At 39.1% G+C, this 72089-nt stretch overlaps 2 protein-coding genes across 2 annotated transcripts in view; both read left to right on the plus strand.

Annotated features, from left to right (window-relative positions):
- LOC145402881 (transmembrane protein 181) overlaps positions 1 to 7753 on the plus strand; it is a 10586-nt gene extending 2833 nt beyond the window's left edge. The window contains exons 4-12 of the mRNA XM_080274789.1: positions 1460 to 1562; positions 2102 to 2255; positions 2787 to 2867; positions 3574 to 3673; positions 4156 to 4283; positions 4553 to 4702; positions 5338 to 5440; positions 6895 to 7122; positions 7620 to 7753. Coding sequence (XP_080130915.1) covers positions 1460 to 1562; positions 2102 to 2255; positions 2787 to 2867; positions 3574 to 3673; positions 4156 to 4283; positions 4553 to 4702; positions 5338 to 5440; positions 6895 to 7122; positions 7620 to 7753 — 1181 coding nt within the window. The remainder of the gene's footprint in view (positions 1 to 1459; positions 1563 to 2101; positions 2256 to 2786; positions 2868 to 3573; positions 3674 to 4155; positions 4284 to 4552; positions 4703 to 5337; positions 5441 to 6894; positions 7123 to 7619) is intronic.
- A 12839-nt stretch (positions 7754 to 20592) lies between these two features.
- On the plus strand, positions 20593 to 38577 carry LOC145402820 (sorting nexin-13-like). The gene is made up of 19 exons (XM_080274727.1): positions 20593 to 20664; positions 21018 to 21229; positions 21790 to 22001; positions 22773 to 22945; positions 23651 to 23764; positions 24799 to 24931; positions 26487 to 26648; positions 27623 to 27813; positions 29133 to 29287; positions 29554 to 29668; positions 33031 to 33141; positions 33442 to 33577; positions 34317 to 34459; positions 34981 to 35196; positions 35697 to 35891; positions 36973 to 37187; positions 37699 to 37811; positions 37938 to 38103; positions 38502 to 38577. Exons 1-19 carry the CDS (start codon positions 20608 to 20610, stop codon positions 38575 to 38577), a joined length of 2895 nt encoding a protein of 964 aa, XP_080130853.1. The 5' UTR covers positions 20593 to 20607.
- Positions 38578 to 72089: the final 33512 nt, after the last annotated feature.

Raw genomic sequence — 72089 nt, forward strand, 5'->3', positions numbered from 1 at the left:
GCAACTGCTACTAATAATACCCCAAAGTCAGATGGATTAAATTCATCTTGCAGGACTAAAATTAGAATTAAAAAATACTGTATTGAAGGGGTTAAATTACATTCTTATAACTTGTGATTATTTTTCATTTAAAATAATAGCAATTCAAAAGAAAAGTATTTCTTCATTTATTTATTTTTCTTAGACATCCTGAACTTAATCATTTCAGTATGATGATGTCTTCCAAGTTCTTCAGTATTACCCTTGCCACTCCTGGATTACTTTATTCATCTAAGAGGAGACTTCATGTACTGGAGAGTATAATGAAAGCTCTGTTTAATCCTTACAGTACATTGAGTTCCTCCTAAGCTGACTAGGGTAGTCCGGTACTGTATTGGCAAGAATTAAGTAAGAGGGTGTCATCATACTGAAGGGGTTAGACTGAGAAGTTATTAGAAGATAGAATTTATGCTGTATTTTAACAGTTTCATAAATTAATGTAGCATGTGTTTTATCTCACTCTCCCTATTACCAGTACTGTAAAATACGACTTATATGAAGATAAGAAATGCACCATTTTGCATAGAGATTACTTGCCTCTACTCATGATATTTTTAGTCTTCTGTACAAGAGAAGTAGGCCTACTACATTGTTACAGCTCTCCATCTGGAACTGCTTTTGAGGCATTTATGAGAAATTTATGTTGCCACTTAACATTTTTATCCCAGATATATTAGACTGCTTTTGTAAATAGCACTGGTAAAGTAGATGAGAGAATTAATACACTATTGTGTGTAGTAGGTGTAGCAATCACTCTGTGCAAGAATTTTCATTAGCGAAATACATTTGTGTGCTGTTACCTAATTAGAATATGTTAGCTGAGAGTATCCAAATCAGTGAAGGTGCTTACAAAGAAGAGAAAAGAGAGGTGTGGGAGATTCCAAGATTAATGCTAGAGAAGAATAAAAAATCAAGATCAGCGTCTGACAGAGTAAAGATGATGAAAGAAGCTACAAAGAGAATGGATTGTGAGGATGGAAGAATAAGGGATTTGTATAGAAATGATAAACAGGGTGCATGGTGTTGTATTGTTCTTGTTGTTGTTGCAGCCTCAGGCCCATCTTGTTGACCATGGGAAGTTGGCAGCTTAGACTGTTTGCTGTTAGAGGTCTTTTGCTCAGGTTGTGTTGAAGGACCGTGTTGTGTTAGTGTGGTGCATGTAGTGAGTAACTGTGTTGTGGTGTAGGGGGCAAAGTGAATTGTTTGAGAGTTGTATGTGTTGGTACAGCATTGTAGGAGGAAAGGGTGGTAGCTGTTTTGTTGTCTGGCTAGGCATACTCTTGTCTCTCCAAGTGGAGTAGTTTCTTAGGGGTGTATGTCTGGTGATGGTTCTTGAAGGATGCTGTTTGGCTGAAGGTTTTAGATGGCTGGATAGATACATGGACTTTTTCTCATTGTGTCCTTGTTGTGTTGCCCTCAGACCAGTCCTTCCGGAAAGAGTTTCAGCTGAGTGTATCCATCGAGGGTCTGACCAGGACGCACCAGGCCCAGACCCTCCTCACATCAGACCAGCCACACAACAGGTAAATAGTTCACTGGTGGCATGTTTTTGTTGTTTTGGCCCCAGGCTGTTCTCAGCATGAACCTGATTTACTGCAGGAACCCAGCTGTTCAGCTGGACGCTACCAGAGATCTTTTGCGTATGTTATCTTGAAGGATTGTCTTACGAGGCTACGCTACTCAGTCCAGACATTAAGAGCAGGAGCACCAAGTTGCCTATCCCTTAGCAGCACTGTGTGAGCAGTAAACCCCACCTGCCCCTAAGAACTAGATCCTTACAGTCCACATCTGTCTGGAGCACCTTACTAAATCACCAGGCATCAGCATAGCTTTATGTACCGGTATGTCTTTTTACCTAACCAAGCATAACATTTCATACTTTACTAGTCTTGACACATGTAAGTCTGTACTTTGGTATCTTTCCTGACCTAACCAAACCCCTCCTGTGATTTTTTACCACAGTTTTCTTGACCTGACATTCTCAACCTCCTAACCTTCACGATGCAACCAAATTTTACGTAACCTTATTAACTCACTGTAATCCCCCGTCCCTCCCCTGCAGGAGCCGTACACTAGAGTGTGACCAACGTGAGTGCCGTGAGGTGACAGTGATGCACCTCAGCTTCCTCCGCTTCACTCACTACATCATCACTGTAAACTTCTATGGCCTTGATGCGCTGCAGAAATGGTACCAGGTCACCGATGTCGTCTTCTATGTGAGTTACTTAGTTGTTACAGTTGTGTAGGATTCAAGTGCTTTGTGGGATGGGAAGGTAGCATGGAGGAGAAGTTGGGGCAGGGTGACTTGGCGTAAGAAGAGTTGTGATGCAATGGTAGAAAATTTCAGAGATGTACTTTGTTCCTGTTACCCTAGGAGCTGAAGACGTGGTACTTGCCTTCTGTATAAGTTGTTTGACATGTAGAAGAATCCAGTAATTGAGTGTGAAATGGGAGGTCAGAATGATTACATGTAGAATGATGGCAGTGAATGTTAGTGTGTTGATGATATATTGCCAGTAGTAGTTTGATGCTTGAAAATCATGTGGAAATTGTTCAGATAAATATGTCAGTAAGCATGCATTTACGGCACTTGTTTTCAGTATACTGTACAGTGTTTTATTCGAGTTAACACAGGCTTATTGTATTTATTTGAGAGTGAGCGATAGGAGTGTGAGAGTGATAGGTAATAAGTAAATGATGTGTTTATATCAGTGTGGTGAGCAGTGTTGTTATGTTCCTCCATTCAGTTCAAGACGTACAACCCGACCTTCACCAAGCTGGAGATCTGGTTCCGTTTCATCTTCCTCCTCCTCACCTTCACTGTGGCCGTAAGTACTGTATTAGTCTTTTCCTCTTTCCTCTTCAGATCATTGTTTTGTTGGGCCTTATCTGATTGTACTGTACTGGATTTTATTTAAGTTCATTCTGTCTTCCATGAAAAGTTTACATTTGTGATGTTCCTAGTAGTTTTTATTGTTATTGCACAGTGGAGCAACTTTGTGTTCTCGGAGTTTCGTGTGGGGTATTTAGTTTTATGTGGTGCTCTTATTTGTGTAAAATTACAGTATGTTGAAAATTGAGGAGTGCCTTGTTGATATAAAGAAAAATTCTTGTATTATCCAGTCCAATGATAGATGCAGCAGACAGGCAGATAGATAGATTATTATGCATACTGTATTTCTCTGAGCTAGAAGACAAGGAGTGCACAGATTTTAGAGTCAACAACTCTGAAGATGAAAGGTGGAGACTGAGAAAAATATTAAATCATGGGTCTACTTTATTATGGAAAAGCAGAATAAAATAAAGAGTGATATCAAGCAGCTACATTATCAGTTTAGTAAATGAGAAGAATTATAGTAAAGTATTGAGGATCATATTTTATGATTTAATGTTATGCATTCCACGCGTTTGTAGATGCTGTCCAACTCTTTGTATTGTAATATGAGAGATGTGGTCAGGGTGATGATGATAATGATGATGATGAAGATGACGATGATGATGATGTGCTGCACTGATGAATTTCTACCTCCTCAGTGCTGGCTGGCCCACAGTCTACGGAAGTATGCTGTGTATGACTGGTCCATCGAGCAGAAGTGGATGTCTGTCCTTCTGCCTCTGCTGCTGCTTTACAATGGTGAGGGGATTATTGGAGGACGACATGAGTGGAGGAGTGCATGAGAGAGAGAGAGAGAGAGAGAGAGAATCCTTGGATTGAAGGTGTTAATTCCTTCACTATGATGACATACAGTATTTTAATTTTTATTCTTGTTATCTCCAGACAGTTCTCTTCAGTGTAGGAGGAACTTTTTGAACTGAAGGAGTCCAACATAGCCTGCATTTATTCCTTCCACCACTTGGGTTTCATCTGTAGCCATATAGAATAAACTGGTAGTGTCGTCTAGAAAATACGAGAAAATACGAAATACATCACTAGATTGTAGAGACTTTTTGAACTGGAGGAGTCAGGTATAGCCATCATTAACTCCTTCACTACTAGAGGTCTGTCTTAAGTTGAATAAAATCATCTGTTGGTAGCAAAAAAGAAAGTATAATAAGTAAAATAAAATAAACAAGGTCATGGGGTTGTAAGCATCAATCATGTTGTTTCTCGGACAGACCCGGTGTTCCCGCTGAGCTTCCTGGTGGAGTCGTGGGTGCCAGGACTGGTGGACACAATGTTTCAGGCAACGTTCCTGGCGGCGCTGCTGTTCTTCTGGCTGGCCGTATACCATGCATTGAGGCAGGTTAGTACACTGCTCTGCCACACTGTAAGTATTGTCATTGTCGTCAATGTCAGTAGCATTATCATCATCATATCATCATCAGTAGCAGCATTATCATCATTATTATTGTCATCATCATCATTATCATTTCAATCACAGTTCCTTTCATGAAGGTGAAATAAGGTAATAGAAATGGAGTAGAAGATTTATCATGTTTACCGTATATCTATCTGTGAACATAATCGCATGTGTTAATAACCTGGTTCACCTCTCTTCTATAACACCAACAGAATGAGCGTCCCTTCACGTCATTCTACCTGCCAAAGCTGCTGGTGGTGGGGTTGTTGTGGCTGTCTGTGGTGGTGGCTTCCTGGGTGCACCGGACACGGGAACTACATGACCCTCTCTACTCGGCTTCCCTTGACACATCGCACTTCCAGGTAACACTTTGGCCTCAAGTGAAGGTGATGAATTTTGTTATTATATTGTGATGATGGTCTGTGGGCTAAAGAGCATCAGTCAGATGTAGTTTATAAGGATTTACATCCAAGGGATGCTTGGGCTTTGTTACTCATATCATCCTGTTTAGGAGCCAGTGAGGCTGGTCATCAATACCTTAAATGTCTAGACTGAGCAGCATAGCCCTGGACTCCTATTCTCCTCATGAGGTAAAAGAGGATTTGTTAATACAATTGATAGATAGATGGAAATATTTATATAAAACGGTTCTAGGCCAAGTTGGTACCTCTTTTCCATGTGTTGGTGTAATTCATTCAGGTGTAGCCTATGTATCTTAAAAAATATATATGTTTGCAAATGGTTATTCCTGTAGATAGAGCCAGGATTTTGATAGGATTGAACTGGAAGTAAAAGACTACTCCATTTCACTGGGGATGCTGGTGATACATTAGTTCTCCCTGTTGCTTGTTTTCCTTTTTGCTTGATTTTTGGACCCGACCTTATCCCATCCTTAGGGGAGGAAAAGAAGTTAGGGAGATGATGATTATGATGATGATGATGATGATGTATGTATAGTACTGTAGGTCATTGACCTCTGTAATTTATTTTATTTCAGAATTTCAAGATTTTTTTCTTTGTGGTTGGGTCGGTGTACGTGCTGTATTTGGTCTACCTCGTCATTACCGCCTACAGTGAACTCCGCTCCATGCCATACTTTGGTAACTTATTGGTATCTAGTAAAAAATATTATGAAGGCAGTATCCTGCAAAGTCACTCACAACGACCTGTTTGTTTGTATTATGCAGAGAAAGAATATAACAATTACATTTTAATAATGAGATAAAGCAGCTTGTACTGTGCATGCTGTTCAGCTTTTCTTTATGTGCATTTTACCCACTCTTTAAATATTGAAAGACAGGTTTGGGATTGTAACTGTGAAAATACATACCTTAAGCATTTAAATTGTTTTAAATAGAGACAGGCAAACTGATGGTTTACTCATATTGATTAGGGTGTTTAAGTGCTTGGGATAATGATAGAGAAGAGTGTTAAATGTGTAAAGGAAGTAGAAAGCAGAGTAGCTCAGGATAGAAAAGTGTCTAGTGCAGTACTATGAAGTCTCTGTACAGAACATAGGTCTGAGTATGGCAGCTAGTGGCTTACCTGAGAGTTTTAATGCCTTCATGGGTGTAAGACTTTGGCATGGCATGAAAATTAAAAGTCAGGAGTAAGAGCAGTGGAAATGGGGTTAGTGAGAAATGCATGTGGGGTGCAGGGAGTGGACATGATAACAATGTAATAATGTAATTTGTAAGTATGTAATTTGTGAAAGATGTGGGGAAAGGCTGTCTGTTGACTTGAGAGTCAAAAATATGGTTAGATGGCGTGGACATGTGGAGAATTGGATGTGAACAGGATCATGAGAAGGGTGTATCTAAGCAAGTTTGAAGGTGGGAGGGGGTGTGGTAGTCCAAGAAGATGGATGGATAAGACAAATGAGTGTGTGTGAAAGGAAGGTATGGAGGTTGATGAGGCTAGAGAACTGAGAGTGGGTTGAGCTTGTTGGAAGAATTTCGTTCAGAACAATGTGTGATGGATTTGGCACTCATTTTTCTTGGTGATATATTGTAACTGTAATGTGAAGTACCGGTACATGAGTGTGGATGTTGTGCCTGTGAGGTGCTGAGGATTCCAGGGGCTTGAATGATGAGTGAATGAGAATGTGACACATTTAATTGGGTTGACTCTATCGGATACGTTTATGTAAAGCTACAGAACGTGGTGAATGTTTTTGGCGTATCAGATAGAGCCAGGATTCTGGGGGCTTGAGTGATGAGTGAATGGAAACGTGGCCCATTGGATTGGGCAAACTTGGACTGTCTGGACGTTGCTACTCCTCGCTCTGTGCTAGGATGGGAAAGGAGGTCCGGATGATGATGATGATGACTTGTTTGTTCTAGTATCTGACTATTTGTTGTTCTCTGGATCCTGCCTCAACTCTTCCATAGGTGGGAAAAGAGGTTGGCATGATAATGATGATGCTGATGATTACTGTATTTCTTTACTGTGATGAAGGAAAATATCATCCATATTCAGAATTTGTATCAGCCCACAACATGAAGCTCACTGCATGACCATACTTTCTTACCAAAATGCAATATCACTGAACCAGATCTTCGTCTGCGGTTTGTGACGTCACTGATGGGTGTGGTGGTGGTCATCGCGGGCACCATCACCGCACTGGGCTTCCCCCCGGCGGCCACACTGCAGGATATCTTGGCTTCCCAGCTGTCCATGCACTACCAGTCATCCGTCCCATTCATGGCACTGTATGCTCTACTTAACCTGTACCTCTTCACCATGGCATATGTATACTCCCCATCAGAACGGGCTCTTATGGGTGAGTATTGGTCTTCATGTTTACATAGCATCATTTAATTGTCATCATTTAATGCATAATATATCTGTCTGTCTGTGTTTTCTGATAAAAAGGATTACAGGGCCTCAGGGAGCAGACTGACTAGTGTATGGTGTGAGTCAGATTAAGATACAGGCATGGTCAGAATGAACAGAGATACATTCTTAGCCAAGGTGTGCAAGAACTGGGTGACTTTTGGCTGGTGAGTTAGAGTGGGGGGTGAGAAAGTGGTATCACCTTCCCCTCACTTACCCCACCTTACACAATTCCCCACTCTCCCTACTGTAACATACCGGGTATCAACCGGAAATGACCCAGTTCTTATATGCCCAGACTAAGGCATTGTTTCTCTTCATTTTGTATGCACCTATATATAAACCTAGAGCTAATCATCCTGAAAACCTAACTTTGTGTAATCTAACCAAACATGAGTACAGTACAGTGGTATAAGTATAACACCCCAACCCATTTCATTGCAGAAACCCACATCATGAAGGACAACCCAGCACTCAGTATGATGAACGACTCAGACGAGGATGTCATCTATGGCTCTGATGATGACACTCGCAGGCCTCTCAATCGTGGCAGCAATGACAATGATGAGAGTGATTGAATCCCTTGACAATGGGGTATGAGTCCTGAGAAGTAGACAGTGAGTGTGGTTTGCAGAGTATGAGATGTGAGTGCAATTTTAGGAATATGAGGTGGATGGATATACTCAGCATCAGGTATCTGTGGTTGGAAATGTCGGGTAGGAGAGAGACATAGGTTAGAGTTTGATTTCTCTATTTTCTTGGATGTTTCAGGCTACATTGAACCCATCTTCATATAACCCAGCTCCCTGAAGGTAGGTTCTGTGTAGCCTGAAGTGTTACTGAATCTAAAGAATCCAAGCTCAGACCTGTCTCTTTCCCACTCAACATTTTCATGTGTCACAATGGATTATTTGACTCTGGTTGGATTTACTTAATAACCAAACTTAGTGACTGGGCATACTAAATGACTGAATGCTATGATTGGGCATACTAAGTTACTGAATGTTTTGGTTGCTGTGCTAAACTTACAAACATAATGATTGTACATATTAGACAGCTGAACGCAATGAAATGGGGGTTGGGATATAAGCAGTTAATGTGTGAGATTGGGAAATAAGAAATGGTTGGACATAAAAATCACAGTTTTGGGGGGTTTGCTGAAAAAATGAATGTTGTGATCTGATGTGGAAATTAGAACTTACAAATATGTAAGTGTAAGATTGAGCTGGTGCATTTGGGGCTGTAAGTCTTGATAAGTAGCCATTAAAGTGAGTGCATGTAGAATGAACTTGAAAAATGTACGATGAACTTGGAGAATGTACAGTCTTCTGTCAGTTTCATGTCTCTTAGTTCAGATATATTATAGATCTGATACTGTAGCTATTTAAATGTGCAATTGTTAGTGCTGTGAATTTAGTTTTGAAAGCCAGTACAGTTCGTCCAGGATTCTTAGTGCTTGTGAAATGTAGGAAAGGATTGTTTCTTAACCCACTGTGCCTGGGGATGTATTTTTCATTTTATTCTTGGCATATCCTGACATTTATTTAGCTTCTGGTAGAGTCTCTGAATTGGAGGGGTAAGATAGACACTTAATAAACTTAACTTGGTATGTGAGACCATTCTTAAGCTAAATTAAATAGTTTGGTAGCGGAAAGAATAAACTGATATTGTCATCACCAGGGTTCAGAGGGTTAAGTATATTTTACAGATACTTAAAAACAAAGTACAGTATTAACCAGATTGGAGATATAGTACTAGCTAAATAAGGTAACCTGGTGAAGATGGAAAAAGTCAAAACATATCATACTTTTCGTAATAATTCAGATTTTAGAAGGTTGGGAACGGATAACAATTGTTCATATTAGCTGTGAATGTTTCAGAATCTGCTGGGAGCATGGTAGTGTTGAGAGATACATATTTTATCTTTTGACACAATCACCGGACTCCCAGATACAGAGATGCCATGAAGAAAGATCTGTGTGTTTAGCTGTTGGTTCAGGCTGGTTTAGTTCTACTGTAGTGTTATGTACAATTATTTTAGTCATAGAGGAACTGAATTGTCATTATCCCTAGGTTGTTAACTGCCATTTTTTAATATAACCAGATATATGTGTAGGGTTATCATTGCATCTTTTAGGAACCTAGTTGGCCTTGTATCCCTAGGTTTTATAATTGCCATTTTTTAAAATAATGTAGCCGGATACTGTATAGGATTATTATTGCATCATCAGCAACATTGCACATGTAGATTGGTGTCATACATATTAACATTGTGAATAATTTAATTACATTTAATTGCTGAAGTATTGTTGTCAGGCTGTAAGTGCCAGCTGACTGTTGCCATATCACACCTCAGTGTCAACTGGTCATATAGGATATTTAATATGCAGTCCATTATAAAAATGTTGTGAAGGTGGGGTACGATGATATCTGAAATGACCAGCACTGCTTGTGAAATCCCCAAAAGATTAATCTGTTATCATCTGAATATGCATATAATAACAATACTGACTGGAAAATATCACAAGCTTACATTCAATAGCATCTGTAACCCATGCAGTGTGGGGATGTCTTTTTCATTTTATTCTAGCCCTCTCCTTTTGATTTTATTCACCTTAAGGTAGACTTCAGACAGGAAGAAGTGTATACACAATATGTCCCTTCACTTTCCTGAGTTGAATAAAATCATCAGGTAACAACAAGAATAAATGAAGCAAGACGTCAGCCAGAAATTAGGAGTTAAGAAACCAGGTTTTACTTGGTAGATGGGTGGCTACTGTGGAATCTGGGAGGTACTACCTTGAGAGTGAAGTGTGTCTACAAGCATGTCCAAGCTGAGACTCTCACATTGTCGCAAATCTTACTCATCCATCCATCCATATATCTCATATTCTTTTTCCCAAAAGCTTCCAACAACTTTTGGGATGTAATTAGCCAGTTTTGGCACTTGGTTTGTGTTCCAGTCCTTAGAAAACATTACCTGCACCTTAGCCAACCTCAGTAATGGGATTCCTTATGAGAAAGCATTGCATCATTTTTATGTATGGCTGTAGAGGACAGGTTTGCCATTGTTGAGAGGCATCAGCAGACATTTCCTAGTTGCGGTTGTCCTTGGTTTCAGGTTGCTTCATGCATGGATACTTTTTTGATCGACTGTATATTCTTTATGCCAGTATCTTGACCAGTTGTGTACAGTGAAAATATCTGTATATTGCCAGAAACCTTTGGCAAAAAAAATGCCTCTGAACCTCCCCACTTGTTACTAACCCATCCTGCCATTTCCAGACCTTTTTCACTCATATTGTTCTTCACTCTGGCCTTTCTTGTTATAGCAGCATAAGTAACTGTGCTCCAGTGCTGTCTCCAGCTCCTTTGAAAAGCTGTTGAATATTATGTAATTATGCCTAAATTAACCAAACCTGTCGTAACCTACTTAAATATTCCGTACCCAACCCTAACCTGATCTATCCTTTCCTATTTTACCTTGTCATATCCTAACCTAATCAGACCTAACCTAACCTAACCTAATCAGATCTCACCTAACCTAACCTAACTTGTCCCAACCAAAACTAATATATCTCGTGCTAACCAAACCTAGTCCAAACAAAGCTGAACAAAGCTAAACCATCCCATCCCTGAGATGCCATGACCAAAGATGTACAAAGTATCACGTGTCCCTCCCCTTGCCACTTGCACATCATTGTTTTGAAGTGTCCCGTGCTTTTGTCTTGCCCTCTGAACATGGCTTGGAGCTGTTTGCTGTAATTCCTTTAAATCAACACTACTGAAATCCCCCTTTGGTCCCTGAAACCCTTTAACAGACAATATATGTGTTCTTAATTCTTGCCATCACCAGACGATTTCATTCAACTTAGAAATGATCTGTAGTGATAAGGTGTGAATGAAGGCTATATCTAACCCATCCAGTTTGAAAAGTCTCTCCTAAGTGGACTAAAATCGTCAGGAGATAGCACGAATCAAGTAAGAATGATGCATTTCAGCTAAAGGGAGCTAATGAAGATATAAAAGGGTATTACTGTATCTTGTTACCTCTTGATATCTGTCACATATTGCATTTGTTGTGAACTACCAGACTTTCATTCATAACTCAGAATTCAGGTTGTGTTAAGAAGTGGAAATTATAAAGTAAGCATGGTTGTTAAATAGAGAAAACCTATTTTTGTTCAGTTTAATTGGTGTTGTGTGGTTGTCAAAGTGTCTGTATCATATTGTTTTTCCTGTCTTGATGTTGTACAGGAAATATGTTACTGCTTTGTGCTTCAGAAAGTCTATTGGTCTAATTTCTAACAATGTTGCCTTCTTTTATATATGCCATCCATATTTTTGCAGTGTGTTGATAAGTAGATCTATGGTTATTGTGTACAAGTTGAGCAGTATAGTACCAGAGGAGTACAAGTGCTTGATTAGAAAATGGAAATATGCAATTAAAGTGTGCAGAAGTACAAAACACCATGACTTTGGAACCTGTGAAGATAATAGAAGAAATCAGTTGACAAAATGTTGATCTCAGAGTCCAGTAGAAATGGATACAGCTGAATTGCCAAAAAATGTATTTAGTGGGGACACGATGATTTGTGTCTGGCCCATTTCACTTAGCATGTTGTTGATTTTTGCTGCCTCATCGTGCTTTCAGTTTCCTTCATTTTTGGACCTACTGCAACTCTCTCTTGGGTGGGAGAAGAGGTTGGGATGATGATGATGATTTCAAGTAATAGAGGCACTTTTGCTCCTCCAGTACTGTGCACCTCATATATAAGTAAAAGAATGCAAACAAATATTTAGCAACTGTGCTTCTGTTTGCTGTAAATAGACATATACGCAATGCTTTAGGATGTTAATGTCATGACAGTAGACACAGCTGTATGAAAAATTTGCTACTTCATTATTGTCACCTTAAACAGATATTACACCATGCTTGAGAGGCAGTCATTTTCATGAAAGGCCCATTGTGTCTTGCCTTACTGTAATATGATAATACAAGACTGCAGTGCATTGTAGTTGTACAGCGCTGTTGTATACTGTACTTGCACATTATATACTTTTTTTCCATGTAATATGAGGTAGCATTTCTTGTGAATTTTATATCCAGCTGATGTGAAGTAATGAAGCTGTTTTAACATGTGGAGGTGATACATTGATTGTTGATACCTCCTTGTTTATGAATGTTGTGTGTTTATAGAAGGCTGAGATAAATGGGACATGACAAGGAAAAGATTATGTCGCAGATGTAATAATGAAGATGTTGCCAACAGTGATACGTCTCATCTTGTTGGTCTTGTGTGACGTGGAGGAATAGTTGTTAGAGGTCTCAGGTTGGAAGAAGAGGTCTCAGGTCAAAGGACGAGGTCTTAGGTCAGGGCAAAAGCTCTTAGGTTGGGGAAAGAGGTCTCAAGTAGGAAAAGGAGGTCTCAGGTCAGAGTAGAGCATGTGCTGACTCATCTAAGTTTGAATCTTAGAGGCCCCTGGTGGTTTTCTGTAATGTAAACACTGCCAGGGATGTAGGGTTGTCTTCTTTGATTAGCCCTTTGAACCCGACATATTTTGTTTTTGTGTTCATGCTACCTTCAGACAGTTGCATTAATTGTCAAAGGAACTTTTCACACTTGAGGAGTTAGATACAGCTGACATAAACCCATTCAGTGTGAGGGATCTTTCATAAAGTAAATAAATAGAGGTAACAAGGATAAATTGTAGAAAGGCATCATCAGACTGAATGGGTTAAAAGATCTGGAGCTACATTAGTCTAGCCCACAGGCTCTTCTATATCCCATGTCCTTTGAGGGTCCCAAAAGAGTAAAGGATTGTATCTAAAATGAGAAGTTATGTTTGAGCAGAGGCATTGACCAGTACTGTATATCACCTATATTTGTTTCTCTTAAGATCAACCTTTTGCCTGCACACAGTGTAGAAGTTAACCCCTCTGTTATGAGAGATTCTTCTTTGAATCCGGTGATGTATTTTGTATTTAATTGTTGCAGTCGCCATATGATTTTAATTTAATTTACAAGAGGGTTTAAACTGCAGGGGTCAGATTTTGACTTCACTAATCCCTTTTGTTCCTTTGGGGTTCTCTTTGCTGAGTTAAATTGTCTGATGGTATCTTGATTAAGAAGAAAATATGTCATGGGATTGAAGAGGTTAAATCATGCAGTGACAAGCAGATTATTGTATAAAAGGTGTCTTTGTATTGAAGGGATTGAGAGTGGACTATTTGTGCAGTGGTGAAATTTTTGCACATGCTGGTCATTGATATTTTATTTCCACCATTGTATAGGGAGTCCATGATATTAGTCACCATTCTGATATTCTTTTTATGCTGTCTAAGTCCACAGTAAATTACTGAAAATTTGCCTGTTAGGGTTCCTCTGCTACATGTAAAGCTCATTTGCCAGATTCCCCTAATTTACAGTACCAGTGGCATTGATGAGAAATGTACACATAATGGCACTGTGCACCATGAATGGAGCATCTGTGGCATCACCCAGGAGCCAAACCTCCTTCTATTTCCTTGTCTTTCGACTTGGGAAGGACCCTGGTAAGGTGCTGTGTACCACATGGGAACACCAAATCCCTGCATGGTATATGTACTATACTGTATTCTACCTGTAGGACAGCCCCGTAGATGCAGGTGTTTACTTATGGTCAGCGGCTCTGCATGGCCAGACAGACCAGGGTTAAGCAACAACAACAGCAGTATCAGTTGTGTGGTAAAAGTTGGGATATCTCAGGACTTATTCATGAGATACAGTGTATTTAAATGTTTGAGTATCAGTGTGTATACCAGGCATATCCATGACCTTGCATACTGTTCATTACCTGTCTTTTAACACCTTCAAGATGAACTTTTGTATTTTATTGTTGTAACCACTCAGTGATTTTTATTTAGGTTAGGAGAGAATTTTTGAACTGATGGGGTTAAATGTAGCCTTCATTAACCCCTTCATTACATAGGTACCTGTACTCTTTTGAGCTGCATGAATTCATTTGGTGGCAACAGCAGTAAAATATAAATGAAGTCCTCAGGCTGAAGGTGTCAATATCAAGTTTGGGTGTGTAATATTAAGCAGTGTTTATGATACAGGAATTAGTTTTGTTGATTTCACAAAAAAGGCACCTGCTGGCCTCATGTTTGGAAGACCCTAGCCAGACTTCCTATGTTTGATCTCCAAGAGGTGAGTGGAGGCTTTTTGATCACATAATTTCACCAGGGGAAGCAGGCTGATCATCTACCCTTAAATGTAGTGGATTACAGTAACCTAACCTCAGGCTCCTACATCTCAAAGGGGTAAAGTGGAATTGCTGTTACTGTTACTTTGTTCTCATTCATTTCATTCTGTACATTTCTTTTACAGCATTTTGTATTAACGTTTGCAAGTTTGTATAGAAAGTTTTGCAACAGAGGTATACTCATGTGCAGCACTCAGGAAGGTTTATTGGTCATTTTTATACAGTACTCATTAACGTGTGGCCACAGTTGCCGTACTTTTTATTTTCTCTTCCAAAAGCGTCACTCTGACCACAGAATTGTACAGTACTGAGGTTTATATCCACCTTATAATTCATTCCTGTTCATTCAGTGAGTGATGACTTATTTTTATACATTCTTTGCATCACCTTTTTTTCATATTTCAGGTAGAATTGTTACTGCTGTATATATTTTGGACCATTTATTGTCCTTGCCTCTTACAGCAGCTTGTATAACTTATCAGTACAGTGCTTGATACTGTCAGTCTGGTGATATACTCTTTATTTGTCTTGTTATCTACAGACAAATTTACTCAGTTAATGAAAGATTTTTTTTTTCTTTTACTGAAGGGTTTAGATACAGCTGTTTTCAGTCCTTTCCGTACAAGAGATCTTTCCTACCATCATCAGGAGGAAGCAAGAATAGAATTAATAATTGCATCACCAGACAGAAGGCATTAAATGCAGTATGATACTAAGCTTCATTAACTTCAGTAATATTATTTTATATGCTAAATTATAAATTTTTAATTTTTATGTGCTAAATTTTACATTTGTATGTGCCACACAGTGTTGGAAACATTATGTAGTGCATAAAACAGTGGTAAGATAGTAATATTAATAGGACTAGAACTGTACAGTAAATATTCATTGAATATGGATGGTGTCTTTTTTTTTTTTTTTTTAGCTTATTCTTGCTGTTGCCAGACAGTTTTGTTCAAGTTCGAAAAGATCTTTCATACTGAAGTGGTTTGTTAAGGCTATCTAACCCCAGCAGTGTATGAAAAGTATATCTTAAGCTGAACAAAATCATAAGGAGATGGCAAGAATAAAATGAAAAAGACATTCCATGATCAATCTGTTGAGATCCACAACACGTTACTGTTTTTGGATTTTAGGCACAGTAGTAGTAGTAGTAGTTACAACCCGAGGCCCAACTGAATTTGAAACCAGTGGACATCAGGCTGAAGTTACCCTTCTCTGCAGTCCATCATTCTCTTTTTGATGGATAGGGAGGGAATTGGTAGACATTTCTATAGCCAGGCAGCGGAAGCATCCCATCATATCGGTGCCACCACATGAAGGCAACCCTCCCCATTGCCTTTAGGCACAATAATGGTGTGATACAATCCATGATGCAGCTTATCCCCTTCAACCTGGTAATAAATATTTGATTTAGTTTTTTTTTTGTATCGTCACCAAGCAATTTTTTTTTTTTTTTTCCCAACTTAGGCAGTCTTTAGTTGGAAAAGGGTTAATTAATGCCATCTTGAATGTTTCTAAAGTCTCCTCAGTTGAATTAAATATTTAAGTGATGGCAAAATAAACTAATAAATATGTCAACCAAAAGAAGGGGTTTTAACCATTTTTTTATGCAGATTTCTTTTAATATGAAGTTTTATCTTTTGTCATATATGTCTAAAAATAATATCTCTCAACCCAAAATTCTACCTGCTGTCACATTGAATCATTTATTCATTCCAGATATTCACCTGTTCATGTACAGTATTCATTTTTTTTTTTTAATTCCATAGTGATTGACCATTCATGATATTCAATTTAAAGTCACAACAATATAGCATAGAGAGCCATGCCAAGTCATTTGTATAATCACTTCATGTCATGCAAATTAAGAAACTCTAAGGATTCATTTTTCCCAATATGTAACTCCTGGTCATCTTCATTAGGTCTAATTGAAATACTGTACAAGATTAACTGTTCATAAAAGTTAATAAAGAAATTAATTGATACTCGACTTTCCTATACCATAACAAAATATTACTACTTTTATGTTATTCATTTGGTAAACACATTTGGTTTTCAATCGCCAACTTATGTAGCCTATGTGTGTGTGTGTGTGTGTGTGTGTGATGCATTTAATCTCTTCACAGGTATAGCCACACTTAGTAGGTCTTTTGCTTAAGCTAGTACCAGATTTTTATTCATTGGTGGAGTACCGCAGTACTTCATTCGTCCGTGGTACTAAACATTAATTCAAGATTATTTGGGTATCAAGGGTAAACGTAGATTAATTTTTATATCGCTGTGATAATTAAAAATAGGTGATTGTTAAAGACAAGTCATTTTACTGCTTTTACAGTTGAGCCGTTTGCAATATTACATGGAAACTACGAAAAGTAAACCCAATCATTCTGGCTTAAGATTGGATTGATGTTTGAGTAGATTTTGGGTTTGTTTGAGAGAGCCTATACTCGTTTTGGGTTACTTTGGGTTTCTTTTGAGTATGTTTGTGTGTCGGCCATGGCGGTCGCTCAGCTGACGACGTAAACATTGAAGAAATGGATAGCAGATCGTAGCACCACAAATTTAGAGGTATTTTAAGCATTTACATACAGTGTTTATCACATATTATGCAAATATATGTAGGGAAAAGCATGTATTACAGCCTGATGTAGGTGAAAATGCAGTGTGTATTGGTACGCCTAATTTAGAGGGCAACTCCCCCATGTTCTGTCAAAACCAGGACAATTATCATCAGTTTTTACGTTAATTGGTGCATTTGTGTTAATGTTAATGACAAGGGAGGATGGTGGAAGACAGTCAGTGGAGGACCTTGTATGGTGAGATGGTGTTTTTGTGGATTTAATCACTTAGTAACTTGTTTATGTGATGTAAATAGGAAAACTTTGACTCCCATGCCCCTCCCATTTTTTTAGCCACAACTGCTGTATTATAATTCCACACATTGTAATTAACAAAGATATAATATCCTTTTTATTTTTATTGCTACATGTCCCAGAATTAAATTAATATGAATACAAAATACAATGTTGGTGATTAATTTGGAAAACTTTGCAAAAACTTGTACCAGTACCATATGATTTTTAGATTAGCAGTTTGTATCTGTAACTGGGTTGAACAGAATTTAGGAGAGCACCCTTTCACATATGTTTTAAAGTTTGTGACAAGAATTAGATTTCAGCATAGTGTAATTCATTGAAGACTCCCAGATTATGCAAAAATAACTCAGTATGATATCAAGGTCAGGACTGAAAATTGTTTGCTTTCAAAGTTAGGTTAGGTTCCATCATATTTTGGTTTGTGTGTAAGATTGGGGAAGTTCTATGTTAAATAACTTCAAAAATATATATTTCTTTAACTTTTTAAGCCTGTAACTTTGATAGTCAGGTTATCTTTAATATTGAAAAAAAATACATTGGAGGTGATTTGTTTATGGCCACCCTTTACGGGATTAAGGCGTCAGGCAATAAATAGATAGATACCAGTAGATAGCATTATTGAAGTGGGAGCTCTCCTTGATTTTCACTCAGCTGTAATCAGTTTTTGGTAGGATAAATACAGTTATGGTGAGGTTTGGTTGATTTTTATTAATTTATGACAAACCGGGATTTTGGGTGTATTGACTATTTCCTGGTCAGTAAAAACTTTTCAAAATTTTCTTCATCCATCAAAATTTACCCATGTGGTGTAATACTTATGGTACAGAGAGTGAAATTTTGAATAGGTCCAAAAATCTGTCAGCAGTAAGACTGAATGAAAAATTTTCTTGGGAGTGAAGAGGTTAACTCATTTAATTTGAGGATGTATTTTTATTTATTTATAGGAAGACTGCTGAGCCTTAGGGAGTGGGCTGTTAAACCTGTGCCCAGAGTCACACACACACACACACACACACACACACACACACACACACACAATCTGAAGAGGTTAATCACACTTTTGTTCCTTACCCCATCCAATGTTGTCGACAGCCATGCATGTCCTCTTCTGGGTTGTCCTCGGCTCGGCGCTGCTGCTGGGGACGTTCGGCATTGGTGTCTGCCTCACCCTTGTTCTTTTGGCTCTTGTCTTCTGTGCCGGGTTAGTTAACAAATTCAGTACTTGTCACCCATGATTTATATTTTGGTTAATATGTTAACTTTGTCAAGTTTTTTCTGGCTCTTAGGCTCATACCATATCCTGACCCTAGGTGGGAAAATAAGTTTAGATGATGATGATAATGATGATGATAATAATTGTATTATGCATTTCATTAGTAATGCAGAGTACAACTCACAGACATTAGGCATGTTCACAATCTCAGGAGTTGTCAGTGATAGGCCTAGGTGAGTACTTTAATTAGGAACTCGGTCAACTATCCTACTCCTGGCTTGCACGGCCATATATTTTCTAAAAGCCCTTCCATGATATTAATTTATTGATGAAGAGTACATAAATTCTTCAATACTGTAATCATTTGTTATTGTACCAGTTTTCAGTAAAATACTGCAGAACAGTTACTAGAATGTATAAAACGACAAGTGGTCCATTAGCATTCATCACATATTATTAGAAGTCTTGCTGCATGTTTTATTTGAAATGCTATATCATTTAGTGATCAAAGAGATTAATGTTTCATCTGGCAAATGCTGAAGAGAATGTACTGACTATACGTCTTAAAAGAGGTTCAGTTTATGAAGCTGAAATCATGGGAAGATGAAACCGACTGAAATCCCAAGTACCAGTGTTTCCAAGAAGCCAACGGCAAAATTTGGTGTGGGCATGTGCATACAATCTTCATATGATTCCTGTCAATATTTTGCAGCCAAACGACTTCATGTCAGCGTTATATACAGTATAGACATATACTGTATGTCAGGAAGAGTTACTGTATTTGGTTAAAACTATAATAAAACACATGCCTGGGAATGTAAGTAATCAGTTTTAAGCTACAAAAAATATTTGTTCTGATGTTTAGACGGTTAGTATTGTTAGTTTAGTGATTCCCTTCAGCTTTATCATAATGAAGCTTCTATTCCTCATTTTATTGAGTAGACATGTTAATAATATTATACTGACGAACTAAGTGATAAAGGAAACGTTTACAAAACAGTAGTTTAGTTGACTGCATTTTTATTTTTAAAATTCAGTTATTAGGTGAAGATTGGCAACTTTTGGGAGTTTGTGCACACTCCTATTCATTCTGCTTTCCTTATAATGTTACCTCTTACACCAAAACAGATTACTCATTTCATGCACTTCCCTGTGCTGTCTCAGTCATTGGTTGCCATGATTACCAGATAAAATACTTTCACCCCCAAACCAAGAAGAAACAGAAAAATAAAAAAAATTTTAACTGCACAAAATGCTTCAGTAACATCCTTCCTCCTCCACCCAACATTACACTTCGCAGACACATACCGTACATAAACACATAGCCACAACAGACATGTAAATCCTCCAGCCAAACAGTATCCTTCATGAACCACCACCAGTTATCCACCCATTAGAAATTACCCTGCACAGCGAGACATCAGTGCACCGAACCAGGCTGTGTGATCATCACCCGTCCCTACATCAGTCGCAGTACAAAATACACCTAGCAGGCAATTCACTCTGTAATGCGGCCCCCACACTACAGAACAATTACTGATTCCATGCACTTCATGCTTACCACACAGCTAATCTTACAGCATAACCTCACGTGCATATCAGGTTCACATCTCTATGAGGCAGGAGCCATAATTAAAATACAGTAGCTACAGTAAAAATCATTGTACTTTATTGGAAATAGTGGAGCAAGGTTTGTTCTGTTTAAAGCATTAGTTTAATGCGAAATACACTGTGAAAGAAAGTACAGTACCTCTACCTGTAGGTCTTTCATCTTAACTTTGCCCATATTTTTGTTCTTTTTCTGCTTATTTCTTGTATCTCAGTGACAGAAAAAAACAGTACTGTATTATGGCTTTACATCCTTTCTTTAGCATTTCTTCATGACTGGCATTGTACTGTATTCTAGTGTTACTCTGTCCTTACAAGTCACTGTTCAGGATGGGAAGATGGCAGTTTTAAGTCAGGTTAAAGCAAAAAGAATATAGTTCATGATCTACATTTTCCTCATTTCTCATCATTGGTAATTACATGCTGTATGTATCACAGATGGGTGGTGGCAGTGCGATGGTGCAGCCTGGGGGAGAGCGAGGAGATGTGGCTGAACATACACCGTGCTCACTTACCCATACCCAGAGACCAGCATGACAAGGTGTGTGTGTGTGTGTGTGTGTGTTTTGTTTAGTGGGGTATATAGGATGCACGAGTAGGAAAAGAAAAAAGTCAGATAATTTATCAGCAGAATGTTGAACAAAATTCTGTATAATTTTTTAAATGGTCATTGAATAAGTTATACCCCTTTAGAGTCAGTGAACCAGTCGGCTGTTAATCAGCCATTTCAGTAGTTAGTCATTTAATCTGACATTAGCTTATTTTGTTCGTTCATCATTCACATGACCAATTTTAAAATAAGAAGTCACTGAATTAATATGTCAAATCTAGTAGCATCTCATAGCCTAACCTAAGCCACAGTACACACTCTTGACACCTGCTCCCTGCTCCTAGGTGGTCAGCTGTATTCAGCTAAGCAGCAGCATCGAGCGGCAGGACCGTCGAGTGAGTGGATCCAGCCTGATTGACGAACAGCTACAGGGTGTGGTGTCGCTGGTGGTGCGAGACTTTGTGCTCTCATGGTACAACAACCTCTCTCATCACCAGTCCTTCATCTCTCAACTCCAGCGCACCATACAGCAGTCCATGGTTGTGCTTGCAAATAGGTGGGTACTGAATAAATCTTTGCTCATAATGAACTATCCAGTTAACTTTTCCCTTACATTTAGAGACCATTGATGATGATAATACTGAGTTATGCTACAGTGTTTTTGATGCTGTGAAACACCTTGAAATAGATAACATCATGTTCCATACTTTTTATTTTCGCAACCTCCAGACAGTTTTATTAAGCTCACGAGAGTTTTAAGTGAGGGGGTTGATGATGTTCCAGAAATACTCACTTAAGCTGAATATAACCGTCTTAAATTAGCAAGAATAAGATAAAAAGTGCAGCTGCCCATCACATACGAGTACTACTGTATGTAGGGTTGCGTATTGGAGGGCTTCTGTGTCACTGTTTATTTGTTTACATCTTACATATGCTGTGTTGGAACAAGCTTGTTACGACCACATCAGACCACAGTAGACATGAGGTGTAAATAAATACACTGGTGCTGCATAAGATCCTCAACTCACCATTCCTTGTAGTACTTATATGTGAAGTTGATTGTACAACATCATGGTGAACTGGTTCAAAATAATTTTGTGTCATATTATATTGCAGGTGTAAGAGTATGGACTGGGTGAGCTACCTTACAACACGGCTCGTTGATGACATCGCCGGTCATCTGCGATTGTTCCGAGAAGCACGATTATCCGTGAGAGGGAAGGTGGCAACTGGGGAGGAGTTAATAGACCAGTTCTTTGAGAAGGAGGCAGAAAAAGAACGGGATATTTGCCGTGATGAAGTTTGTCTCAAGCCGGATGCTGAGAAAGGTGAGGGAACATGTTTAAAATCATACCCTTATTTAATGAAGCATTGTGGCTATTTTATACTGGCCCAACAAAGGCCATTCAGAGTTTCATCATTCAGTATTGTAATCAGGCCTAATTTCCATGTGCAGGCATTACTGTGGTGCATTCTATGATCTGACCAAAAATGAAGTAATGTAAGAGTTGTGATACTGTAAATATAATATTAAGGATATTAATACTGTTGGTGGTAGGTTGTGGCAGCCGTCATCCACTCACTTGATGTATTGTTGCCTACTTCTTCCTTCACCTTTATCATTGTTTTTCTGTCTGCCCTCCTCTTCCTATTTCTCCCATCATTCCTGTCACTTTTTATTACACGTCTTTCCTTTTGAGGTGGCTTTTCATTGGGTGGCAAGCATAATGGTTTCCTGTAAGCCAGGAAATAATTTACAGTGCCAGGTGTTAAGTACGGTATATAACCTACACATACATGTTCCCTATGTGTCAGCAAGTGGGTTGGTGGAGGGTCAGTGTCCCCGCCCCCTCCTCATAAAACAAGTAACTCAAACGGCCTCCCAATGTGGGATTATGGCATCTGGCAATAGATAGATAGATAAATAGATAGGATAACAATAATAATAATAATAATAATAATGTCTTATGTTTCTTAAAAATGCCAGCTAGTGCATTAGTACTCTTTTTCTCTGTTGCGCCTCCACATCACTCATGCAAAAGGACATAAAACAGGTAGTAGCCAGACTTATAACAGAAGCTTACTTTCCTTCTCAACAGACTACTTAAGTGACCTAGCTGAGATCATCCTGTACTACATTCTGCCAGCTGAGGACTTCAGCAATGCACCCTTGCTCTCAGCAGGAGTTGAACTGCTCGTATCATCCGTTGTGCTGCCCCTCGTATCACGCATCTCAGACCCTGACTACATCAACACACTTATCATCTGGGCAGTGAGTTGAGAATTGCCTGATTCAGTGATTGGGTTACTCTTCAGTACAGTATCATATATTTGGGCAGTGGTGTGTGTGGTTGAGTTGAAATTCCAAAAATCATAGTTTGATCCCAGAATATCAGGTTTAGAAAATATTTATGTTTCATTTATGTTCGATGACTAATTAGGTTCATTGCTCTTCCTTAAGCCCTTTGATATGTCATTAAAAGAAAAATTTGTGTCAGTACTGTCCATAGTGCTATATAAGATACCCTAAAGTTAAGAAATGTTGTGGGTAACAGTACCCAAGATGAGTGTAAGAGGGATATACCTAACACAACACAACACAACAGACTAAGTTAATCAAATGAAATCAAGCCAAACAAAACAGTGCAAAGCCAGTCCAGTCTAGGCTATTCCAGTCCGTACCATACTGTACCATACCATTCCATACCATACCTTATCAGACCAGTCCAGTCCTGTCCATACCATACCATGCCATGCCATACCATACTATACCATACCATACCATACCATACCACACCATACCATACCATACCATACCATACCATACTTTACCATACCATACCATACCATACCATACCATACTTTACCATACCATACCATTCCATACCAGTTCAGTCCAACCCAACCAAACTCAGCTCAGCCTAACCTAACCAAACCTAAAGCCAAGGTATTATAACATGGATGTTTTTATCGGCAGTGCACGGACATCCCAATCACCAGTGAACTGTTTGTGAGTGTGATCAAAACCACCAGCAATCTAGAGGAGCTGGAGGCAGTGAGGAGTCTTGTCATGAAGGAGATGACTAACTTGGTACGTTTGGCAGGTTTCATTTTGTTTATGTTCTTGTGGAGTGGAGTGATAGTTTTATTTTGTTTATTCCTGCGAGATGAAGCCGAGAATGTTACCTTCTTCACTATGATTATGCATTAGCTTGTTTTTTGCTTGCTTCTTTTTAACAGTTTTATTCACTGTAGGAAAGTCGTCTCGTGTTGAAGGGGTTAACGGTGGATAAACTCATGTGACATACCAGCGGCCAGATTCATAGACAACTTATGGTCAATCCTCTGTTGTAACAGGGATATGCTTTTGCAGGATGATCAAGATATGGAAAATTTCTTTGTTTTATTGTCTTCATTCTTCCCATAAATGAAAATACTGTAACATGATAATTTTCTTGTAACAGGGTAAGATTTGTTTTTGCATGAAGTATGGTAAAAGCAGTAGTGTTAGTTCCAATCCCAGGCTCATCTGAACATAAATCCAGTGGACTGCAGGCTGAAATTCCCCTTTTGCTGTCCACCATCCTCCTTTCAGGGGATGGGGAGGTGTGGGGGGGGGGAGTGGATCTGAGGGATGTTTATATAACCAGGGAGCAGAGGAACTTGGTTATATCAGTGCCACCACATGAAGGCATCCCTCTTCAGCAGTGGGAAGATTATGCATGTCCTTGTCCTTTCGGAAAAAAATATATAAGTACTAGTTATGACAGGGACTTAGTTGTAAATGTATATTAAGTGAGAAGCTGAGAATTGAGAATGAATGTGGAGAGGATGGAGGGTGAAAGACTGACAAGAAGAGTGTATGTGAGTCTGGTTGAGGAGGAGGGGGAGACTGAGGATGAGATGGAGGTATGGAGTGGAGATATGTATATCAGAGAGGTGGGGTGTGAGTTGGGGAGAGGGCAGCTAAATGGCAGAAGACAGGACAACATGGAGGGGGTTTGTTGTGGCCACCCATTAAGAAATTAAGCCGTCTGCCTGTAGATAAATGGATAGATAGATAGACTCTGACTCCCATTTCTCATTTTGACACTGATTTTTGACACTGTTGTTGTGGTGTTTCAGCGTTCAAGGGATTCTGGTGGGAGAGAGGAAGGAAACGAGGTGAAGCAGCAACTGGGCAGCTTGGAGTTCATAAAGCGAGTCATCGATAACAGAATCAACAGGATTGACAAGGGTTCTGAGACTGACTCTATGGGTGAGAGAGAGAGAGTCATAGAACAGTTCTGTTGAGGTATGGATGTTAACCCCTTAAATACACAAGTCTCCGTGCCTGCCTATCCCTGCAACTGCAAAAAGGGTCCAATTTTTCAGCTTTCACCAATGTAAAAAATTTTCTTACAGATTTCGAGAGCTTGAATTTACTCAACTGAAAATGTACATTTCACTCTCATATGACTAATGGTTACCACAATATCGACCGTCAAAGAATGTCAGAAATAAAAATTGTTACCCCTTGCTTATAGAGAGAGAAAAAAAATTGCACCAAAGTAAATTTTGGTCTTATACATATGAAGAATTTGATTTTACACACCAGAAAAGTATATATCACTCACATATGTCTAATGGTTACCGCACAATTGACAGTCAAAAAAAAAAAAAAAAAGTCACTCCTTGCTATGAGGGAGAATGGAACATCCTTGAGATATAAAGGGGAATAGGGAGGTACAGTGAGTGTGTGGGGGGGCATCAGGAGGGGGGAGGAAGGAGGTAAATATGCCTGCCACACACAGCCAATACTGTCTAGAGGGGTAATGGGGGAGAGTTTGGGTGGGAGGGGATGCAGAAGGCAGGATACATGGGGCAGAGGGAGGTGGAGAGATGGCCTGGGGGTGGGGGTTCCCACACTCGGCGAGGGGGCTGGATCGTGCCTCCCACCACCAGATCTCTTAGTTTCCATTGGCTAGGTACCATTTGCATCATAAAAGAGGCGGGGTTACAGCTCTCCAGTTTTGTGTAATATTGCTATGATCATGGGACATAGGACTTTACATACCAAGCTCGGAAAACAACGATCGTTGTACATAGTACAGTACTTAAGGGGTTAAAGAAGTCAGAGAAATGATAGAGGATAGAAATGGGTAGTAGAAGTAAATAAAAATTTAACAAGTCTTTCAGCTCCTTGTTTGTGTGGCAGTAGATGGATTAGATCAATCCTGTTGTTATGGCCAAGTGGATTAATAAAAATGAAGATTGTTATTACTGGGAGAAAATGGAGAATGAGAGACTGACTGGGAGAGTGTATGTGAGTGAGGTGGAGGAGGGAGGATTAGACAGGATGGGGTGGAAGAATTGGGTGAAGTATATGAGAAAGGAAGGTATGAGTTGCAGAATGGGCAGCCTGTTGGCAGAGGACAGGGTGACATGGAAGTGGTTCATTTGTGGCCACCGCTTACAGGATTAAGGTGTCTTGTTTTAGATAGATAGGTGGTTACTGGGATTGTGTGTGGGATGGAAAAAGTTTATTTGATAGTTTCTGTTCATGATGTAGTTAGGATACATAAGTTGTGATGACTAAGGCTAAAAATTTTGATAGTTTGTGTTGGTAATATAGTTAGGAAATATGTTATAAGTTGTGATGGCTAAGGCTAAAAATTTTGATAGTTTGTGTTGGTAATGTAGTTAGGAAATATGTTATAAGTTGTGATGGCTAAGGCTAAAAATTTTGATAGTTTGTGTTGGTAATGTAGTTAGGAAATATAAGTTGCAATAGTTGAGAGGCATATGAGTGCTAACCACCCCCCTGGTGCCAGGTGTACCAGTGAGCCTAGACTACCAGCAGGTGGCACGCGGCAAACTCTTCCAGCTGCCCCTTGAAGCCATCCTCAAGAACAGCCTCACCCTTGACCACTTCCTCAGCTACATGGGTTCAGTCAATGCCCAGCACTACATCAGGCTCTACCACAACATTGAGTGTTAGTGTGCTCCTTGGATTATTGGGTCTGCTATCATTGTGCTGTGACTTGTTCAGGTGAAAGAATGATACCTGTATTTGAAAAAGTGTGTACAATATTGGGAAGGTGCAGGAGTCCAAGTCAGACCAAAACTGTTGTCTCTTCCCATCAAACCCCTTTTCCAAATCTGGGTATAATTCTTCCACCTTGGCTTATCATTGCACATATATATACACGTTCAGAGAGAGTGTCAAGAGTAAACTATCAATTATCCGGCATAATGCAGGCAAGCCCTATGTCAGTTAAAGCAAAATGCCAAATATTGCATAGTAACCCCGATCGATTCAATATTCGGTGTCGAGCTGGATGTTGTGTTACCATCCATCTCAGACCTCTATTGTAAAAACTTTCCCATGTGTAAAAAATGAACATTAAGCATAAAATACAATAATGATACAGTACAGTAATACGGTACTGGTCGGCTACTGTTTACAAGCTGATTGATACACCTCAATGCTGAATATTGCTTAGAACCGCTGAATACATCTCATTTCGGCGCTGGATATTGCATAATTTCACCAGATGTTTCGTTAACAGAGCCAAGCCAGCAGCGTCAGATATTGCAGCGACCGATAATTGAGAGTTTACTGCATATGGTATATTTGATGTATGTCGTGTTGATGATGATGATGATGATGATGATGATGATGATGAATTATGTGTACTAATCAACTAGTGGACTACTAGTGGATAATTAGGTAAAGGCATCACCTCTAAATGTGGCTATTATGGATCTAAGTTTGAGGGATACTTGGGTTAATGATTACATAATGCTGCTTAGAGGTTAGGGACTGGTCTAATTTACACCCTGTAGAAGGTAATATGGAATGGAATCAGTTTTGTAAATATTTGTCTGCGGGTAATATTCATTTTAGGGAAGACAACCACACATACGGAGAAGGTTAATGTATACCGTACATCCTCCCAATTGTTAGGCTGGAGAACAACTGTGAGTGAACGCCTGTGTGCACTGGAACTGGAGCGTCTGCAGCACCTGGAAGAAGCGGGGGTTCAGGGGGGTGGGAACACCATGCCAGACCTCTGCCATGACCACTTTTCAGCACATGACCTGTCCTCACACAAGGAAGAGGCTGAAATGATTTATGAGCAGTATCTCTCAGAAAAAGTAAGTTTATTTCATAAACTTTGAGCCAAGGTGGAGATGAAATACAGTAATACTTATTGAAGGTTAAGTAATATAGGTACTACAGGGTGAATCATAGAAGATCCAGGTATTAGTACTCCACCTCTTTAGCGTTTCATTTCATATTGTTTTTGAAGGCTGCAACATGTTTGCATGCGTCAGCCCTGGTAACCTAATGGCAGCTGTCCATGCTGCTTGATCTCTGGCAGCTTCAGCTTCCCTATTCAGTTCCTTATCCCTGAGGTCACACTCAGTGACCTCATCCCAGGTCTTTTTAGGTCTGCCTCTTGCAGCCCTACCCCCAACATTAACACTTTTCACTTTCTGCACCAAATTATCATCCCCCATCTCTTATCTATATTAAAAAAAAAAAAAAAAAAAAAAAAAAGCTGAAAGCCTTCAATACTTGTCCATTCCAAAGAGTACTGAGATGCCTGGATTTTATGCCTCCATGTACAGTAACATAAATACTCATAAATACTAAAATATTTGCAAAGTAACAGGTAGGGGCGCTCACCATCCACTCACTCGATGTAGCACTGCTCTCGGGTGGCTGTCCTTTCCTCTCTTCCTTCCTTCATTCCTTTTTTCCCATTCTGTCTGTCTTTCCTTCTTTGTTTCCTCTTTCTTCTGTCTGTGGGTGACTCTACACTGAGTGACAAGGCAAATGGTTTCCTGTACACCGGACCAACTTGCCTAGCCCTGGGCTCGTATTCTCCTCATGGGGCAATGCAGGATTAGATGATGATGATGATGATGATGCAGATCTTGTGTTATTCTTATCAGTTTGAAAACCTGCTGACCTACATATATTTTTTTTAGCATGAGGAAGAAAGATGTTTTTTTAAATATGCATACCGGAAAAAAAATTATCCACTGTCTTTAATTTCCGAGGTATGGTATTGCCTCACAGTTTGGTAGTACTGTACACCAGTTAGTGTACTTATCCTGTTAAGATCCATTTCAGCTTTATAATTTATTTTGGCTGCCACCAGATGCTTGTTCTTAGTGCAGGAGAACTTTTGGGTCTGAATGGGTTATTGTAAGGCACCTGGTCATAGAGTCCATCTGATGGCCATAGCAGATAATTATGACAGTCAGACCCTTTTCCACCACTTATCACTTCTCCTTCACTCTACTCTGAGAACCCCCCATAATGTTATTTTATTTCATTTATGTATTTTTTACACCTTGATACCACTTGGAGCCACTTTCCCTTATTCTGCTTTATTTTTTTTAATTGTTACTCAAACACCACTCCAAACCACCTGCTTTCATGTTATCCTTCATTTTCGCTAAAGGCCAGTCCCAGAGTGGTGATGGATGACAGCATTGTGAAGCGGCTGATTCTGCGCATCCGGTCTGAGAAGGTGGCTGAGAACTGGTTTGACGAGGTGCAGACAGCATTGTTTACCACCCTTCAGGAGGAAGACCTTTTCCTGCCAGCGTTTAGAAGGTCAGACTTAACAAATTATGGGTTTATGTATATGAGACTGAGGTGGTATGGAGATGGGGAGAAAATGAGAGAGAACAGAATGGCAAAGAGAGTGTCTGAGTGAGGTAACTGGCCGTACCATAGTAAGGTTTGTATTCATCTTTATCCTTGAGAGATCATGGATTCATGTTTTATATTGGCTTCACCCCTTGCAAGCATGAGAAACACATTATGGTTATGACGATAATGATAATGGTGATAACCTACTACTGTATTCCATTTGTTAGGTCCGTGTGGTACATCCGACTGTTGGCAGAACTGGACTTATTAAAGGACGTGACGAGGTCAGACGAGGAAGACTCTCACTCACTGGATGATGTCAGCTTCAACTCCCTTGAGCAGGTGAGTCACAATACATATAATAACGACAGAGCTGAAGACCATATTATTAAAACTGATCACAAAGGTGTAAACAAGCCTGCAATATATAAATTTTTTAAAGCCTGCCTGTGATGATGATAGCATATATATGACCTTCCTGCAGCCCTGCTGACATTTTTCTGTAATGTTGGATGCTGACAGATCACACCCAACAGGTATAGGTGTTCCTTAAATAACCATCATCAGTTAGAGACTTACTGACACCATCACTCACTCAGTTTTAATCACATACAGTAGCTTAGGAAGCATTGTGGTGCACATTCCTCACAAGTCTGCGTCTTCATACGGCACATTATGTTCTTGTTAATGATATTTGTGTAAAGTATGTTCAAGTTGAAAAGTTTCATATTACATTCAAGAGAATCTAAAGGGAAATGTGAGGAGCTCTGTGGAGCAACTTTGAACCAGCCAAACTCAATAAACTGAGGAAATGGGGCTAAGACAATTAATTTTTTTTTTACCCATGGTACTTTCAGAGTTCCTCCTCAGAGCAGTGTCATAAAAATAATATGAGGTGCTCCTCAGAGGAACTGCAAAGGTGTCCTGTGTCCAAAATTCCATGTTCTCTCCTCTGTTTTTTCTGTTTCAATTTTGGTACAATATGAGTAACTCCAAGGAGCCCTTATGTACAAACTAGATTGCATAGGAAATGTTGCTAGGGAGATTCTTAAACCGTTAGTACTACAGGGTTGTATCTCATGAAAAGAACCAGTAATGATGCATAATTGCTCTGGAGAGTATTTTAGCTTGTCATAGACTTGTATCTCAAAAGGGAATGATATTGCTGTTAATAATTTATTCAGTACAATATACAGTAATATTAGTGATAGTATTACAGAGTGTACAGCATTTACTATTTAATTGATGTTGGTTTGCATCCTGAAATGATGTGGACTGTGATAACCAGGCCTTGGGTTCCTTTGTGTTCCAAAAGGAACATTACTTATTTATTTATTTGTTTATTTATTATTTATATATTTATTTTTTATCTACAGAAATTTGGTTTGACGCACTGTGCATGATATCATTGAGATCCATTTGTACTAACACTGATGTTGTTACTGTGGTCTCAGGCACGTCTGGCTGACGCAATCTCATTGGGCTGCGAGAGTCTGGCCGCTTCAGCTGGGTGCTCTGAGTTACCTTTTGTTGACATTATGTTGAAGGTTTGTCTGTATTATGAGATTGAGGAGTGTATGGTGAGTGAGTGGGTTGTGGTGTGAGGTGGTGTATTACAATGAGGGCTGTGTTGAATGACTGTGATTAGTGTATTGTGTTGGTACTGAAGTAGAGAAGGATGGTGGTCACATCATGGTCTGACTTGGTGAATGTGCGTCACTTGTTGTCATGGCCCCAGGAGTATCTAAATGAGATGGTGCACTGCAGGCTAAAGTTGCCTTTCTACAGTCCACCATCCTCCTTTCAGGGAATAGGGAGGAAGTTGAGGAACATTTGTATAACTAAGCAGTAGAGCCACTTGGTTGTATTGGTGCCACTGTGCGGAGGTGTGCCTCACCAGGACTGTATTCCTCAGAGAAAGGACTTTGGTGTGCGATGACTAGTATGATAAGGTTCACAGGAGATGCTGTTTTGCTGAAGGTTTTGGATCTCTGAGGTGACTCTTTATGTGGTTGTGTTTGTGTAATGCAGTGTTTGGTGGGGAAGGAGAGAGGGTTTAAAGGCACTCAGTATAGTGTAGATTTTTGTTAATTGTTTCTTTCTGGCCGGGAGTCATGTAGTATATAATTGCATGGGTGAGTTGGATCCTGTGCTATAGAGACTAACTGTTCTTCTCTTGATCATTTGGTCTTTGACTGGAAATAACAGTTATGTTATTATTATTCCTGTGATTAGATGATGATGATGGACGGATGGATAGATGTATATATATGTTCTGTGTTTATATATGCTCTTTTGATGAGTTTTGAAGTGCTGTGAAGTTAGTGACAAGTTGCATAGATGAAGATTGTTGCAAAAGGTGGGGTAGGTGTGAAGATCATGTAGGAAGAGGTTGAAGAGTGGTGACAAAGCTGAGCCTTGTGGAAAGCTGCTGGTGAGTACACTAACATTGAATCTTTGGTTTTGTGTGAATACTGCAACTTGTCTACCAAGTTTGTTGATCTCTGTACTGTGTTGAAAGCTTTGCATACCATGTCTGTTGCTGGTAATATGATTCTTAATGGTGACTGATTCCTTTTGAACCTATCTGAGGTAAGTTGAGTCAGCTTAGAAATTTGTTTGGTGGCTGAATATTTGGCTCAAAATCCATGTTCAAAGTCAGATAGAAGGAGAGATTATGACTTATAAAAAATTATTGGAGAGTGGATTGTGGGGATGATATAGTTAACCCCTGGATGACAGGTTTCTGTGTAGCAAGTAATTTTTTTTTTTTCTTGCAAAGAATACGGAACCAGAGGCTAAAAGTCAGCAGAGAAGTTGTTTTTCCAAGAAAAACTCAGATAGCCAAATTCAAGATCCATTCATTGCAAGATGCTTGGACACAGTGCTTTTAAATGATTGTGAGGTCATAAGCAGAGGGAAATACAGACTGAGGAAGACATCTCCAGAATTGAATTGTTCATACATGCATGACTGAGAGTATCAGTCAAGTCTTGCAATAGAGAACAGGACAGAAAAAGGGTGATAACCAGATTAAAATAATTAAGTTGTCAGCCATTGTTTAGGGGTTAATTATTAGTTGAATTTGTTGTTTAGAAACTTGAAGGCATGTTTGTGTTTTGTTTCATCTTTTGGATTTTTATCATAATTACTCCATTTTGTGTTGTTGTGTGTTTATGGTTAAAAGATGCATAAGAATTTGATAGATTGTCTGTCTGCTTCCTCTTGCTGGGAGCTGTTCAGACATGGTTCAATGTGGCGTCGTGGGTTGGTGGGAGTGGTAGGGGAAGTGTGTAGGTATGTGGATGGTTGATATTGTTTTCCATAATTTGTTGTTAGTTGATCTTTGGTCAAGGATATACTGATGCTTGTATGTTATTAAATAATATCCTGTACAGTATTTGTGGAAGCATAATACACTGTAATTGCTTTTCTTTCCTTTTCCTTTTCTTGTTTGAGGATCCCATGGTAGAAGTGGGACTGGATGATGATGTGTTGTCTAAGTGATTATACTGCTGATTGAGTGATATATGGGATTGACTAATGATGATTCTTTTCACCTTATTGCTTTACAGAAAAGGTAGTCCTAAGCTGAATATAACTGTCTGTAGATTGCAAGAGAGAGAGAGAAAAAAAACATGGTTGGATACAAGAGGTTATACTTATTGCTGACACATATATCATCCCCCCCCCCCTCCCTCTAGGGTGATGAGGTTGAGGCGCCAAGCCAGGCGCCGGTGACTGGAGGACTGTCAGCTGATTCTCTCTCAGTTGCATCCAGTCACTCAGCACACTCCGGCGACAACCACCTCAAGGTACAGTTAACGGTGTAAAGAACCACCATTTGGTGACCAAGGCTGACACATGCAAGTATGTTGGAGCCTTTATAAACGAAACAAAACAAAACAAAAGTAGGAGTTATAGTAGATTAAGGCTCCATTAATCCTTTCAGTACAAGGTGACTTTCCTAAGCTGAACAAAATTGTCAAGTAGCAACAGGAATTTACAAATGGATGTCATTGTGATGATGATAATGATGCTGCTGATGATAAAGATAATTGTGAAGGTGGTGATAATGACAGTGGTGATGATGATGACAATGATGACTGTTTCAGAGTGTGTCACGAGGGTCATCCCGTGCACAGTCACCACAGCCTGGTGGCCCCTCCCTCCATCCCTCACCCTGCCACACACGCTCACCCAGCCTCTCATCCAAGCCTTACACACTCACAGCAAAGATCATAGACACAGGTAAAGCAGATTTTTTTTTTTTTTTTTTTTAATGGTGAAGAATTAACCCCTAATAGTAACCAGAAGTGTCCACCTTCCACTCATATGATGTAGTACTGCTTTCAAGTACCTTTACAGCGAGTGACGGGTCAAATGGGATGTATCCCAGGAGACCATTTATTTTGTTGGGTGGTAATCATGCATTTGGATAGACTTACTGTAGATGGGATAAGGTGCTCCAACCAGATGTTGCCTTAGGGGTTGACATCTGAGCGGAAGTTGGGGTTTATTGCTCATGTAATGTTGCTCAAGGCCAAGCAACTTCCACACTCACCTCTAGTGTCTGGAGGGAACAACCCAGTCCATCATCCAATCCTTTTATTACCTGATGGGGTAATAAAGAACTGGATGATGGATGGATGGATGGATAGAATTGAATGGTGGATGAATGGATGGATGGATGGATAGGATTGGATGATAGATGAACAGATGGATAGGTAGGATTGGATGATGGATGGAGGGATGAGATTGGATGATAGATGGGTGGAGGGATGGGATTGGATGATAAATGGATGGATGGATTCATGGGACATACTGTTTGATAAACCTCATAGTTTTGTGCTTTCACTTTCTTTGTTTCTGGGTCATGCCTCATGCAACTAAAAAACTGTATTGTCATTGTGAGGGAATCAGTGTTTTTATATATATATACAGTATATCAGCGTAGTATAATGTTTTTTTTGCACTCCCTGTGACGCAGAAATTGTACGTGATGGCAACAAATCTCACGCCATCTACATCGTGAGTGTGATGCGCAAGGATGCCACAGGCCAGGAGGAACTCTGGCATGTGTTCAGACGATACTCGGAGTTCTATGACTTTCACCTCTCCATTATATCCAAGGTCGGTAGTGCTGTCGGCTTGGCTTGTTGTACTTGTTTGTCTTTCTGTCTACTGTATCTTTCTTCATCTAGCCATATTTTTGTCTACCTATCTTTATCTATCTATACATCTTTGTCTCTCTGTTTGTCTGTCTGTGTATCAGTCTTTTTGTGTCATATCTGAACAAGAGGATGCTAAACAACCTTGCTACCTGGTTGCCAGGGAAGCACCAATATTATTATTACACCAGGAAACCACTTACTATGCTGGGTGGTAATCATATAACCAAATTAAAGTGGTTCAACAGGATTGAGCCTGTGTCATTTCATATTTAAGGGATGGTTGGGGCTTGTTGCTCTCGAAATGCCACTCAGGATGAGTGAGGCTGGTCACTCTCATCTTTGATTGCAGGACCAACTTGCCTAGCCCTGGGCTGCTATGCTTCTCATGAGGCAGCACAGAATTAGATGATGATGATGATGATGATGATTATTATTATTATTACTATGGCTATCATCACCATTGTTGCTGGTTTCCGTCAGTTCCAGGATCTAGCATCAGTTTCGTTTCCAAGCAAGAGGATGCTGAACAACCTTGCTGCGTGGTTCCTGGAGAAGCGCAAGACAGAGCTGAACGACTGGCTGCAGACCATCCTCGCCCCAGCCAAGCTGCAGTCCCACCCCGGGCTGCAGGAGGCCATACAGCGCTTCCTTGACCAGACCTCATACCTGGCCAAAGAGCAGAACCTGGCCAAGAAGGTGGGAACTGTCAATATGTGCTATTTTGGTTATGTTGGGTTAGTTTAGTTTAGGTTAGGCTAAGTTAGGTTAGGTCAGGTCAGTTAGGTCATGTCAGATTGTGCTTTCAGGTTAGGTTAGGTTATGCCCTTCAGTTAACTCTAGAATAGTCTACAGGAATAAGCACAAGGATAGTAAGTAAAAGGCTGGACTTGTCAAGTGTATTATGTGTGAGCATATAAATATTCATAATTTCAGTTGATTGAAGAAAAGTATAGCAGAGATAAAGGTTAGAAAGAAAAGTATAGCAGAGATAAAGATTAGATGTTTTATGTGAGTTATGTGGTGAGGAGAAAGATAACAGAGAAGATGGCTAAGTGTGTTATGTGCTGAAGAGAAGGATAACAGAGAAGATGGGTAGGTATGTTATATATGTGCTGAAGAGAAGGGTATCAGAGAGGAAGAGTGAATGTGTTAGGTATTTATGTTTTGTTTCTTACACTGCCCTGTCTGTTCTCAAGGTTGAAGACAACTTAGTGGCCCCCATTAAGCTTGGAGTGCACAGCATGAGTAAGGCAGTGCGCTCCATGCCTGACACAGTGCTCAATACAGTCGATGGCATGGTGGACGGCATATACCGCAGGTTTGTCAAGCCCACACACCCCAGATTTACTGCAACTGCCGATTATGCTCACAGAGGCTCATTTGATATTGAGGTGGGTGGCTGGTTATATTGTACGTCCTTGATTTTGGGTGGTTTAGTGGTTAGAACACCTGATTCAGAGTGACAACATTGCATAGAGATGATTCCCATAATGTGATTGGAGGTTCTTCAGTTATATAGCCACTGGGGGAAGTAGGCTAGTGATCTACCCATAAATGTACCAGACAACAGTATCGTAACCTTGAGACAGTACACCTTAAGGGGAGGTAAAAATGGATTGGCTCCTGCTGTTACCTCATTATGTACAACCATTTTTTAATGTATTATTTTTGCAATTAAATTCATACAGGAAGACTGTGTATTAAACTTGTTTTGAATACCCATGAAGCTTCATTTTCCCTCAGTTTACATTTCCAGTTGTGTGAAAAAAGTTCTTATATAATGGAACACATCCTTAACATGTAAAGAGGAGTCACCATAGTTTGTGTATCTTAACGTAGCAGAAATTTTTGTGATTTTACAGCTTTTTCCCATAGCTCAGTGGCTGAAAAATACAGTACACTGTAGTACGGTTGTACGTCCTCCTCATATCACATTTTCTGTCATTACAGTATTCTCTTGTTACAGCTCAGCATTTAAGATGAAGAGATGGCAATTGTAGGTCAGTTTCATATGAACAGATTATAATTGCTTATGATGTGGGAGTTCAAGTAAGTGGTTGCTCAGTTAATAGTTCTGTTACTCCTACTTTTGTGCTTTCCTCTTCCTTTTTCTAGATCCTTCCCACATTCATACACCATTGGAGGATGGGGGTTTTCCTTTCCACTACTCCCACCTTTTTTAGTTGTCTTTTACAGTATGCAGAAAATATATGGATAGTAATCTTTCTCCCTGCCCCCCAGGACTAATTTTATCTTTCTCTGTATAGCCAGATGCCCTAAACCTGGAAGGAATGGCCAGAAACTTAGTCTAGACATTGAAAACGAGATTGACGAGCTCCTTGGTAGTTCTTGTCGATATTCACTCTTGCATTCATTAATTAGAATTAGTAGCCAAACCCTGTGCTGCAAGATAGAACAGTAAAGGATTGGTTGATAGAGACAGAATAATCATACACATACCATACACCACAGGGCGATGAGAACATCCCCCTGCGCATTCTTCTGCTTCTGATGGATGAAGTGTTTGACCTGCGGAGCAAAGACCAATGGTTCCGGCGACGTATCATGCTGTTCCTGCGGCAGATCTTGAAGGCCATGTTTGGGGATATCGTCAACAGGAGGATCGTCGACTATGTTGCATTTATTACGTCCCCAGAGCAGGTGGCTGATTACGTCAAGACCTTCAAGTGAGTGTACAGTTTGTTGCAGTTTGGTACTGGGTTGTAATTTAGGTTTGGTAGGATGGCATCAGAGATAAGTGTTAGTGTAGTGCTAAAGATCATTGAAGTTATTGTAATATATTATGGATTGTAAATTTGTGGTGAAGTAGAGGAGTGTGTGCTCATTATGTGACATTGAGCAGACAGAGAAGTTTGGCATCATGGGAAGTTACCAGGCATATTTTTGTATATAAAAAAAAAAAAAAAATCTGTACATTAGGTAAGACCAAAGCTCTCTCATGTCAAAGTCCAGATGACTAAATAAAGAGACATTGTATAATGAAAACAAGAATAGTACATACAGTATTTATTGTTACAGGATTTCCACTGTCTGATATTATTCTCCAAATAGACTGTGGCAACTTTTCCAAGATATGAAGGGTTTCAGTTAGGTTATATTAGCCATCCTGATGGTCACACCAAACCAAAATTTACTTAACACAATCTGCAGTCATCCAGCTGTGTTTTACCTTGCCAGAGAGTCATTGTGGCCAAATGGGGTATTAGTGACGCCCCTGCCAGAAAGAGATGACAACATCAAGATGAGAACAAGAGTGGCCGCCCGAACCTCAATGTTAGCTAGTATATCAGGTGAGCATAGAATGGCTTAAGTTAGTTCGTTAAGTGCTTATAAAAACAAATAAATAATAATGATAATAATAATAATAATTGTATATTAGCATTATTTGTTGTTCATCTTGCCATTTGTGACCCCAGATGAGCTAAAGGCCATATTAGGGAGCCAGACAACGGCGCGTGGTGTACTGGGTGTATATGACACTGTGCAGTGGACTTCGCTAAACAAGAGGCTGGTGTATGTGCTGCTGGAGGGCATCATCGAGTCACTGTTGGCCAACCAGCGGCAAATCCCACCATTGCTCAGGTTGGTAGTTTTGTCTTTCTTAGCATGCAGAGATTTTTGTTCCTTTATAGCTTATTCCCTGTATCTCAGTGGTAGAATTAGACAGTACTGTGACTTTACATCTTTTCCATAGCACTTCTTCATGACTATACAGAAGTACATTTTCAAGCCTAATGAAGCTCCTTAACCCATTTGAGCCCAGTTTATGGCCAATTATAGTCAGGTTGAATAGCTGATTTTGCTATAGCTACTCTTTTTACACTAATGACCTGAGATTGTCATCACCCCGTCATAAATGTTGAGTTGCAAGAAAAGATGAACCTGATGATGATGATGATGATAATGATGATGATAATGGTGATAATGATGGTGATGACAGTGGCAGTGAGTCGTACTTTAAATATATACACTTCCCCCAGGTCACTGCACACTGGGTCTGCTCGTATTGCCGCCAGAAATGCCCCTCACTCGAGAAGGGGCCGCACGGATCGGTGATTATGCCACTCTCGGAATAGCTCACTCTCTTCAGCCAACAAAATTATCGGATGCCCCACCTAGCGGGTTTAATGTGACGCTTGTGATCTAATCTCATCAACTCTTTCAAACTATTGTGATATGTCTTTAAGGCAAATCTCACCAAACCCCCTAACTTGTCACAATTTAATTGATTCTTCCTGATTCCAAGCTAATCCAACCTGACCTAGTTTAAGTTGCCCTGTAGCCAGTTCAACCTCACTCATCCTAATTAGGCCTAACTAAGTCTCACATAACTTAGCGTAAGTTAAGCTAACTTAATGTATTCAGTCCTAACCTAACTTAGCATAACCTAACCTAACTATAGCAAAGCAGTCTTGTACTGTACCAGATCTAACCTAATTGAACCTAAATTAGCCTATTTTGACCCAACTTAGCTTTATTTAAACAAGCTTATTTTCACCTAAACAATGCTGACCTAAGCTGTGTTGTATCCAGTTCAGTGTCACTTAATCCACATCAAACCTGACCTTGCCGTACGTGAGCACAGGGGCGCACCCAGGGGGGAGGGGCCCCGGGCCCGGGCCCTCCCCTTAGCTCTCTGGGTCCTTTAAAAATTTATATATATTTATTTCAATAACAGCAAAACATGAAAAATTGGCAAGTACAAACAAACAGTAACACATGAGCCAGCAGCTCTCTGACTCTAAACCTGCATATGACCTCCCAGTAATTATCGGATTACCTGACCTCACCTCACTACGGGCCCCCCTCCTTAGAAAATCCCTGGGTGCGCCCCTGTGTGAGCGTAATTGAGTCTCATTTTTTCTGACAAATGGGGGTGAGTTTTTCATTTTACTTATTTTCTTTTTCTTTCTTTCTTCCCCTTTTTTTTTTTTTTTTTTTTTTTTTTTTTTTAATCACCTTACCACTTGTGGGCTACTTTGTTGAGCTATCTCCGAGCTATCTTCCATAGGACCAATGATCAAGATGTGTTGTTGACTGAAGCATGTGAGATTATTGAGACTGTGGTTTATTAGGGATGCCGCCTCTAGTTGTGAATGCGATGTGTGTGTGTGTGTGTGTGTGTGTGTGTGTGTGTGTGTGTGTGTGTGTGTGTGTGTGTGTGTGTGTGTGTGTGTGTGTGTGTGTGTGTGTGTGTGTGTGTGTGTGTTTGATGGGATTGTTTAACTACTGTGGCATTTTTGGGGAAACGAAGGGATGATGGTAGTAAGGAGTGAGAAGAGGGACAAGGAAGAGAGTCACGAGAAGGTAAAAATGCCCGAAAAAGAAAGAAATAGACGAAGAAATGGTTGCCTGACTAGAGTAAGTAAAAAGGAGGGGAGGAGGAAGAAATGCATATGAAAGACAGAAAGATATGCTTGAAGGAAGAAAAGAAAAGCCCAAGGAAAAAAAAATGCCTAGGAAAGAATGAGTGGAAGAAAAACGTTTCATTCAGTGAGGTGGAGGTGAAAAGTTCTAAAAATCAATGTGTCTTGTTTGTAGCGGGGTAACTGTGTGAGCCACAAACAAAATACGATATCCAACAGGGGCATATCCAGGAGTATGGAGGGGGGGAGGGGATTCATCATCATCATTATCATCTTTATTATTATCATTATTGTCATTGTCAACATCGTCATCATCATCTTCATCATCATTAGTATCATCTTGACTTCTTCACACCCCAGGTTTGCCAAAAAGAGGGAGGATGGAGAGAAAAAAAATAATTTAATAAAGAAGGGTGATTTTACAGCAATGTTCTGGAAAATAAATCAGTACTACTGTATCAGGAATGCATTAATGTTAAGAGAAATGGGAGGGGGGAGGGTAAAAAAGCAAGGAAAGAGATTGAAAATAATTTAACATTCAGAATGAACTGTCCAGAGGTACCAGTATACGCTTCACCATTATTTGTATGTTATGTCCGTGTTATAACCATCGAGGAGGAGGAGAAAAGAAGGAGGGGGAATTTCCAGAGAACCAGAACCTCCTCCTCCCCTGGATATGCCCCTGTTCAGTAGAAATTCAATTTATTCCTACATAGTGCAATCATTTGGCCTCTCAGAGCAGCTGTGTTCTGGATTATTTCATACTCATGTGTAGGCTGCTTTAAATATCCTTAGACTTTGCATGTAATGTTTTGGTAATGAATAGAGTGGGCAGACATTAACATACTCTGACCCCTGTGGCTTACTGTCAGCCAACACCATCTGGTTTTAGTTAGAATAGAGTACTAGAGTTGTGCTTTTGATGAGATGGTGAATGTCAGTGGAAAAATTATGTACAGTTCAGGAGGATCGTGTTGAAAAGGCCACATGTTCGAATATTTGGAGTTCTACTGTTGTCTTGAGTAGCAGAGTTAGATGTAATTATTAGAACTATTTTATTACATATGATATTTCTTATCTGGTATTATATAAATATATAAATATATATATAAATAAAATATATAAATATATGTAGGGATTGTACTCTGTAATATATTGTATATGTACTGTACCAGTATACATACATACAGTATATTTGCTTGCACATATATGCCATTATCTTTATGCTGTATAGGCAGCCCTCTTTATAAGGCAAGGATGTGCCCCAAATAATTTTTTTTTTTCCCCCCTTTAACCATGGATAATACAAACTGGGGAAAACTAATGGAAACTTTACAGATAGGAACAGAATTTTCACCCAGTATGTAAATGTATTTCCTGTTCACAGATCTAAAGACTATTTATTGCATTATTTTCTAACATCTCTCATTATTATTCCACTTTCCAAATTACTTAACCCCTTGGGGTCGGGCATTGTTTATAAAACTGAACTTCAGGAGCGGCATTATTTTGCAAAAAATAGGTGATTTTTCAAAAATCGCACCTTTGAGAATTATGAAACCTGTCATAGAAATCTTTATACCCAGCAAAGTACAGTTGTTTAGCTTTAAAATGAGTGTTGTTCCAATGTCCTACGATAATTTATTGTAGAACAGTGGCCGAGAAAATAGTGTCTAAACGTTCTGGAACGGGGACTGACATCCCCGTGACACGCGTTCCAGAACAGGGACCGACCTTTAGGGGTTAATTTCCATAAAGCCTTTTGAACCATGCATTTGGAATTTAAGAGTTTGTACAGTATGGCAATTTGAATATCCCATGTGGAGTGATGATCTGGCATAGGTTCCAAGTCCTTGAGGTGACTGCAGGTTTTTCAGTCACGTAATTCCACCAAGAGAAAGAGGCTGATTATTTCCCCTTGAATGTACTGGACCATTTGCTTAGCCTGAGGTACATACACATAAAGGAGGGTAACGTGGGATTGGTGTTAAGGAGGAGGTCTTATAAAGAGGACTTATTGTAGATGCTTATTTATGTAGCGAGTGTACTGAAAGGCATTGGATCTGTCTGTGTGTCTGTTTGTTATCTCATTGATCTGTGCCCCACTTTGACTTATGAATTATTGTTGTCTTTTGGCTTTTCAGGACTTCAAAGCATCTTATATTGTATGGTTTAGCTAGTGTTTATATCAAAAGAGTGTGATCCTGGTTATTGGCATTGAGTGTACTTGTAAAATAGGGGGAATGGGATGGTTTGTAAATTTCTCTGATTAATTCTTTTGGTAAATAGATAGATAGATAGAGAAATAGGTAGAGAGGTAAGTAGGTAGATTGATAAAGACAATGTAGACAAGAATAGAAGCATTTATGAAAAATATTGATATAGAAAAATAGATAGACTGATATAGACGAAATAGACAAGAGTGGAAGGAATGTGTGAGAAATGTTGCCATCAGAAGAGTAAACATATTGACTTAGCCAGGGTGTGCCATGTTTCCATTAAAATGTTTGAGGTCTGTACGATGAAAACTGAGTGCACAGACGTGTGAGCAGGTCCCCAGTTTATGACTATGATTTCTGAAGCACTTGGAGGTGATGGGGGTATGTCTGACCATTCTGAATGATTGCTGCCTGCCTTCTGTAATGTGGGATGCAGGCTAGTTGCATCTAAAAGCCACAGGTGTTCCATAAATGACTGTCAAGAATTAGAGACCTGCTTACACCATCAGCATCTCTGGCTTAACTCCGTCATTATGGTGATGTCTTTTATGCTTCTCTCTTGCTACTGTTATACAATTTTTATTTAGCTTGGCATAGGCTTTCTAACCATACTCATTTTACTTTAACCTGGTCTAAAATTGCCATCTCTCCATCTTGAATGCTTAGCTGTAAGAATAGTTTAACATATTAATATAAGAATATTTTGGTGGTTACAGATAGGTGCTGTGAAAAGGGTATGGAGTTATAGTATTGTTTTTTTTTGGCAATGAACTGCATGAAAATAAGCTGCTAAAGGTTGGAAATTTGAGCCAGGTTAATGTGAAAAGAGTATATTGGAGTTAAATTTTGCTGTCCTTGACTCCTTCAGTATGAGAGATTGTAAAGGAATAAATATTGTCTAGTGGTAGCAAGAATTAAATGTAAAAGTGTGTCATTATTGTGAAGTTGTCAATGATAAAGGAAAGTGAGTAGTGTACACATTGAAAACTGAACTGAGACGTGTTACAGGTGGTGAAAATATCATTAACTTTTAATTTCCCAGTGCAAGGTAAAGTTTGAGCTTATTATTTTTCTCTAGCAGAGTTTATCTGATGCATTCCAGAGCTGATTTTTTAAATATATTTGTATACTGTACCTTGTATGATAGTTGATTATCTATTTTATAGGAAATTTTCTAAAATAGTTTATTTTTCTGTAAAAGTTATTATTGCACTTCAGATACTCTCAATTGTTCCTTTATGTATGCATCAGAGTGAAGCACTGTATATGCTATGCACTGTAAATACACTGAAGCGTATTGTGTGTGTGCAGCAAGTATGACGGAAGTGATGCCCTGCTTTCGTATTCTCATGGACATAGGAGGTTTTCTAGTACTTTTTTCTTATTTTTTTGTGGTTTGCATATTATACCTTGGCATTCTGTAATGTGTTACCTGTATCATTTTATTACCAGCATTGTTTTTATTAGTATCATTGCTGAGAATCTTAACATACCAAGTATAGAAATACACTGTTAAGAAAGATCTAGAAAGCCTCCTGAGCCAGTGAAAATATGAGGCTTGGTGTGTGAGGTGGGGTGAGGCAGATCATCTCAAGCACTAAAACTAAGAAAGGCAGGAAGTATGGCCATAATGTAGAAGTAGTAATACAGTACTTGCAACTCCAGGCTTATCTGAATGTGAACCCAGTAGACTGCAGGACAAAGTTGCCGTTTTTCCTGCAGTTCACCAACCTCCTTTTGAAAGATAGGGAGGGGACTGGGAGAAATTTATTTAATTGGACAGCTTCACTACCTGGTAATATCAGTGCCACCACATAAAGTCATCCATTTCCAGCCCCACAGTTTTGGGCGTTTGTGTTTAATGACATCTCCCAGGATGAGTGAAATGCACTAATATGGCTGTTATAAGAATTAGAAAATATATATATATAAATGCTGAGGAGGGTAAGCATGTTGCTGAATTTCCATACATTTAAACTTCTAAAGCACTGTATCTTTTGAATCAGGTGTAGTAGCTGATTTTTTTTCTTAATTCATATTATTTTTATTATTATTATTTTTTAGCTTTGAGACACCTGGTGGTATAGTGAGTTGAAATGCTCTTAGTGTATGTAGCTCATAGTGGTGTGATTCATGTAATGCTGCTCAGGACAGAATAACTGGTCACTCTTTCCTTCAGTGTCTAGCCTGATTGGATGGCAAGAATAAAATAAAATGAAATGAAATGAAAACTACTGAGTGCACTTGGTAGTTCTGGTGATTGTTATAATGTGGCTCACCACGCCTCCTGCACCTCACATGCTTTATGTTGAAATGTTTGAAATGTTACAGTGGTGTGCTGGAGTGTGATGTGACGTTGCTCATTGTTAATGTAGTGTGGTATTTTCAGTGATGTGGGAGACCTTTCAGCATCTTTTCCTCCATTTTTTTTATTTATTTTTTTTTTATTTACCGATATTCAGTTATTTATTTATTTGTGTAGTTATGTATGTATTTATTCTTTTTTTTACTTTGATATTTCCATATTTGCTATTTATGCCTCTGTAACATTGAGGGTTTGCATAATTAATGTATCTGAAGAGTATTAGCCTCTTGAATCCAAGTGATGATGGCCCTTTAATTTTATTCTTGCTGCATCCAGATGATTTTACTTAACTCATGGAAGGTCCAGCCAAAGTGAAGGGGTTTACCAAGGCTGTATCAAACCCCTGTAGGTCAAGAAGCACATCTTAAACTAAACTCATGCGGAAATGTCAAGAATCTCCAGGCTCAGTGGGTTGATGTCTTTTTTTTTATATTTTAATCGTGTTAGCTTAGAAGTGGCATGTTAAACTGGAAGGGTTAGATATACTCCTGATTAACCCCTTTGTTACTGAAGGATTTTCTCAGCGGAGTAAAATGGCCTGGAGCTAGCAAGTCTAAATTAAAATGTCATTGTAGTGAAGTAGTTATGGTATAAGAGAGTAAATGTCTGAGAGAGAGAGAGAGAGAGAGAGAGAGAGGGAGAGGTTGCAAAATCTGCCACATCCCTGAAAATACCAACTGTACGTTAAGGGGCACCGACATTGAATCTATGTTTGCCGTATGATAAGCATGTCTTCTGTACATTCTATGCACTGTATATACATTAAGCAGCACGTGTAGGTAATTCACCCTTTGGCCAGTACTGAAAAATATTAGGTTTGAGGTAGTTGTCACATAATGCTATTTTTACGTCAGTGAAATGGCAGAGTGAGCCATGGGACTGTTTCAGGTTTCACGGCAGGTTACAGTAGTGATTGTGAATGGTGAGAGAGAGGCCTGAATTCAGTTTTTCCCACTATTTTAATGAATAGAGTTTTCCCCCGCTGTGTTAATTGGGAGGGAAGGATTCAGAAATATATATGGGGAATTGTAAGAGTAAGAGTCTCAATCAGTGTAATAGGCCATCCATCAGTTCATATGTCATTACTCTTCAAAATTGTGTATTGTGCAGTAAGGACTATTTACTAAGTGGCATGGAAGGCTTTGTACCACCTCTTCCTTGGCAGTGTTTTATGCTTTTTACACCTAAGCTTCTCTTCTCTGTTATTTATACCTTTGTTATTGTCATCATCTTAAATGTTGGGACTGAATAACCTAGCCCTGGGCCCCTACGCTACTATTTACTGTATATGGGGCAGTTTGGGATTGGGTGTTGAGGATGATATACAGTACATGGCATCAGTAACATAGAAGAAGATACTGAGGTGTAATATGCAGAGTATGTCACTGAGGAAGACCTGTTATGAAATTTCCAAAGCTACTGAGAGTAAGATCACATGTTCCAAATGTGATGGGTTGAACAGTGAGAGATGGGTGCTGGGAAGAGTATGGTGGTGTATGGGGGTTGTAGTGCACTGGTCAAAGGGTTGGGTGCATCTCACACACATATCATAACCATTAAGGCTCCCATTATACAAACCCTCCTTGTACCAGGAATGCCAATGATGATGGGGGTTGTAAAAGAAATTACTGTATTTGTAAAAAGAATATGGTAGAGCTTATTGCCATCTGTAAGTTGTATAAAGTTTTAATGACTCGGTTTATAGCAATAATGTTCATGTGAATGCAATCAAATTTCGGTGGAAAAGGGTTTAGATTTGTTTTGCTTGTTTAAAAAGACACATGATGTATAAGTTCTGCTCAGGAGTATCTGTTGCTTTTACTCCCTATTCACCAGAAGCTCGATTATCCATGAATATATTGTAAACTAGGCCTTTCAGTTCCTAGGCACTCAGCATAATCAAACATTGCCATTTTTAACTTTTTTTTTTTTTTTTTTTTTTTTTAACATCATTACTCCACTGGTGTCAGATAAAAATAGTCAGACTTGAACAAATATGTAATACTCTTTCCATTGTGTGAAAATTAACCTGTTCATCTTGGGAGTATATTTTCTACCATATTCTTACTGACCCCTGGTGATTTTACTCTGACGATGATAGACTTTGAGAGCTGAAGGGGTTAAATATAGTCAGCAGTAACTCCGTCACTGCTGAACGGCATTCCTAACATCAATAAGACCAGTAGTAGTAGGAGAGTGTATGTAAGTGAGGTGGAGAGTTGAGGGGGCGGGGGAGACCAAGCATTAGATAAAGGGATGGGGTGGAGAGAGGCTGTCAGTTGGAGAGATGGCAGTTTGATGGTTGAGGACAGGATCACATGGAGCCAATTAATTTGTGGCCTTTTTTTTCTGGGGTTAAAGACGTCTGGCTATAGCTGTAGATAGAAGTAAGCTAAAAAATGACTTCCAGATTCAAGGAACTAACTCCTTGAATTCATGTGACTTCTTTTTTAGTTTAATCCTGCTTCTGCCGGAAGAGTTTATTTATGTTGAAGGGCTTTATTAAGGCTGTATCTAATTCCTACCTTTCAAAAAGTTTACTTTGAAATGAGTAAAAATGTCAGGGGATTGCAAGAAGAAAAATACGTCCCAGGGTTCAGAGAGTAAAGAATTTGTTATACACAGAAGTAGTAAAGTTTTTGTTTTCTGTAGTTGTGAAAATAATAAAAAAAGGTGCCTCATGGGATTTGGTACAGTTTTGTGGATAATCGAACTTCTCTCACAGTTATAACTGAGATTGCATCATTTTAATATATGTATAAAACACATCCTGTGATAATAATGTGATTGTTTGCTCATAGTTTATAGTTAGTCTGCTTGATTCCTTGATGTGTTGTTGTGCAGTCAGTCCACACAGTGTGGATGAGGAGTCACTGTTCTTGGGAAATATTGTATGTCTAGGCAGTCTGCATTACAGCTCATTATCTAAGTGACATTCGAGGCTTTGTAGCATTATTTCCTTAGCAATTGATTTTGTTTATTATTCCGTAACTTGTTTATCAAAAGGAGGATGTGCACTGCAGAAGAAAGACACCCTTAGCATGCAGTCTGCTATGTTCACATTTCAGATGAGCCGAGGGGTGCTACTACTGCAGCTACAACAACAGGTACTGCTACTACTACTGCTACTACACCTGAACATGCTCTTGTACACTGTTTATATCTTGAATTTGGCCCTTTTTTGTATTGTTTTTGTTTTTTCTTGGAAGGAACGGTTTGTGGGCTCGTGGTCTTTGGTTCCTTCTTTCTTGCATTAAAAAGAAAAAAAAAAAAGAAAAAAAAATTCAACATCATTTGTATCAGCAATATTAAAAAAAAAGAAAAAAAAAGTGTAATTTGCATCATCAGGTGGTAAGGGACGGGTGTTATGATATCTGCCTCGTAGAATACAACCATGTAAGTCCGGGATGTGTCACAGAGTGATTTTGCCAGTTACAGTACTAAGTTAATATGCCTTTCTTCAAGTTCATTTCACCAACTGTAAGGAAAATATTGTGATCCTTTGAACCACATCCCCAATGCATAGCAAGAACTGGGTATCTGCCTGTTGAACGAAGAAATCCTCGCCATTGAGAGGCAGGATTTACAAACAGATTTACAATTATTTCCTTACCATAAGTTAGACCTGTTTTACTGGAAGAACAAGAGACATAGGAAGATTTTATACTCACCTATCCTTGTCCTGCTTGGAAAAAATCAAAGTTATCTGTATCTACCAACATATTTATCAGTTTATATTTTTCTGTGTCTCTCTGTCTTCTTATTTTCAGCTATACACCTGCATTTTGAAGGAGTGGCCATGAACAGGTTTGCTCCTTGTCGCCCTATCCCCCACCATCAGGCTACTTTCCTCCACCTCACAACCCTTCCTTATACATTGTACCATGCTATTCTAACTGTTCTTTCTCATCCTTGGTCCCCCCCTCTCCCCTCCATCTCATCCTCAGTCTCCCCATCTCCCCTATGCCTCACTCACACTTTCGTAGTCAGTCTGTCACTCTGGAAACACAGATCTGAGTTATGGGAGGGAATTAATGAGATGTTTGTTTGTGAATCCTCGCCTTTGTGTGTGACTGTCTAGCACCTTCTGTTTGCATCACTGTTTTCACCACTGTTTACATTGGTCTGTTGCTCAAATACCAAAGATGAAAACAGCCATAGAATCTCAGTTTGCTTGATTTATTTCCTAAGAGTGTGTGGCTGGATGAGATGACTTGGCCAGGGTGTTTTTGTAGATATGAATGTCTGTGTATCTGCTTTTGATATAGCCATTGGGGTATATATTACAGTATTTGTCAGCCCTATTCATCTTACTCTTACCTCTCTCAGGCTCCTGTGACTCACTCAGCTGACTAAAATTGTCTGGCCTTAGCTTGAAGAAAATTTTGGAGATTTCCCATATGTTAGAGGGTTAATGGTATTGTATTAGTTTTAACTCACTCAGGTTACCAATGCTCATCCTCAGTTAACTAAAATCATCGGGCATTAGCTGGTACATACGGTAATACTAGAGTTGTGCCAGCAGTAAGAGGGATATGCATTATTTATCATTTGTACTTATCCTGCTCTAAACTCATTAAAAACAATGATGTGTGTTTAATTATCATCAGGCCACCAGTAGACAATATTATTCAGCTTAAGGATAATATGAGGCTGTAAATGAATCACTAAAAGCAATATCAAACCTGTCCAACTCAGAAAGTCACCCCTAAACTTAAAAAATATGCTTAGGGCTTAGAAAAATAAATAATAAATGCATCATCAGCTTAAAGGGACAAGGGAGCATCCTTGATCAATGAAAATATTGTACAGTATCTAGGAAAACATTATTTGAGCCAGCCACTTGTCTCAAACCACATTCTCTTGTACACATCCCACAGCCAAGCAACTTCTCTTCCAAAATTGTACACTATTTTCACCTAAACATTCCACTTGTATGATATCCTTCTTTGTTATCTTGCTGCTGCAGCCTTAGGGTCATATGCTTAGACTCTTTATTCTAGCTGATGTCCTTTTTAGCTCATCCTTGCTGCCCGCAGATGATTATATTCACCTTAATAATAACAGTAATAATAAATAATAATAATAATAATAATAATATTGATGATAATGATAATACAGTAATAACAACAGGAAGCTGGTCTTTTGTTTCTGAAAAGCATCAGTTTTTCATAAAGGATTCATTAGCACACAGCACCTGTTTACACTTATACAGCTTCAAGGCATGTGATATCATTCATAAACAGTACAGAATTCATCTGTAGAAGTGGCAGCAGTTGAACTCTATAATTGTCTCTCCTAACACCTCTCCTGAGATTATAGTTTCTTGAAAAGAGAAAGGCTTTTAGCTGTCTTTTAAAAGATTCAACAGAAATCACTTGCCTCATGGAGAGACCTTTTCTAGTGAAGGGGTTAATTAAAGCTATATCTATCTCCTCCATTCTAGAAGTGTATCTTAATAAACTCATCTGGAGACTGCAAGAATGTAATTATGTATACACCGTGGTACTGAAGGGTTTAAGCATAGGACCTTTATAGTCTTATTTAGTGTGTGGGGTTCTGGGTACTGTACTGCATGTGTTGTGTGATATAATTTTACTCATTTGCTCACTGTTTACATTGATTTGGGTTGTATGTTGCGAAGTGCTGGACATAATATAATACAATATATATATCTAGTCATGCCAGGTAGTGTCACTGAATTTACTAAGAAGGGCAGTAGAGCTCCTTTCTTCCTGAAATACAATTGTACCCCCATTATTTCATATTCTTATTTGTGGTGGTGTGTTGGTGAAATAAAGGACCAGTCTGAATCATGGACTCGTGTTTCTGATACTGTAACAAACTCAGTGGTATTTAATACTGAGTTTGTAGTTCTCTGGCCTTTTATATAGATACCATCGTGATGAAATGTTCACCAGCACTTTCCTGTCACATGTGACAATGTAAGGTGTTACATGAAAGATTTGTGATTGGGAAAGGAAGCAATATGAAGTATACAACTGAACAGTAGAAAGAAGGATACTCTCTGATTATTGAGTAGGAATGAGAAATGTTCATCTACATTATGTTGGGAGGAGACTGTTGGCAGACTTTCTGCTCATGATTGTACGATTTGAAGTTAAAGCACTTTATCAAACAAAATATATGCATGACAAGAGTTGGAGTGAATTTCTTCAGGTCCAAGAGGTGTCTGGAGATTTTTTTGTCATATAAAGGGTGCCAAGGACATAGGTTGGTTGCCTACTCATACATCTTAAATGATGATTGTGGGTTAGTCTCAGCCCCTCATGTGTTATGGGCTTTCTTGGTCCAGATCAAAAGGTATGATTATGGTAAAGCTGAAGATGATAGCCTCTTGAGCCTGGGTGATGTCCTTATCAGTTTATTCTTGGTACCTCCAGACAGTTTCATTCAGAGAAATATTGGCCTCTCATATTCAGGGTACAGTATTTATTAAGGCTGTATCTAACCCTTCCAGTTTGAAAAGTCTATATGCGAAGCTGAATATAATTGTTAGGGGAGAACAAGAATAAAATTAAAGAGACATCCCCATGCTCAGTGGGTAAACAAAATGCTAGATTACTGTAAGAGTGGAGTAATTATACTCATTATACTCTAACTTCATCTAATGGTAGCCATGAAGTAATGCTATGGAAAGAAATTAGAGCTGCAGCATTATCATTTTCTGTCACTGGGCTATGGGAAATTAGGTACAAAGCGACAAAAATCTGGGCCAGCTTAGTGTAAATAAAAACATATTACCTGACAGTTGTTAGTAATATCAGGTAAGCGGGTCATGGGAGTTCTGTATTGCATTTGACTCATCATCTATGCAATAGTTACAATGTTTGAGGCATCCCTAATCAAAAAGACCTATCATAAAGTTATCTCATAGTGTTATAAAAAAAAGAGGGGGGGTGGAGAATATAGATAGGGCTTTATGTTACACGGTTTTGATGAGAATGTTTCATTTAACCCCTCGAATCTGGGTGACTTGCTTTTTAGTTTATTCATGCCATTACCAGACAGTATATTTAGGTTAGGGAGAGCCTCGTGTATTGAAAGGGTTTACCAAGGATGTGATGCTGATATTACTTGGCAGCTCACGTACTTGGTTGTACAAACATCCTTCAGTGACTTCCCTGTCACCCAAAAAGGGACAGTGCACTGAAGGAGAATGGCAGTTTAAACCTGTAGTCCATCAGGTTCATATTTCAGATGAACATGTGGTTACTACAGCTGCTACTATTAAAGGTGTACCTCACACCGCCAGCTCGAAATTTCTATCTGAAGCTGAATAAAATCGAATGGAGATGACAAGAACAAACTGATAAAAAGACATCCCTGGTCTTAGTGAGTTAGGTGATTCCACCTCAAGTCATACTGTGTTTGCAAAAATATAAGAATCAACTGTAAACTAACTGTGGGTGCGAGATGAGGTTTATAAGGTTTAGAAATCTGCCTCCTCTTATACCAGGTTTGGAGTTTAAGTTCAGGCAGTGTCACTTTTGGTTCCTGTGTTATCAGCAGTCCTTTCGTTAGAATTCCTCAGTTGGAGCAACCGCCTTGCATTGGTTTAATCCCCAAGTGGTGATTGGAGGATTTGTGATCATGTAATGCCTTCAGGGAAAGTATGCTGGTCATCATCCCTAAATGTACTGGACTGGTAGCTTAGTTTGATGTCTCTACTGTTTTATTGGAGGTATTATGGAATTGACTTTAGTGTTTTACAGTTCCTAAATGCATACTGGTAAAAGATATTAAATTTAGGTATTGCTTAATCACTGTTGACCATAGGTAAAAAAACATGTGTTCTCTAATATCATTGTGAAGGTCAGGATCATGATGATGATGCTGTTGAATACTTAAATTTATTATTTAAGGTTGTTACTGATTAAACAATGCCAATATATATGACTTCAAGGTTTGCCTTATACAGAAACAAGTAAAATTCCATTTTTTATACTTGTTATGTACTGTAATGATATACTGTACATATTTCATTGCTTGTATGACAGTTCTACTCAAACTCAGTGTTACAGTATTTATTTTTGACATTCACCATGTAACTCATGTCAGTGTTTTGTGTTTTGATATTATTGATGAATTCTACCCAACACTAATATTGTGTGAGATGCTCCCAGTTTTTCTTATACTGTACTTGTATTTTGGTTGTTTCTGTAGTGATTGGGTGATTTAGGCCAATTTGGTAATTACGTACAATATCAGTATATCTATCTGTCACAGTAAAGCGTAATCAAACAGGCAAGGTAAATCAGAGTACATTATTATTACTATTATTACAGGTATTGTTATTGGTGTAGAAGCATTTTCTCAACAGTAATGTTACTGAGATCATTCCAATTTTCTTATTTCAGAATCACTAGAGCTTTTACTCATGGTATGTAGGGAAGGGAGTTTGGATTGGAATAAAAGACTGAAGATGAATTGGGCTGAGGTGTATGATGATATTTTTGTATCAGCTTCCATGAAAGAGGGGATATAATATCAGGTAATAAGTAAATATCTGATGATCCATTGTAAACAGGAACCAAAAAATGCTCTGTCTTGTATCCAGAATGAAAGATGGAGGAAGCATTAACTTCATATTAACCTCCTTTGTACCACATTTCTCTTTTGAAGCCAGACACTGTCCTGCCTTATAGGCCTACCACAGTCAGGGCATCTGTATGATGTTGAATCATACATTGTACATTCTGAATTAAATACGTGTGTTGGTGTGTGTTATTTTTCTTCTCCACACCAAAATTTTATCTGAGTTTGAAAGTCAGTGTTCCATGATTGATTTGATAGCTTTATTCATGCCATGTCAGATCATTAATTGTTTCACATGAACTTGGCCATTTGTACAGCTGGGCAATGGAGCCAGATGGTTGTCTTGCTGCCTCCTTGTGAAGACCTCCCTCTCCAGCCCCAGATATGATGGTGGAAAAGGTATATGTAAATGATTTTGAAGTGTGAGGTGATGCGTAATAGTAGTAGTAGTAGTAGTAGTAGTAGTAATGGTAGTAATAGCAGTAGCCTAGTAGTGGTAGTAGTAGTAACTCCTGGCCCATCTAAATGTGAACCTTGTGAACTGCATGGTGAAGTTGCCCTGCTGTAGTCTACCATCCTCCTTTCAGGAGAAGAGGAGTGGGGGCAGTGGAGCCGCTCGGTTACATCAGTGCCACCGCTTGATGGCGTCTTCCTCTTGCACCATGGTTTGCTGTGTATTGAAATGATCATTATTTACGATAGTGGATGAAAAAAATATCACACAGGACTCGGATGATTGATGGAAATACAGGAATGGGTATCGGATTGTAAATGAAAAGATGCTGCAATAAAAAGCAGAGACGGAGCGAAATTGGACATCTCAGTCATTGGAGTATTAGGCATTATCGTAATTAAAACGAATAAAATGAGTCAAGTATGTGTAATACGCGAGAAAAAAGATATTTTAACTACGTCCCTAATTAAATAGCTGAGTAAAGGCAAGGATAAGCAGGAGCGACAGACAGACAGACATCAGGACAGCCGGGTTGGTACACGTGACCACCAACAGATGGCGTGGGTTTCAGTAGTGGTGCATCAGACACATTAGCCGCGGATATTTACACCATATCTCGCCCAGTTTACACTGAAGGTATGTCAATATATATTTTAAACTCCCATTTTGATATTATTTAATTGCTAGTGCATCGAGACGTTTGGGATTAAAGGATAATAGGGAGATTAGGCAGGTGTTGTCCTGTGACAGATTGAGCTGGGTTGTCCTTGCAGACGAATTGGCAATTATGCTCTCTGTTTCCCTTTGATTTGGTGAGTAATATGGCATTGAGAGGTTATTGTCGTTGGCCCAGATCAAATATAACAGGGGAGTGAGCATCTTTGTCCTCGATGAGTTTACTTCAGCTGAGTGACAATTGTTGTAGCCTTAGAGGTAGCGTTTATTTCTCTTACTAATTAACCACAACACATGAACATTGATTGCAGACGGTGTTGCATGGTGATTGATAGTTATATTTGTGGGGGTCACACACAGTGCCACAGGGTTAAATTGCCATAGTGTCTGGGCTGGAACCACCTGTCAGTCAGAGATCATTAGGGTTAACTCCTTTTCCAACCTGTAGCTGCTGTAGTCTGTTTTCACCTGAAGGAGATCCCTAACCCACTTCAGCTCTGTTGATGGCCAGCTGTAGTCAGGTAGGAGGGTTGATTATGCAGGTAAACAAGGAGATTCGTTCTTACCCAATTACAGTACTAACCAAGGAGATTCTTATTCATTTTGGTAAATTTTTACTTTCAGGCAGATGTGATTTTTGTAGATAAGACAAGGTTCTCTGTATGCCTTTTTTTATGTAGATCATTTGATTTTGACTCATTTGTCTCAGAATTGCCTCATTTCCTAGCTTTTCCTCTCCCTCTTTCATCCCCCTATAGGCAGTGGGGACCTGTGTGAATTCAGGGTTAGGGTGGGGTAAATGCAGGGAAAAGGAACATTTCCGCCATGGAAAATGATCGTTAAAACCAAAGGAATTTCATAAAAAAACACAGGAAAAACACATGTTTTATCCAATTTTATAATTTTCATCCCATAGTTTTTAATATGATATAGGAGAATGAACATATTTATAACAGAGTAATGAGTCTGCCATTTGCTAGTTCAGTACTGCACACCGTCATTTTATGATGGGGATGCGCTTGAAAAATCCGTCGCATAACAATTTATTGTATACCAAGTCAGTTATACATGGTTTTAACGGGGATACATTTTTGGCCAAGGGTCACTCACTCAACCAGGTTTAAAACAAGTGTCCAGCTCACCTAAACTGATATGTATATATTTTTTTTTTCACTGCACTTCACATGCTACTATCCATTAAAAATAAGTCCAAAAATTAGTTTACAGCTCACCTAAACTGGTAGTTATATACAGTAACTTCAGTTCACTTTACTTGCTACTTGATCTCCAACACTACACTATTGTTCCATCACTGACACTTACATGCTCGAAAGTGAGAAATACACAACTGTAGGCTTGCATGTGGACAATGCTACTGTATAAGTGAAAATAATGATCGCACATCAATCAGTGAGATTTTGTATGGGATCATAATGATCGGATAAATGAAAATGCCATCGAATACCTGTATTGAAAAAAGGTTCTAACTTTCATCATCATATAAGCGATTCATTGCATACTGGCTTGTCATATAATGGGGATCTGCTGTATTTTAGCATTAGTATAACTCTGTATGTCGGTAGCATCACATGAAGCAAAAAATATAAAATCGTGCCTGCCCTCCTGTCTTCCTATTTCTTCCGTTTTTCCTGTCACTTCTTATTGCTTTTCTTTCCTATACAGGTGGCTTTACATTGAGTGACAAGCCAAATGGTTTCCTGTAAGCCAAGAAACCATTTACAACGCTGGGTGGTAACCATATAACCAAACCATACATGCTCCCTACGTGTCAACAAGTGGGTTGGTGGAGGGTTAGTGCCCCTCCCTGTAAAACAAATAACTCAAAGTCAAATGGCCACCCCTTACGGGATTGTGGCATCTGGCAATAGATAGATAGATAGATAGATAGTAACCACATCAATCTTAACTGGGGGGCTTTGTCCCCCCAATCCACAAAGCTAATCTCATGTGACCAACCCAAACTGCATAATAAAGGAAATATGACCACTAAGCCAGCAAATTTAATCATTTACCTACGTCATCATACCAAACTAGACAATCTTGCTTAACCTCAGCTCTACACTGTACATGTTTAACTGAACGAATTATCATTATTACAAATTTTTGAAGGAAACAGCATAGGAAAAAATTGTTACTGATGAGAGGAACCCATAGAAAACACATAAAATTATGTACCCTGTGTTTGCTTCTTAAGTATGGTAAAAAAATACCCTGAGTCCTACTTCATTACTATTGTAGTGATGTGAAACTAATGCAGTTCTGTCAGTTGAAAACAGTCCGACTATAGGCTACTTCTAAGTGATAGCTGCATTGATTAACCCCTTCAGTGTGAGAGAGATTTGTTACGTACCATATTAACTAATTTGGAGGTGACTGGAATACTGTACTCAAATATAATGTATCAGTGTACCAAAAGGGTTAATGGAGATAGGTTCTGATATCTCAAACATGCCTTTAACTTAGAACAAAAGGACTTTACCAAATAATCTATGAATGTGAAGATGATAAATATGAAATGATGTCATCATGCTGAAGTACTGAACTGTGCTTTGGTGTACTGTAATGTTAATCACCAACAAATATTAACTATTTCACTAACATGTCCCCAATAATTTTATTCAGCTTATGGAAACCTGCACACATCAAGGGAATAACTGTCGTACAAACCATATACAGTAATTTCGTTATTTGAGTAAGGTACATAGTTTAGTTACTGGTAAAAAATTGCACCAGTACCTGTTAGCACAATCATTGTATGGCTAACATATCAGTTTGTTAATTCCTAATCAGTGCTCTGAGTAATTAAGAACAGTACTGTACTCTGCTGGAGTGTTCGTATATAAAGGCTTCATCATGCTTGCACGCTTTGACCTTAGTTGCAGGGCTGGGATAGAACTGGCTGACAACCATATTTGAACTAAAAATGTTAAGAGAGACTGTTGTCCTCCATTGAAGTAGTATGGACTGATGATGGTACTGTATATTGAGCTGCTGCTTAACCAAGATATGCTGACTGGTGCTGAATGTACTGTATAGTAAAGAATTACAATCTGAAATTACACTTACTGGTGGTCACAGATGGGTAAATTTTACGTGGTAACACTTTTGTCAGCATTACATTGCCATACTGGTCAGTTGTGCAGCTGCCATACGATACATGGTTTGAAGTTTCTGATTGTACCCACGTATCATTGATCTACCTGACCATTTCAGGATGACATACCGTAATATGTTAAACATACACCACATATCTGTTGTAGGTATCTGTGTATTATTTGTATTTCTTAAGTAAGCACCACCAGTACGAGGTGTAAATTGTATTTTTATTGGTACGGTAATAGATGATATGTAATGTGTGTTTTGTATGAACATTGAAGAGTGGTGGGAGTGAGGCCAGCTGTTGGTGATTATCCCTCTTCCCTCTGCATTGCCTTCTCCCTTCTGTGGCTGTCAGTGTTGCATTGTACTGTATATAAATGTGTGTTTGATGCCTCAGAAGACATGATTTAAAAGGTAGTTTTGCCAGTGTCATATAATTTTATTCAGTGTAGAAGAGCCATTGAGTTGTTAAAGGATTATCTAAACCCTCCATTTTGAAAACACATCCTAAAAAAAATGGGGGGGGGGATCTGCAAGTAGCATGTGTACCATAATTGATTTTGGCAGGGTTTGTAGCAAGAAAGAAAACCAGTTTTAGTTCATCCACCATAAATTGTTGGAGATTTTGATCCCTTTGCAGCTTAATTTCTATAGGCCAGTTATTGAATAAGACAGTATTACAGCTCTGCATTTTTTTTATGGCACTTCTTCATGACTAGCACCATATTCCAGTATTAATATTTTGTTACAGCTCAGCATTCAAGATGGAGAGATGGATTGACAGCTTTGGTCAGGTTAACGGTTTCAGTTCCATGAACGTTACGTGTGGGTGGATTTTTCATATGCATTAAGGGCAGAATTTGTTGTGATTGCAATGTTCACAGTTTTGAACGTTGAGCCGCTATACAGATTGTCGATGATGATAATGTTGCGTATTCAGGAATTTATGAGTCTTGAAGTACCAGTACAATAGTAGTAGTAGTAGTAGGCTACTGTAGTTACAACCACGGGCTCATCTGGACATGATCCCAGTGGAATGCAGAATGAAATCATACATCTGTAGTTCACCATCCTCCATACTGGGGGATAGGGAGAGAACAGAGATGTTTGTATAACCAGGCAGTGGAGCCATCCAGTTAATTTGGTGCCATCATGTGAAGGCATCCCTCTCCAAAATGGAAGCCTGAAGTGTGATGAGTGAAGAATTTAAACCCTTTCACCTCCATGGTATAGCTAGTTTGTTGTGGAATTTGCATCCCTAATGGCTTACTGTGGGTGTAAATGTTAAAGGGGACAGAGTGCAGGCAGCGTAGGTTTTGTTTGTCATTGTTTGCTTAGCAGGGACATCACATTAAACCCAGATTTTTGCTGATTCTCAATTCAGATGTTTATGTTGAGCTGAATTCCATTTTATAGGGTAGGCTTACATGGTATACTGAATGATTAACCCATTCATTACCGTAAGGCATTGGTCTAATGATATTATAACAATGGCTGGATGATTATTTTCAGCTTAATATAGATTTCAGTATTATAGGTAATCAGGTGTTAACACTCAGGATTTATGATTCACTTTCAGTTGAGTAAAATTGTCTGGCATTAAAAACTAAATTAAATAGTACCAGTATGAGTTATCCAAACCATGGGAGGATTAATGAAGTTGGTGCTACCTTAATTCTTTGAGGCTCGTGTGACTCAGCTTCAGCAGAATGATAATTGGGTGTTTGCTGTACTGGAAAAAAGTACAGAACTTGAGCTTTCTCGACCTTTAGTGTTCATTTAAATTAATTTTAGTGCAGTACAGTACTACTGTCAGTTTATTTACCATATGACACTGGAGGTTTCTGTTAGTTTGTTAATTGGAAACACTTGTAGCATATTGATTTTTGTTTCTATAAAGTTGTTGAAGTGTTAAGTAGAGGCTTGTTATGTTAGCTATGGGTTTCATGCTGAGTTCTTCATGATGTACTAGAATGACTGTGAAGATACAGTATGGAGGTGATTAAATTGATGCTGCCTATTCCAAGATTATTGTATTTGGCTAATAGATAGGTAGGCATAGATAGAATGTTAGGTAGGAAGATAGATTTTTTTTTTTTTTTTTTTTTTTTTTTTTTTTACCCCTCATGTATACAGTTAGCCTTTCAGCTGCAGAAACTTCCCTTATTGTCTAGTTTTAACATGAATGAGAAATCTTTAATTACAGCCATAACAGTTGTTAGTTGAAAGATTGATGAGATGGTGGAAATTGAGTTTGAATGAATAGGAGTAATATTTCATATTGAGGGGGAAGGGTAAATTTATGATGAAACTAATAGCAGTTTTGATTTTGAAGGATATATACTGTAGTACGTAATGAAGCTGAATTACAGCAAATATGAGCGAGATTTTTTGTTTATGTTGTTGAGAGGAGAAAGGTAAATTTATGATGAAACGGATAACAATTTTCATTTTGTGGTAGGCCTTAATATATAATGAAATTAATTAATCTCTCACTTGACAGATCTCGCGGGTCTCCACAGCACACTGCGCGTACTACAAAAGTAAGTACAAAGGAGCAGCGTGTTAATAATGTGCTTTATCATGGTAATTATAAGACTTGGTTATGGTTGGTCATGTGTGTGTGTGTGTGTGTGTGTGTGTGTACTCAGTTATCATAATTATATACATTACAGTATACAGTAATAGGCTTGGTTGTTTCTTAGGCATTAATGGAGAGGCATACAGAAAATTGTGTGTGTGTGTGTGTGTTTTAGGCATTAATGGAGAGACTTACAAAAAAATTGTGTGTGTGTGTGTGTTAGGTATTTATGGAGAGAAAAAAATTGTGTGTGTGTGTGTGTGTGTGTGTTTTAGGCATTAATGGAGAGACTTACAAAAAAATTGTGTGTGTGTGTGTGTTAGGTATTTATGGAGAGACAAAAAAATTGTGTGTGTGTGTGTGTGTGTGTGTGTGTGTGTGCGCGTGTGCGTGAAGAAAAGGGGAAAAATGACCTGTTTAGGTTACTGTGCAGAGAGAGAGGTGCCTAATAGTAGTAATGACTGTAGATTTCAAGTAATGGTGAAGGTGAAGTTATGTAAAGTTCAAACATATGCGTAGTAATGATCTTTCAGCCACTTGGTAGGATATCAGAACACTTGCAGTGTGCCAAACAGCTGCGTTGGTGAAAATCTATTGACAAGTGTTGCTGAGAGTGTGTGATGTGTGTTATTATACTTTTATTATTATTGTTGTTGTTCGTACTGTGATTATTATGAATGTTGTTGTTTGTATGGTTATTATTATTATTACTGTATTATTGTTATTGTCATTGTTATTACTATTTTTCAATTGCTGTACTGTTGTTTGTGGAGGGGGTTGGGGTGTTCGTTTTTGTATTTTTATTATTATTATTATTATTACAGTATTGTTATTATTATAGGGGAGCTGCAAGGCTTAGTGGATGAGTTTGGGAGAGTGTGTATGAAACGGAATCTAAAGGTGAATGTAGGGAAGAGTAAAGTTATGGTCTTCGAGAGAAATGAAATAAGTGAATGTACAGTGAGGTTGGATGAGGAGGAAATGGAAAATGTGAGTGTGTTTAAGTACTGTACTTGGGTAGTATGATGAGTAAGGATGGAAGTTTAGAGGGTGAAGTGCTTGGAAGGATATAACAAGGACGAAAGGTTGCTGGTTCCTTGAAAGCAGTGATAAGAAACAGGGAAGTGAGCATGGAAGTGAAAAAATTACTGCATGACAGTATTGTGATACCAACTTTAACGTATGGAAGTGACGCTTGGGCGTTGTTGGAGGGACGCAAGTCTGGAGTGGGAGCAGTGGAAATGAATTTTTTCAGAGGAGCCTGTAGAGTCACATGGAGAGACGGACTGACATACGAGGAAGTGAAGGAGCATTGTGGTGTGGATGTGGATGTGATAGAAAGCATCAGGAGAAACACAATGAAGTGGTTTGGCCATGTGGAGAGGATGGAGAATGAGAGACTGATGAGGAGAGAGTATGTGAAGGAGGTGGAGGGGGAACCCAAGGATGAGATGGAGGGATGGAGTGGAGAGGTATATGAGAGAGGGGGGTGTGAGCTAGGAGCAGGGCAGTGAAATGGCGGGGGACAGGGCAACATGGAGGCAATTTGTTTGTGGCCACCCCGTACAGGATTAAGGCGTCTGGGAATAGATAAAAATATAGATTCTTCTTCTTCTTCTTCATCGTATTATTATTATTATTATTATTATTATTATTATTATTGTTATTGTTTAAAACTTCAATTGCTAAACCATACTCTTTTCTTTAACATGGCTTAATTTTGCCATCTTTCTGTGCTGAAGGCTGAGCTGTATCAGTACATGAATTATCGTGTTATGAATTTATGTAAGTGACAAAGAAATGGAATGGAAAGGAGTCACACTCATAGCAGTGTCTGTTTCTGCCACCGAACTACATGAAATAAGTTGCAAAAGGACTAAAAGTGGGCCAAGTTATGGTGAAAGGACTATATTTAACCCGTCCCATCCGAAAGATCAGGAAGGCGATGATTATGATGTCACTTGTTTTTCATTTGTCTTACATGCCTTGGCCTTTGAAATAAATTGATGCGAGGAAGAGAGGAAGCCATGTGAGAAAGAAGGGAAGCCTGAGAGTGATGTGGAAAGATGAAGGAGAGGATGTGAGTGAGGGCAAGTTGAGGATGGAAGAAAACTTGGCAGAAAAAAAGTACAGTAAATATATAAATAAATACAGTAAATGAATAAATAAAACAGTGGAAGGAAGGGGAGGACATAAGTGAGAGGAAGTTGAGAATGGAAGAAAGCTTGGCAAAAAAATTATAATAAATGAAAATAAAATGGAAGGAAGTGAGGAGAAAGTGGGGGAAGTGGAATTGAAGTGGTGATGGGTAGGGAAAGAGAAACATGGGGGTATTTACAGTACTGCAGATGTTGACCAGTGTGTGTGAGCTGATTGGGCTTCAGGTAATGGACTGTCTGTATCTAAACTCAGTAATTACAAAAACTCCTCTGAGCTGTATAAAATCCCCAGGTAGTAGCAGGAATGAAGACACACACACACACACACACACACACAAATCAACATAACCTTTAACCTCCATCTACAGTAGAATGAGATCTTCCCAAAACAGAATAATAGAATAAATGGAATACAATAATAAAAAAGAATGGACGTTATCATACAGAAGGGGCTGTTGGATGCTGTTTTACCGTCTACTGCATTCGAACCTACCCTGAATAGAATCATCGGACAGTAGATTGTATGTTAAAGAGGGTCACTGCAGAGAAAGTGTCGAGTAGAGGGATATGGTGAAGAAATATTGTTTAAAGTAGTTTGTGATGTGTCGTGGTGGTGATGGTATGAAGCCTTGAATTGTTTGATGTTTTTCCTGCTTTTGTAAGAGGCTGCTTGCTGTAAGGTGTGTGTAGTCAGGAATGCACATACATACATACTACATACATACATACTACATACATACATACACTCACTCACTCACTCACTCTGATTTTACTGCAGTACTGTACCTGTATATATGGGTTTGTTTTGGTATTGTAAGTGTGTGTGTGTGTGTGTGTGTGAGAGAGAGAGAGAGAGAGAGAGAGAGGGTGCTAATAAATCCTGTAACTTAAGATGTTAGAGTTTGAGTGTTAAAAGTGTGGGTGAGTAAATACTGTAGTAGTTAGTACAGTAGTTGTAGTAGTAGTGTTGTAGAGCAGGTGTAGTAGTATTATAGTAGATCATCATTTAACAGCTTATCCACTTAATTTCCTCCTGCTTCCTAAATGTGACACTCGCCTTTTTTTTTTTTTTTTTTTTTTTTTTTTACTGCAGATTAAAAGAGGTTTATTTATAGCTACGACCAGAGGCAGGATATGGTTTTATTATTATTATTGTTTATTATTATTATTATTATTATTATTATTATTATTATTATTATTATTATAATTGTTATTATCATCGTCATCGTCATTATCAATAGTACCGTACATGGAAATAAGGGATGGGATGATTTTCGTCTTATCATTTATATCAGGTAGAAATAAGAGTTGGAGTGATCATCTTTCTCATCGCTATATCATCGCTTCTTTTAAATTAATTTCTTGTGTTGTCATTCATCCCAGTCCCCTCCATTCGCCTGCAACCCATTCCTGTCTTCCTCTTCTTTATGTCTTCTTTCGTTATACTTCCTTCCTTCTTTCCTCCTTCCCTCCCTTTATTTTTCGTATTCTTTCTTTTTTCTTTTTCATTTCTTTCTCTATATCATTCTTTGTCTACCTGTCTGTCAATAATAACTTTGTATCAGATAACTTTATATCTGTTTCGGTCAGTCTTTAAATCCATCTTTCTGTCTCTTGCCTTTTTAATATCTTTTCAATCTTTTTCTCTATGAGTCTCTTCTGCCTTTATCTTTCATTATCTGTCTGTCGGTGTCTGTCTTTGCCTTTCTGTCTCTGTTTATCTTTGTCTTTCTGTCTGTCTATCAATCTGTCCATCTGTCTAACTCCATCTTGCTATCGTTCTATCAGTGTCATTCTATCTGTCTATATCAATGTCTCTCCATCTTTCTGTCTTTCTCTCTATCTGTCTCTCTATCTACATTTCCATGTTTCAGTATCTGTTTACTTCTATCTTTTTCCATCCATATATCGTTCCTCTCTCTCTCTGTCTCTGTCTCTGTCTCTCTCTCTCTCTCTCTCTCTCCTTTCATCTTTGATGTTTCTTCCTATCTCTTCATTCCTTCCTGCATCCCTTTCTTCCTGTCTTCCTTTCCTCTTCCATCCATCCATCCATTCATCCTTCCTTCCTTCCTTCCCTCCCTCACTTCCTTCTTTTTCTTCCTTCCTCCCTCCCTCCCTCCGTCCATCGTGGTAGCCTAGCCTAGAAACCCCGAACGTGACACTATAAAGGCAGATGCTCTTTTGTCGTTTAGTCCTACCTCCCCCCCCCTCTCTCTCTCTCTCTCGTATCACAGCCTGATGTAAGCTGGACTAATTTTAACCCAAGTTAACCCAATTACCCCCCCCCTCTCTCTCTCTCTGTCCTTGTATATAGTGTTTTCGTCTATCTGTCTATTCGTCCCTGTATATCTATCTCTATATATCTATCTGTATCCATCGAGCCATCTCCTTGCCTATATTTAACCATCCCAGCTCAATCTAAATTACCTTCAGCTAACCCAATACATCTTAACCTAATCCCTCCCACCCTTAACCCCTTTCACGCAGCGACTTAGGTTTCTTTTATTTACAGTATTTACTTTTTTTTTTTTTTCGTTACCTCCAGACGATTTTATTCCCTTTAAGAATGACATCCGGCTCTGAAGGGGTTACTGAAGGCTGTAACTAACCCCCCAATTCTTAAGTCCACCCTCTTAAGATGAAGAAAACCGTCTGGAGATGGAAGAAAACATGGGATAACTCTCTCTCTCTCTCTCTCTCTCTCTCTCTCTCTCTCTCTGTCATATCTATTTATCTATCAGTCTACGTCAGTCAGCTTGTCCATCTATTTGTCCAGCTACCTTCCATTCATCTATCATGTCTTAGTGTATCTCTCCATGCATCTATTTCTATTTCTGTCTCTCCATGCATCTATTTCTATTTCTGTCTCTCCTTTTCTCTGTATATGTCTGTGAAACAATTTTATCCATTTATATATCGTTTTATCTACATATGCATCTGTTTATATATTCATTGATCCATCTACCTGTCTAATCTGTCTGTCGGTCTATCTATCTGTCGTTATCTGTCCGTCTGTCTGTCTACTTTCTTACCTGTATGCCTACCTGCCTACCTGCGTATATGCCTACCTACCTGCTTATAAGCCTACCTACCTACCTACTTCTGCTTACCTACCTACCTGAGTATAAGCCTACCGACCTACCTACCTACTTCTTACCTACCTACCTGCGTATAAGCCTACCTACCTGCGTATAAGCCTACCTACCTACTTCTGCTTACCTACCTACCTGCGTATAAGCCTACCTACCTACCTACCTACTTCTGCTTACCTACCTACCTGCGTATAAGCCTGCCTACCTACTTCTTCTTACCTACCTACCTGCGTATAAGCCTACCTACCTACTTCTTACCTACCTACCTGCGTATCAGTATAACTATCCGTCTATCTTTTTCAGTCCATCTCCATTTAACAATATCTATCCTTATCTGTATTTATCTATCTGTCTATCTACCTACCTACCTACCTGTCTACCTACCTACCTGAGAATCTGTAGATGTATGTCTTTCAGTGTCTCGATTTAACTATATCAGTCCACATACCTATACTTGTCTGTCCACTTATTTATCTATCCGTCTGCCTATCGTGGTTACCCTGTCACAAACTACCTTACCTAACGACCCTTTATTACTTAACACTCTCTCTCTCTCTCTCTCTCTAAAACGTATCACAGCCTATCCTAAGCTAACCTAATCTGAGACTAACGTAACCCAATTGACTCTCTGTCTGTCTCTGTCTGTCTGTCTGTCTGTCTGTCTCTCTCTCTCTCTCTCTCTCTCTCTCTCTCTCTCTCTCTCTCTCTCTCTCTCTCAAACGTATCACAGTCTAAGCTAAACTAATCTCAGACTAACCTAACCCAGTTAACTCTCTCTCTCTCGCTCTCAAACGTATCACAGCCTAAGCTAACCCAGTTAACTCTGTCCGTCTGTCTGTCTGTCTGTCTGTCTCTCTCTCTCTCTCTCTCTCTCTCTCTCTCTCTCTCTCTCTCACGTGGCCATTCATATTCAAATTAACTTTAAAATCCCATACTTAAGACACACAACGACCCTTCCCTTTGTTGTAGGCTGACCCCCTCTCGTAGATTCTCGTCATTTTCCGTTTTTTATCGCATTTTTGTATCGCATTTTTTTATTTCACTTTTTTCTCCTCTAATACAGTTTTCTCGCAAGTTCTCGACACACACACACACACACACACACACACACACACACACACACACACACACACACACACACACACGTCTTGGGGGATAAAGCCACCTTTTGCCTGTGTATGTATGTATGTATGTATGTGTGTGTCAGTCAGTCTATCTGTCTATCTATCTATCTATCTATCTATCTATATCTATTCGTCTATTTATTTATTAGGATAGTGGGGTAAGGCGGGACGATAAGCAGTAGTAGCTGTGACACAAAATCGAGTGAGACAGACAGCGATGTATTAGACAGCGCGTGTGTCAGGTTCACGTCTGTTGCCTGTTGCCTTAGTGCTGAGGCTGTGTGCTGACCCTGACGGCTGATTGGCTGCATGACCGCCCCCCACCCCCCGGAGATTACCTTGCTACTGGCGCGTCACACATGCATCGTCTCACGTGGCTTTTGTTGTTGTAGTAGCAGCAGCCGACGCGAATTTTGTTACTGATAATGTGAAAGTAGTTATGTTGTATTTTTCTCAGTGCATTCGTTGTGTTTTTGATGCTGATAGTTTTTTGAAAAATTAGGTTGGTTATCGTACCGTATGTTTCGTATAATTAATAATCGAAATCAAACCTAGAATGTAAAAAAAGGTATAGATTTAAATAACTAATAAAGGTAATAAACTTAATGTGGGTGGAGAGGGGGAGGTTAGAACTAGAATTCTTTATTATACCTAACGTTTTGGGCTTTTTTTTTTGGGGGGGGGAAGGAACGGTTTGCGGGCTCCTGGCCTTTGGTTCCTTCTTCCTTGCATTAACACACACACACACACACACACACACACACACACACACACACACACACACATCTTCAAGGCGTCTGTGTTGCCCGAAACGTAAGAGAAACTAAAGAATACAAGCTGTAACCTCCCTCTCTCTCTCTCTCACCCAACATATTTTCCACGTGTCGCAGTGGCTGTACAATAAACTGAAAAAACAATAAACCAACCTGCATCAAAACAGAGTAGGCGAGCGCAGGTTCGTGAAATCCGGTGGACGGCCTCTCAGTGTACGTAAGGAATCCATACTTGTCTGGTCCTCCTCCCTTCAACGTCTGCCCAGTACTGAAAACATTGTCGCCACGATTGGGTCACGTGGCCATAATCTAACGAGTGATTTCTACTGTTTGAGAAAGGTGGTTTGATTGTTTGAGACCCCGTTCCGGCAGACCGACCATAATGTTCAGGAATTCGCGATTTGAAGTGTCTCTCAGTCCTGCCAATATACGACGCTTTACAGCTTCGCATTTGAAGTTGTATATAAAAAAAAAAAGACGATTGAAGATTACGTGGGATTCTGTCTGTAATTATGAAATAAAAAAAACAATAGATGATCCTTTAGAGGTGGAAGTGTTGGGTCTTAGGGAGCAGCAGGTACGACCTTGATTCCTTTTTCTCAAACGTTTCAGGCTCCACAGAACCCATCTTCAGAGAATATAAAGAAAAGCTCTAACCCCCCGCCCTCTCTCTCTCTCTCTCTCTCTCTCTCTCTCTCTCTCTCTCTCTCTCTCTCTCTCTCTCAGCAGTACCAATATCATTAGTCCTGAAAATTACTCTGACTTGAATCTGGTGCTAAAATTCAGAAAGGAACTTTGTGACTGTATCGAAGTGTAGCTCGAACTGTCAGTCTGTACCAAATGGAAGTGTTTTGATGCTGTGCTCCTCGTGGCTTTACTCAACCAAATGAGTTTGTTCAGTATTTTCCCAGTATATCAGTTAAACTAAAGGGAAGTCCATTCTTTAAAAGCATTTCACGCACAAAATTAAGCTCGTCTGCATGATAAAAATTGCTGGAGTAGATATGATATGCCTCGTAAGAGTTTGCAGTGAGATTTGCTGAAAATTAAAATGGATAAAACAACAGCATTTAGTCCAGTGAATGGTGGTTTACGGTACACCAACGTATCAAAAGAATTACCAAAGTGATTTTTATGTCCAGAAAAGAAAGGAAATTATTTGATTCTATTTCGGAAGTAAATTTGATGTTTGGTTGCTTACAATTCAAATACCTCAGAAATATCAGCATGGGAGGGGGAGGCCGAGCATGAGATGGAGGGTCGGGGGCTGTATGGCGGTCATCATGGGTTGAAATATGTAGCGTATCAATAAATCGCTAAGGAAGAGGTTTTAAGACGTCTGTACCACAATGACTATTTGACTACGGATTACCAAGGTCAGGAATAAGTAGCTGCTTCTATGTCATCACGGGTTGAAATAGTTTAATCGTATCTATCCCTTTTTTCAGCCTTATTTGTGTGTGTGTGTGTGTGTGTGTGTGTGTGTGTGTGTGTGTGTGTGTGTGTGTGTGTGTGTGATAAGGACGATAACGATGTATTGTGGCAACGATTTAACTCTTGCTGTGACCCTATCTGACCTTATCTGTGTTGCTGATAAAGGGAGGATGCTTTGGTGTCTGGTTATAATGAGGGCTTGTTAGGGTACATCGCCACTCCATGCCATGTTGCTTCATTTACTAGGGTGTGTGTGGGTGGGGTGGAGTTGTGTGTGGGGAGGGTGTTGCGTGTGTGTGTGTGTGTGTGTGTGTGTGTCTCTCTCTCTCTCTCTCTCTCTCTCTCTCTATCTATCTATCTCTATCTCTATCTCTCTCTCTCTCTCTCTCTCATACCATCCCAAACCACATTCCATCACACTTTCATTCTTCCTCAACATTCCTCTATAGCTCATGTGCTGGCCTATCTCTCACGTACTGATAAGGGGAGTGTATGTTGACTATCTCTTCTGCTGATAAGAGGGGTGGATTCTGTGTTTATTTATCTTCCTGTTAAAGGTATATCACCACACCCCTCCTTGCCCAGTCACGTCACATTGCTTCATATATCATGCCTTTTTTTTTTCTTTGTGTATAATCCTTTGTGTATTATCGTTCCTGTTTTTCTCCTCCTCCTCTCTTCATTTTCTCCTCCTTTCTTCTTATCTCCTCCTCCTCAGCCTCTCCTCTCTTTTTCATTTATTCCTCCCCCTTTCTTCATCGTCTCCTCACCCTTTCTTCTTCATCTCCTCCTCCTCTTCATCGTCTCCTTTCCTCTTCATTTCCTCCTTCTCATCCTAACTCCTTATTGTCATCCAAACTCCACCATTATACTTCATGCCGTTCCAAGCCAGTGCCCCCTTCCCCCCCCCTCTCTCTCTCCCTCAAATAATGCACCAGAAAAGTAAATTAAACCCACAAGAACGCACTCCATCCCCTCTGGCTCAGTGTCGTGAATAAAGGCGGGTCGGGTCGGGTTTGTTGTGGTGCTTTTTGAAGAGCATGAAGGTCCCGCCGAGAGTTGCCGCCCGAAAACGTTGGAACCGTGGAGGGCGCGTCGAGTGTCAACAGAAGAGACCCTCGTGGGATTGGGTAGAGGATGCTTGTGGTGGGGGTGTAGAGGGCCATTTTCTGTAGGTCTGCCCCTTCCTTTGGGCTGCTTTCTGGACTTTTTAGTTTTGTAGGCGTCTTCTTCGTTTTTATTATTTGTTTGGACTGTACTTGTGCCCTTCTTTGTATTTTGTTTTTGAGTTTTCGTTTTGTTTTTGGTCTTTTGAGGGGTTCTTGCTTTTTGGGGGGGTCGTCTTCCTCGTTTTTGGTGTTTTTTTGGACTGCTTTTTTTTTATATATATACATTTTTGGTGTCTTCCTCCATTTTGTTATTTTTTGGACTGTAATTGCTGCTTTTTTGGTATTTCATTTTTTTTTTTTTAGATCTTCCTCCTTTTATAATATATTTCGGATTTTTTACCTCCTTTTTGATGTTTTTTGGGCTGTTTGTGCCATCTTGTTTTAATTTTTTGTACTCTGCATCCATTATGTATTTTTTGGAAAGTATTTCGGGCCTTTTGTATTTTTTTTTTTTACCTCGTCCATTTTGGTACTTTCTGGACTTTTTTTTTTTTTTTTTTTTTTTTTTTTTTTTTACTGACATGCTGCGGCTGTTTTTTTTTGCTTGTAATTTGGAGCATATATATACCGGTATTTTTCTTTTGACAAATACTGATGCCCTGGTGTAGTCATTCTTAGGTCCCTTCCCGTTTTTTATGTTGATACCTTTGCCAGCGGAGGACGGAGGTTATGTATTCACCCGTATCCTCCGGTCTGTTTGTGTACATTGTATCTCTAAAAGTTGTCGTCGGATTTAATTGAAATGTGGTGGTTAGGTGGGCAGTGGGTCAAGGACGAGTTGATTAGATTCTGAGGTGGATGCAGTTGAAGATGCAGAAATAAATAATATATCAGTAATAAATATCTTTGGCTTTGGCGGAGTTATGCATTCCATTGAGTGTTTAACAGGGCAGACCCGTAGAGTTAATTGACTATTTGAGACCGTAAAAAGATTCGTCTGGTAGGAAAGAGATATTACAGCAGTAAATCATGCGTGTTTTTCTTACGTTGGCTGAGGTGTGCAGGGAGTGGGTCCTAGTTCGAACTATATTTTCTGTTGTGTATTATTATTATTATTATTATTATTATTATTATTATTATTTGGAAATATTGATGCCGTGGGTGTAAGGTAATTTTGTATGTGTGTTTGTGTGTGTGTGTGTGTTTGTTTTAAGGATATATGGCAGCAGGTGTTTTTGTAGTTTATTAGTGGCAGTATATAGATGTTTTAAGTTTGAAAGACAAGCAATACAGAAACAGGTGTTTTTGCTGTTTCTTGGTGGCAGTATGTGTATGGGTGTTTTACTGGTGTTAATTTGAGCTGTTTGTTTTAATGATATGTAGCAGCTGGTGTTTTTGTTGTTTGTTGCTGACTGTGGGTGTTTTTACTGGTGTTTTTAAGGATTTACTGCAACAGGTGTTTTTGTTTCAGTATTCAGCGTCAGGTGCTTTTGTCATGTTTGTTGGGGCTGTATGGGTGTTTTTACTGGTGCTTTTGTTTTAACGACTTTAGCAGCAGGTGTTTTTCTGTTGTTTGTTGGTGGCTGTATGGGTGTTTTTACTGGTGTTTTTGTTTTAAGGACGTGAAGCATCTGGTGTTTTTGCCGTGTTTTGGTAGCTGTATGGGTGTTTTTACTGATGTTTTTGTTTGTTGGTGGATGTATGGGTGTTTTTACTGGTGTTTTTGTTGTTTGTTGGTGGATGTATGGGTGTTTTTACTGGTGTTTTTGTTGTTTGTTGGTGGATGTATGGGTGTTTTTACTGGTGTTTTTGCTGTTTGTTGGTGGCTGGGTGTTTTTACTGATGTTTTTGTTGTTTGTTGGTGGATGTATGGGTGTTTTTACTGATGTTTTTGTTGTTTGTTGGTGGATGTATGGGTGTTTTTACTGTTTTTGTTGTTTGTTGGTGGATGTATGGGTGTTTTTACTGATGTTTTTGTTGTTTGTTGGTGGATGTATGGGTGTTTTTACTGATGTTTTTGTTGTTTGTTGGTGGATGTATGGGTGTTTTTTCTGATGTTTTTGTTGTTTGTTGGTGGATGTATGGGTGTTTTTACTGGTGTTTTTGTTGTGTTTGTTGGTGGATGTATGGGTGTTTTTACTGGTGTTTTTGTTGTGTTTGTTGGTGGAGTGTTTTTGCTGTGTTATTTCGGGCCTTGACACCTGTTTTTGTGCGCTTAAACAAACACGGTCACGCCAGCCGCCCTCTTGCTTTGTCCTTGGCCTTTTGTTGTTTTTGCCGTGTTTGTGACCGGAGTTGTTTGCTCTGTTGCGTTTGTTGCTTGTGTTTTTGTTAGTGTTTGTTATTTTTTATACAAGGAAGAAGGAACTACAGGCTAGAAATGGATTATGTTTGTTCTTGTTTTAGTTGTTTGTGACCTGTGTTGTGTTTGCTTTATTGCGTTTGTTTGTGTTTTTTTTTGTTAGTGTTGCGTGTGATTTACGTTTGGATTGTCGTTACTTTTGTTTTTGTTGTTTGTGACCGGGGTTGTTTGTTTGT

Source organism: Coenobita brevimanus, chromosome 59 (genome assembly GCF_032717465.1).
Source record: "Coenobita brevimanus isolate Jiangsu-jjx chromosome 59, ASM3271746v2, whole genome shotgun sequence".
Taxonomy (NCBI): Eukaryota; Metazoa; Arthropoda; class Malacostraca; order Decapoda; family Coenobitidae; genus Coenobita; species Coenobita brevimanus.

What these genes read in the sequence shown, in the direction of transcription:
- LOC145402820 (XM_080274727.1), top strand. Translation starts at nt 20,608, where the DNA reads ATGTGGCTGAACATACACCGTGCTCACTTACCCATACCCAGAGACCAG. An exon ending in CAAGCCGGATGCTGAGAAAG is followed by an intron (nt 22,002 to 22,772) that starts GTGAGGGAACAT and finishes CCTTCTCAACAG; the next exon opens with ACTACTTAAGTGACCTAGCT. An exon ending in GATTACGTCAAGACCTTCAA is followed by an intron (nt 37,188 to 37,698) that starts GTGAGTGTACAG and finishes TTACCTTGCCAG; the next exon opens with AGAGTCATTGTGGCCAAATG.